At 40.9% G+C, this 70245-nt stretch overlaps 1 protein-coding gene across 2 annotated transcripts; it reads right to left on the bottom strand.

The window, feature by feature from the left end:
- Positions 1-34725: 34725 nt before the first annotated feature.
- mdfi (MyoD family inhibitor) lies at positions 34726-60965 on the bottom strand. 2 transcript variants are annotated; one of them, XM_029502206.1, is made up of 5 exons: positions 60508-60965; positions 58701-58902; positions 48887-49024; positions 39227-39586; positions 34726-38395 (listed from the first exon to the last, which is right to left on the bottom strand). In XM_029502206.1, exons 2-5 carry the CDS (start codon positions 58849-58851, stop codon positions 38142-38144), a joined length of 903 nt encoding a protein of 300 aa, XP_029358066.1. In that variant the 5' UTR covers positions 58852-58902; positions 60508-60965; the 3' UTR covers positions 34726-38141. The 2 variants fall into 2 exon arrangements, with proteins under 2 accessions (XP_029358066.1, XP_029358067.1); XM_029502207.1 differs by lacking the exon at positions 48887-49024.
- Positions 60966-70245: the final 9280 nt, after the last annotated feature.

The raw sequence follows: 70245 nt of genomic DNA, 5'->3' as shown, positions 1-70245 counted from the left end.
ACAACATGACGCCATTGTCCTCCCTCTCTAGCTCGTAGGTGGAGATTTAAAGTTCTGTTTTAAAACTGCCACTGTTCCAATCCTACTTAACCCCCCCTCCTCCCCCTCCTCCCCTTGTCTCCCCCTTCCTCCTGAGTATACTACCTAACCCTTCTGAACTTCAGTCAGAGTTACTGAAGACCCAGAGTACACTGGGGAGTCAGCTACACTGCTGAGAGAGAGACAGAGATAGAGGGAGACTTAGCTGCCTGCTATTCCACCACTCTCTCCGGTAATAGGAAAAGTTTCTATCCCTTTTTGTGTTACAGCAGGGAGATAAAACTAGGGCTCACTCACACTCACAAGCACTATTGTGCACACTCATTTATACTCACTTTATTATGTATACATACAGAATAGCCTACACCTATTCCTCAGAAACACAATTGCTCACATCATCTCATATATGGACACAGCAGAGACACACAAACTTGGGAGGCATAGCAGATGTATATATAAAGCACCGCACTCACATTTTAAGCTTTCTGAGTCGTTCGTACAAACTCGTACAGAAAAAAAAAAAGAACTGAAAGACCAGAGAAGAGAAAAAGAAACAAAATTCGTCTGTAAACGGCTGGAAATCCTGATTCAAATTAGAGGGCGATTTCCACAAAGGTCAATGTATTCAGCTGATATCCTAAGAGGGAGGAAATTTAATACCCCTTTTTGGTTGAATTAATTAATTATAATATTAGGCTAGCTCTAGGGGCCCCTTTCTTCAGTGATTAAGTGAGCACATATCTTTAAAAGACTGTGTTGGTCTCTGGGGCCCTGGGCTTCTGAACCTTGGGGTGAAACAGAGAGAGATGTTTTATACATGAGAGGACGAAGAAACACAGAACAGCCTGCTCACCTCCACAGCAAGAAACACCACACTACTTACTTAGACCTTTAATAGCACTTGTCTCTCTTTGCAGAAGCGCTTCGGTGTTGCCCCTCCGCCTTCCTTCGGCCCTCTCAGTATGCAGCTCAGCATGGCTGAAGTTTAAACATCTCAGACAACAGGTAAGTGCTCCTCCATACCTGTCCACACTTTTGCACTTTTGTGTCAACAACTGTGCAGCATGTCGTCAGATCCTTATCAAATATGTAAAAACACAGCTGGATTCACATTGTAAGTGAGAAAATATCAGCAGCAAAATGTATTAAGGCTTCAGGTGGGGAAAGTGCTCATTATGCCACTGCTTTCAGAGGGTTAAATTATTCAGACGTTAACCTGTAAGCAGCATTTTAATGTTTTAGGACAACCAGGCGATGCAAAGATTGATTATTACATTTTACAGATTGTATCATTTTTAAAAATCTTATCTTCAGTGTGTATGATATATTCTTCCTTTAATGTGCTTTGGTGACTTATCATGGTCACTTTTTTTGTTGAAAGTAAAACCATTACGATTCATCTGCTTTGTTCGCTGCAGAGGATCATTACCCAGGTAAAGGAAATAATAATAATAATTGTTGTTTATTTATAGAAGTTATCCCTCATCTATATGGGTCTAAAAAACTAAAAAAAAGATAAAAACTGTGAAATATAAAGTCCAGTATTATTCCTCTTGAAATAGCAAACCGTCCTTATAATGTAAATAATATATCTTTAAAAATGTACTCTTTAAACACACGTTCAAATGTAGAGTCTCCCAGAGCATGTGCTAACTCTGGAGCTGGCCAGCAAGGAACTCTGCTGTCAGTCATGTTGTGTGTGTGTGTGTGTGTGACTTCCAGTCTGAAGTGTAAATCATACTTAATTGCTGTCGCCTGATTGTGGAGATAAAGGGAAGGACAGTGATGACAGAGTAACAGGGAAGATGAGAGGATGCTGCTTGAGGGATGTGTGTGTTTATGTGTGTAAGTGTGTGGTATAAACAGAACAAGCACACACAATAAAGTGACTCACTCCGCATACATCACTTCCACAGAAAGGTGTTGTGTTGGAATGTCCATGAGTACACCATGTGGCTAACATCCCCCCATCCACACAGACACACACACACAAAACCGTAAGCATCCTGCCCCCACTGCCTGACCCCACTAAACATTCAGGTACAATTAATTATTCCTTCCTGATCTAACGAACGCAGTGCACTGATTGGACGCCCTCAGGGTGCAAGGGCACTATTTTAAAAACACTTTCTGGTCATGAATTTTAATCACTTCAAATGTATTGATAAATTATTAATTAAGTGACTTTAAGTGATGCCAGGTGGGTTTCATTTCAGAAGGAGTAGTAAAATGCTTTTGGGGGTGAAGTGCTGCGATATGAAAGCAGAGCGAAGGAGCTTATTTTTCTCTTAAAGCAGCTGTTTTATTCAAAAGGGACTTCTCACAAAGTGTTAAACAGTCTACAGGGTCTATTTGGTCAGGCAGAAAGGATCTGCCATTTTGCAAAAATTAAGTCAATTTTTTGTTCTTTGTTTTATTGCAGCTGTAGGGCGTGTTCGCAGTAGTAGTGGTAGTAATAGTAGTACTCTTAACTGAACCCCATTTTTGACAGGATTGAAAGTCTTCTATTTGCTTAGCATGCCTTCAATCTTTAAGAGGTTATTGTAAAGTTAACATGTATTTGAAGACATAAAAGAAGAAACACAGCAATGCATTTTAAAGCCCCAGTAGGCAGCACTCTCCACTGAGCCCTTTTTGGGCTGAGATGCAGCATAAACTCAACATGGCATCGCTAATATTAGGTTAATGTTCAAAAAAGCGAGACTGAATATGTACATGACTCTGGCTGGCGCCCGGCAGGTTCACAGTGAACATACAGTATGTCTAAGTGTGGGTTGCAGAGTGCCTGTGCCGTTGTCTTTTCTGCCTGCGCCTGCCTGTACTTTAGGTTAACCTGCCGAACAAGACCTGAGCGGGAACAGCACAAATTACAAATTACCTCCCTTATTAGGCCTGACCCCAAATTTCCTCTCATGAATATTCATTACGGTGGCACCCGGCACACCAAGAAATGAATTTGCCCTCTCCTCAGAGTGGACTGTGAATAAGGAATGATTAATGGAATTCTGCGTGGTATGAATCCATCATTCCTGGGATGGAGGCTGGCCTGGTAATAAGGATCCAATTAGAGCCACAGTGGGTGGGACACAGCAGGAGCCGCGGCTTGACAGACTGTATAACGTCCGTACCTTCACACACACACACACACACACACACTTTTTTTTTATTTTATCCTCAAATTTCAGTATAAGAAATTAAGTATGAATTTACTAATTTACTTCAATCAACCAACTTTTCTGAAATTCTGCTCCCTCTGCTCTGTCTGTCTCCCCTCAGCAGAGTTTTGTGTGGCAGAAAACAGCAACCCCTCCACCTCCCTCTCCCAGCAGCGACACCTCTCCCCTCAGCAGGGCTGCTTTAGCTCCGCTGGCACCTCCACCTTTCCTGGTTAATTTCATGTTCCGGTGCATCCTGAGAAAAGCTCATCCTGCTGCCAAATATTTGTGTTGGGAAGACCAGCTAATCTGGAACTGGGTACATGCTCCTATCCACATGTGCACACACAGACACACACACGTGCACATGCAGGGTTATCAGTGCACAACTTGGGTTGGGTTTTTTTTTTTTTTGTGCTGGCGTGTGTATTTGTGTATGTGAATGAATGTAGAGCTGCTGATAGCAGTGTGTATCTTCGACACTCCTGACCACTGTATCGACCATTTGGCCAAGTTAAAGCAGATTAGCAGTGCAGCCATGTTTACTGCTGAAGTGCAACTGCTCTGTTTACAGATGAATGGAAGAGTGAAGAGATGAATGGATGAAGTTGTCGGAAAGGGAGAGATTCTTACTTCTTGTCTCCCTTTCCAAAAAAACTATCCGATAGAGCCTTCACTAACTTTGGGTTTGTGTAAGAGGACTGTGTAAATGAAATTTATTGTTCTGCAAAGTCCATCTTAATTGAAAATAACCCATGTTTCACCTGTGGCCAATGTAAATTCCACTTCCTGGAACATCTTTATTGTCCTTTCATCTATTTTCCTGTGCCCTCTCTCCTCTCCCTGGCTTTAATGAGGTGTTCTGTTCCTCTGCCTCATAAACTAAAACCTTTTAGATGAATTACATCTCCTTAAGATTCATCTCCAGCGCCGTGGCTTCTTTCCCCCTTTTATGATTGTATTTAATCCACATCACATCTTTATTCAGAACAAATACCCCGTGTGTGACACCTCATGGAGGGAACGCAGGGAAGAGGAATGTTTCGGCGAAGGTAGAAAGACATGGAGAGGTGCCAGCGCAGCTCAGCCTCTCTCTGATGATATCCTCGATAAGACTTTTAGCTAATTACTGACTGCTGCCTCTGAATGCAGCTTCAGTGAAGAGAAAGGCAGTGAACCTGCCTCCTAGCTCAATAGAGAGGCAGCAAGAAAAAAGAAAGGGGACGTGGCTGTTGAAAGAGAGACAGATTAACATTTGTTCTTTTACATGCCTCCCTCTGCCACACACACAATAACTTTGCTTATACTAATTAACAATTAGCAAAGACTGGTTGGCTAATTGTGTTATTGCTCCTAATCAAGAGGCTAATTACCAGAATGTCAATTTAGATTTAATTACTAAGTGCTTTGTTAATTCCCACTGAGCATAAGTTACCCTTTCTCTCTCTCTCTCTCTCGCTCCCTCTCTTTCCACCCCTCCCCACCTCAGTTCCCCCTCGTCTCCCTTTCTTTACCCCATCGTTCCATGGTGAAGCTTCGGTGTGTTCTGAGGTCCTGTGTTGGGACTGGGGCAGGTGGGTGGTTGAGGGAGTGGGTAAATAGGGAGATAAATGAGGCAGGGTGTTTGAGCAGGGGGACCATGAGGCACAGGCATTAGTGAACAGCTTTCACCGCCAGGCCTCCAATTAGCCAACTCTCTTCCTCCAACATCACAGAGAGGAGAGATCCACTAAGATCGACTCAGCCAGCCAGTCCCCCCCCCACCACCACCACCACCACCGTACCCACCGGCAGCAGCTCCCTACCAGCACCTCGCAGTTGTCGGTGCTTTTGCTGCCGCACTGAACCCTCACTCACCAACACTGACTTTGAATCAGCAGGTGCGCTGCAGCAATTTATTTATTAATGCGTTCGTTACCATTTTTTTAATAACCAAACATTTTTTTAAAACTTGATTAGCATCTATTTTGCGTGTATGTTTGAATTGAACCAGGAAAAATAGGATATGATTGTTCAAATCTGCAATAATCATCATTATTGTCTTCATCACCCACCTACTAATTATAGGAACATAAACAGGAAAAGGGCTCAGTGTGGGGTGACGATACATTATAGTTGTTGTTTATTGTTATTTTATGTTCATTTGTTTTATATTTTTTTATATTACTTGTCTCTAATAATGAAGGTGTGTGCACTCATAACATGGTTGTTTGCTTTATGTCGCAGAGTTTTTTACTACTAATAAAATAAACAATCTCTTTTTTGGTACAATTCATATAACAAATAATAGTACACCCATCGTTACTTCTATTTCACATGTTTTCACTTTACTTTTTTTTTTTTTTTTCATTTGCCATTCTTTCCAACACCCTTTTTCTTCTTTCTTAATTCCCTTTCCTGATCCATGAGGTGCTTCCTCATAGCCCAGGGCCTCTAACATGGATTTAATGTTCATTACTTGTCTCTCTGTCTTAGACAAAGCAAGCAAACCACAATACATCATACAAATGTACATACTTAATCACTTTGCCAAAGCGTAGTACATTTGTTCTGTCAAAGAAAGCCATTTATCTCTCTCTGTGTCTGTTTTGTTAAATTTGTGCTGCCGCCTCCAACACTCAGTACTCTGACGCTGAACATCAAATTGTTACCAAGACCAAACACAAATCTTTTTGTGATGATAATGCTGCTTATCTGATACCTGTCTCTTTATGTAGGCATCTTGTTCAGCCACTGTTTGGTGCTGTTGTCTTACTATTATTCATCCTCTGGTCCACTGCTGAGGATGGGGTGGGGAGGTGAATGCATGCGTGTGCGCACACACAAACACACGCGCACACGTTTCTGTCTCAAAAAGAGCAAGCGCTTTCACTCTCTTCTCTAACTGCCCGGCTCCTCATACTCCTGCCAAAATACCATAAGACAGGGTATAATATATATAATTATCCCCACTTACATTAGCCATTATGCCAGTGGAGCATTGCCTGCAGAATGACACACGACCTGTCAAGACTTCATTCACGCCATTAATAAGCGTCATTAGTGTCTGCTTTGAATACCCCTCTTGCACACTGCAGTCATTTCAACATGTCATAGATTTTAATTTGAGGGTAAAAATAGCTGTGAGGATATTATGCACTCTCCCAGCCAGTCTTTGTGGTCTTCTGATAGGGAGGAAGTTCACAGTGTGACCTTGGATTTTCTCTTTATTGGAATTAGAACCATTACTGTTCTTTAGTGCTGTGGGCCCGCTACTAGCACCGAGGCAGCTAGGCTTAGTGTGCTCCTTCCTTTGTGGTGTCCATCAACAGTATTCACGATCTGAATTTTAAACCATTAGTTTGTCACAAATGACGTTGACGTCAATTGAGCAGCATCTTATGCAGACTCATACATAGTGGGTTAACTGCCCAGAATTATTCTGACAACAGAATGCGTTTTAGGGATGTACATGAGGTATATGAGATCTTGTTGAGGACAGATGGTGACAACATCACTTGGCTTATTATTTTCCTGTCAAACCATTATTTTGCTCTCTCCCTCAAAAGATTACAAGTCAGTACACATCACCCATCATTTTCAAAATGACTTAACCTGTGTGTTCTTCTATATAGTATATAATGTAAGGTTCAGTGTGTTTCTGCAGCAGCACAACAGCATCTCTCTAATCTTTGGTTGTTTGACAGATAATAAATCACACATTATTAGTCCAACATGTATTTTATCATCTTGAATATGTTGTTTCCTTTCAGACCCTGTCAGTGGCCTGCTTTATTCTCACCAGGAATAAAATAACTAATACAGCTGATACTATAGATAAACCTATCATTGGAAAATGTCTCTTGAAATGTATAAAATAAGTCCTTGGTTTTTATTTTTTACTGGGTGGTCTTGCGTTTCTCCATGCATTCACACAGTATACCCAAAGTCATTGTGTGTCACTTTCCCTCATCCAGGTTGCCTCAATAAATGTAGACACAGCAGTCTTTTCTCATATGGATTCATAAAACTGCCTTTAACCCAGTTTCAGTGAATTCACCAGCAGCAGTTTAATATATCTTTTTAAAAATCTATAGTCTCCTGAGGTAAGACGACAAAATGCTTATTCTTTTCCTCCTGGCCTCGTTTCAGTGCTGATTAAGTGTTTAGAGCAAGTGTCTTTGTGTGTGCGCCCATAGATGCCAGTAACTCAGTGTCTCAAAGTGTGTGTTCTTGTTAAGATTTGTTCATGTGTGTGCACAACTTTCAGCTCAGGTTGAGAGACACAGGGGAATCTCCCACAGGTACGATATGCAGAGGTGTGTGTGTGTGAGAAACAGAGAGAGGGAGGGAGTAATTGTCCCACAGGTACGACATTGTGTGTGTGTGTCTCTGTGTGACTGTCCCACAGGTACAGAGAGTGTTTGAGCCCCCTGACAGGCTGTTACTTTGATCGTTTGGTGAGTCGGTCCTTGTTTGCCTCGCCTGTGTGCAACTGCTGTAGGGGCTAATTAACCAATGAAAAGACTTAATCGCTAGAGCCTGCTGTCAACTGTACACCTTGGCTCGCTCTCAGGAATCCTTAAAAAGGGAGGTTGCGATGTGGGGGGATACACAGGAGAGATTTTTTTTGGGGGGGTGCGGGGGACTTAGAAGAGGTGTTTGTTTCATTTTGTCTTGTTAAAAGCAAACTACCAGTCAAAAGTTTGGACACACTTTCTCATTCAAATGAATATTAAAGTGTGTCCACACTTTTGACTGGTAGTGTAAGTACATGTTAAAAAAAAAAAAAGATTAATTATGATCAATTGTGTAATTAATCACACAGTGTCTTCATAGTCTTCTACAGTAAGAGGAGAGGAATGTTATGAAAAATGGCCATTAATCCTGATCAGTGACCCATCGCAGCCCCCCCCACAAAATGAAAGACAGAGGTAAAAGTGGGGGAGAGGAATGGAGAGGATGGGGAAGGAGGACTGACACATCGTGAACCTCTCCTACATGCAAAGAGCCCATTAAAGCCAGTCGAAGCCTCTCCTGTTGTCCCAGCCGGCTCCCACATGGTGACCCTTCCTCCTCTAACCCTGCCCTTCACTCACCTCCCATCAGCAAACTGCCTGCCTGGCCTCTGTGCTGTCACAGCTGCTTACCTCTGGCCCCCAGTAAACACAGATTACGTAACATCATACACAAATTAATGTGTGTGTGGTGATGACCTGCAAGTAGCCACAAAAGTTTACTTTTTACTCACCAAGACCCTGTAATTAGATAAACAGCCAAGTAGAGAGATGAGTATTTTCACCCTGGATCTGACCTCGTTGTTCAGCTCCATGAGGATGGGCTTGTGTGTGCACACATATGTGTGTTTGTGTTTTAATTGGTTTATATTGTCACAGCAGCTGCAGCGTTCTTGTCATTGTATCTTCATGCAGGTCGCTCTTCCCTTTTCAGGCTTCTCTGGCTCGCCATACTGAGGATTCTCCAAGGTGATTTATTTGTATGATTTATAATGAGATAAATTATTATCAAGTGAAGAATGCCATGAAAAAAAAGCCCTTTAACCCTTTAGGGTTATAGTTGTAGATACATCATATAGGACAGTTGTGTAATACAATTGTTGTCACAATTTAATGGTTTTATCACTTGTTCTACAATTTATGTAAAGTGGATTTTCTTGTTTTTACGGCAGAAAATCTGAATGTGTTTAGCACTGACTGCCATGCCATTAGGATACCTGAGTCTAAAGCTACTGCCAAATGTGATTAAATGATAAATAGAAATTTTAATACTGGGTATTTTCCATATTGGATCTAAAGATGAATACAAAGGAACAAAAGACCCCAAACATCAAGTAATGTGTAGCAGAAAACAGTGTTGTTGTTGTTGTTGGTGTTGGTTTTTTTAAGCAACTATATGCAAAATTCGAAGTAAAATCAAAACATGCATTATAAACTGGAGCAAAAAGAGAGAGAGGTCATTTGAGTTTCCAAAAACCATAAGGACAGCTAAGGATCAGACCACCCACTCTATACCCCCATGTCCAAACAAAAAAGTTTCATTTAGTGAGTGTGAGCTCAGCTTATATTGTGAAAATATTTTACTTTCTACTGATAATGTCATTTCACTCTTTGTTAATACACATAGATAGATTTGATTTGATTATCAGACGTATGAGCCTCCGGGGAGACCCACAGGGAGAACATGCAAACTCCCCACAGAAAGGCCCCAGGCGCGGGACAGAGTTGTGGGACAACAGGGCTAAGCACTGTGCCACTGTGCTGCCCCTGATGACATTTGTGCAAAACAATTTTTAATCCTTAAATTTTAAAGCTTACATCCTCCTTCCAGAACTCATAAAAAGAAATGCAAAAGGTTTTTCCACAGTGGCCATGCTGTTTTGTCATGACCAATGATCAATGTTATCAGTGTCCCATTGAAATGTACCAATAAATAAGGAAGGCAACATGAGCAATAGTGGATAATGAAATTACACCCACATGTGACAGTTCAAAAATCTCCCAAATGTCTTTAGCCCCAATATAGGTCCCCAAATTATTGCACCGTTGATTTTTGTGCTCCAAATCTGTCGCCTTTGACTTTCCCATGCCAATAGAGCTGCATCTCTTCCACAGCCAACTTTGAAAGTAAAGAAGAGACGGAATGGGATGATGGGATTTGACTAGAGAGGCAGGGAAACCATTTAGGAAGGCAGGCAGATAAGAACAGATGGTATAGAAGGGAGGACTAAGTAGAGGACTAATAGATGGTGTGGGAAAGTGATGAGAAATGAGTTGCAGGCTAAATACCCCCCCGCCCCATTTTCCCTCTCTCTCTCCTTCAGCTCTCCTCTGAATATGTGTGACTGACAGGGATGTTAAGTGCCGTTTGACACCAAAGACGGAGGTGACTATGTGAAGGTAGCTATCTGACTGAGAGGTTCTTCAGTGTGTGTGTGTGTGTGTGTGTGTATATGTGTGCGTGTGTGCACAGGTGTCAGGATGGGGCCGTGTAATGAATTAGAGACGTGGGTCCGATTAAAATGACTGGTAATTTCTCCGGGGAGATGAGAGCCTGGAGCAGCATGAATCAAACGACTGCAAGGATGACTCACCAACACCATCTCCCATACCCTGAGACAGTGACAAGGGATGAGCAGAGAGAGTGGACAGTGGGCTGAAAGGAGAGATGGACAAAGTTGCTGGTGGCGGGGGGGCAAAAACCTTGAATAAAGCTTGACCACTAGCAACAAAAGAAATGCCACAAAATACACAGCATTTCTTGTTAAATATGAATATGAAATCGGTTTTTAAAGTTTCTTGTGTCTAGAGAGAGGCAGAGAGGAAATGAAGGAGTGAGTTAGTGAGATGACATGATGATGGGTATGGAGAGAGGTGTAAAGAGAGTGAAAAGAAAGGTCTCAAGCATCACTAGTTTCAATCTGCTCTCCCTGTTCCCACCCCTATCTCTGGCCTCATTGTAGGTGACAGCAGCATGGCTAAATTACCTCCCGCTGGCACTCAAATTAAACAGGGCATCCAGAGAGAGCAAGAGACTGTGAGAAGGAACGGGCAGAGGGGGAGAGAGAGGGAGAGATAGTGTGTGTGGATGCGTGTGAAAAGTGTCCGTGGTCACATTAATGCATTTTCTCTCTCCATCCTTGCGTTCCCTCAGCCCAGTCCTGGATAATGAGCTAGCGACCACTCCCCCCACCCCCCACCGGGCCTACCTCCTATGTACAAAAGGCTCTGAATGCTATTTTTGGAGCCCCTCTTCTCATTTATTTCTTTGATTTGGTGATGATAATAATCATTGTGGCTTGAGGTGCTGTATTCAAATTAACTGCCATTCCTCCAGTGCTATCAGTGCAGCATCACCCTGCCTGCAAAGAGTGTCCCCGCACCTCCTCTGTAGACCCCCTCCGTTCCTCCCCACCCTCACCTCTCCTGAAAGCAATACAAAGACCATTGAAGCAGCACCGCCTGATATGTTTCCTTGTTGAGCTTATTCAAATCAGGTGTTTGAAAACTAACCTTGTTTGCATTGTAATGTCGCGTGGCAGAGCATCTGCAATTGACAATTTACTGATACAGGCCAGTGAGAGGGCTGGGTGCTGCAGTGCTGTGAATATGAAATGAATTAGATTCCCGCCTGTAGTTATTCAGTTCACAGTGTAACATGATAGCTTACATGAGTGGGTTTGAATGGAGGCCTAACTAAATAAATTTGATTTGGAAAGGGTGTGTTTGGCAGATTGTGCCACTCACCAGGTGCTGCCACGGATAAAGCAAGCAGTTTATTGTACATAATAGGATGCAAGAATCTTTACATATACATGAATTCTATTAAGCATCGCCGGCGCTGGAAGGGTGCACAAAAGGCAGCAGTGCTCACTGGGAGGAGGTGAGGGAGCTGCTCACATTCATCAGTCTGATAAAAAAAGATTTGTGTGCGTGAGTCTGTGTGAGTTTTTGTGTGTGTGTGCTGTTAAAAAGGCCATCATGCTGTCACTCTCACTTTGCACTTTTTTTTAGGAACAAAGATAGTGATTCTGTGAAACAAAACACCCGGGGGATACCTGTCACTGCAGAGATTCTTCTTACTACCAACACAGACATATATATGTGTGTGTGTGTGAATGCTGTCAGGTTGCTCTCTCTCCCCTGTGTGTGTATGTGTGTGTGTGCATGCTGCCAGGTTGCGAGGTTTAACCTAGGGCTGGTTGAAAACCCTGGCTGATATAAAAACTTTTCATCAAAATATTTGTGCCGGCTGCTACAGCACCAGTGGAGTCTTACATTCTTTAAACAGTTCAAGTTTTCTGAAGAAGTCAAACTGGAGAGATTCCTCTAATCTGTCACTATTCCATATGTGGGCATCTGGGTGTTATATCTGCTTTAGTTAAACAGCTGCTGTGGCTAATCTGGGCCGGTCGGGGCTAATGGCTGACTTGTTTTCTGGTCCAGCTGAGCTCTTAATTACACGATTGAGCTTGTTATGGCCTAATTAAAACAGGGCAGAGAGAGAGAGAGGCAGAGAGAGGGGGAGCGAGTTTCAGCTAGCAGTCCTCAATCCCTCTCTCCCCCTTCCCCCTTCTTGAACTGTTAACCTACAAAGCCCCTCTCTCTCTCTCTCTCCGCATCTGCCCCCAGCTATTTGGAATGGGCCATGAACCACGGCCATAATCAGCAGGCCTACATTTCAATAACACATTTTATCATTTAACCTCTAGTTATACACATCAAGGTGGCAGAGCACGTTCCATTCAGGGAATTGAAGAGGGAGGGGGGAATATGTGTCGATAAGAAAGTTAAACACAAAAACAAATTTACCAGCAAGTTACTGCGAGAGCCCGAGGTCAGAAAAAAAATAACAAGTTGACTAAGTTTGTATCTGACACTAAGACGCAAGAGGGAAGGGAGGAGGGGACGGCGAGAGCAGGCGATGAATAATGTTTTTGTTGTATACTTTTGGGTCAATTAACAATAAAGATCAATTGATATCTCCTTATCCTTTCTTCTGTGATTTTTAGCCTGCAGTAATGAGATAAATATTTATGAAGGCTGAAAGTCCCCTGCCTCTCCTCCTTGTGTCAAATGCTCAGCGTGATCAAAGGCTCAGCCCAAAAACACACGACACACTAAAAGCATTGAGGCTCTGTCGGCATTGTTTTCCTACTGTCCCACAGCTCAAACATAGAAAACCGAACATCACCCCCCTTTCCGTGCTCCCCTCCTCTCCTCCCCATGCCCTCCATAAGAAAAAAAAAAAAATCATAGATAGGTTTGGGACCAGTGCACTGTCGCTTTAAGATAAAATATTCTATCATCTACATCATAATTATCTCCTTAAGGTAGAAATATTAGCATATCCACCAATCTTATTATCTGAGAAATTGGCTCATTAAGTCAGCTGGCTCCCCTTGCGCCCACCTTGTTCTCCATTGTCCATACTTCATCAGTGAGGGAAGCTGCTGAGGGGCATTCTGAGTGACAGGAGGCACACTGCACTCAGAGAAGGACTCTGTGGGGACTGGCCTAGGCCAGCGCATGCCGACGGGACGGTGGTCTATCATTCTCCAAGGGGGAAAAGTAGGAGGCACTGTTGCTGTTGCTGAAGTCAGATCTCAGAACAACCCCTCCCCGGAGACCGAGAGAGACTCGGCTGAACTGTGACCTAGTACAGCTTCAATCATGCTTTGTGATTTGAACATTTCTGAGCATTTAGGTGGCAATTTAATGAGAACTGATCAACACCGCTTGCAGTGGGATAAAAGTTGCTGCTCACAGTTTGACCTTCCTGAGTTGTGCTCCTTGTGGCTATGTTGGTGTGAGGGGGGCTGCCTGTGTGACCCTGCCCAGGGATGAGAGCTAAACCCTGGACAGAGACAGTGTTCAAAGCCCAATTTATGGTCTTAAAGAGCAAAGCATACATTTGCTTAGTAATCACAAAGACAGGCTTTCCAAATTACATTTCCCGTGCTATTAGATATTAATGAGATGCTGGAGAATAGCCCTGGCCTCTAATCTGTAGGATTTAATCCCTAGAATGAAACCTGACACCCGTGGAGGCTAATGAAATCATCCTTTTAATCCAGGGAAATGTCCCCCATAAGCCAACAGCTTTAGGGAACCACTGTGCGTTGTGCAGCAGGACGACAAAGCACGGGATGAGTTCAAGATGTGGCAGAGGATTGGAAGAAGACACAGGGCTCAGTGGAAGTAGAAAATGTGTTGATATTTAAAAAAAACATTGAGACTAACGTCAGAAAAAAATGGTGTATGAAAAAGCTGGAGGTTGCAAAATTATAGTGTAGCTACAGTGTGTGATTAAAGATGAGCCATTCTTTTTGACATTTCTCCAGAACAGAGAGCTGCTTCCACACAATATTGGAGCTGCTTCACCCTCCCTGTCTGCCTGTCTCTCTTTTTGGCTGTGTGGGATTGAGTTGTTAATTAGAATCATGGCCGGACCAAATAAATTCAGACCTTCTTCCTTCAGTAATGGTGCTGCAGACCCCAAGCTGTGGGCTTTAATTCTCCTCTCATCAGTCTGATGGAAAAATCACCTCACTGCCATTCAGCTCTGCCACTCATTAACCAAACCAAGAAAAGGTGATCGGCACAATAGACTATTTTATTATGCTTTTTTTTTTTCTTGTCTTTTTTTTTTTTCTTTTGAAGGCATGCATATGCATAGAAACCATTCTGTAACCAAAATGTTTCAAAGTGTGCTGTAACGAAAGGAAGAAGCTTTTAAAAACATGAAAATTCAACAGAATTTTTTCACAGCAAGAGAGTCTAAATTGGCAAAGCAACAATTTTCAGAATTTAAAGCTGCAATTTAAAAAACAAACAGAATCCATATTCACGTAGATAAAAAAAAATGTTTATCTCTACTGTAAATGTGAGAGTCTAGGTGCTTAAATACTTATGAGGGTGTGGTTGCTCAGCTTGTGTCTATTAACAGGCCATGTATGAGGCATGAGGGTCGAGCTGCGATATGCTTAACAGCCAATTTACAAAGGTCAGGTGAGTGGGATCAAACGGGTGGGAAGATCACACCTCACACTCCTAAATGAGAAACAATCATCCCCCCAAAGGTCACGCAGACACCGCCAAGGATTAGAATAATAGAGCGGGCCTTGTGCTCTTCCTTTGCCTTCTCCTGTGGCTCTCCATCCTCCTCTTCACCATAGAAGCCCAGAGAAGCCAAAACGAAACTTTTCATTTATTTCAGGTTGGTTCTGCGTCCTCATCCTTATCTTGTAATTTTGGCTTTGTGAGCATTGCTGCGTGTATTTGTAACTCACTATGTAAAACGGCTGTTTAATATGCCCAGCTGGATACAAATAAAAAACATGTATTATTATTAGTAATTGTTTTAATATGAAATTTCTAAATGTCTTTTTTATTTTCCCAAATTATATTTTGGGTTTGAATTTGAAATAATTTTTATTGAATTATTTTTATTGAATTATTTTTATTGAATTATTTTTATTGAATTATTATTACTATATCAGTAAAATGTTGACACCAAAGAGGAAGTTGGATGATTTTTTTTTTTTTTGTTTTTTGCAACAGCTATCATCTGAATTGGGATTTTTTTTAAATATATATGATTTGCTTTTCACAAGATATTGCAAAATTCTCTTTGATTGGGAACTTTTAACACTAACTAAAATAAACAAAATAAACTCATATTATAGCAGTAGAACTAGATGCATATTGCGTTAATAATGATATATTTGTATCAAACTTATAGCAATGAAGTTCAAATAGTACTAATAAAGTTTTTTTGGTTTTTTTTTTTAAATAAGCAACTTCTTGTTTTTGTAATATGACAACTAGATATTTGTTCTGTGTGATTTCAACTACTGAAAATATAAAATTTGACTTGTATTGAATTGTAGGTATCACTGGAGGAAGGAAACCAACAGCAGCAGCAACAAGGTCCAGTCTGCAGAGAGGGGACACGCAGTGAAGCAACAACAGGGGGCAGTGTTGGGTCATACTAAACCTGAGGTAGCCCTTCCACTCTCTCCTTGTCTCTCTTTCTCTTTCTCTCCCTCTCTCTGGCCAGAGTCCAGTCTCAGCACCTCTCAGGATTAATTACACTTTTTCAATTAATGTTCTAATGAGAGCTGCTGGTGCAGACGTCTGATAACGCAGTAAGAGAGTGAACGAGAGACGGACACACAGTCGAGACAGACACAGAGATGTACTAACTGCAATGATTGATGGGACAGAACAGAAGCTGATGGGGCTGATACGGTGTATATAGCAGTAGAGATCAGGTTGAGCACAAGTGGACTGAGATGGACCAACACAGACACACACACGCACATCAAGCATGCAAGTGGGATAATATACATATGCAATAATAATAATTTAAAAAAAGTGCATATTGGTCTCATGTTGTGATGAGGATACTGTCTCTGGTGTCACAAACCACACATCTCTAAACTGGGTTTCCATGGTAATGAGCTCAACTGGTGCAGAAAGGACCACACACACACACACACACACACACACACACAAACTTTGCCAGCATGCACCAGGGGAACTGTCAAGTATAAATTAGTGCTGTTGATGTGTCACAAGATGCCCCTGAAGGTCATTAATTGGTCAGTGATTCCAGTTTGGCATGTCATTTATATGAAGATAATTTGCATAAGGCTGCAGAGCACTTTCCCCTCAAAAGCATTTTACAGATTCTATATGTTAAATCTCACACTAACTAGGGCATATTCCTCCTCGTCTCCTCTCAGTCTCAGTCCTCTCAGAGACAGTCTGCTTCTGAGGGGCTGCAGCTTTACATTTTCAAGGCTGCATGCACACAGCAGCACAGCATCTTTGAAAGATTTTGTCTACTGTTTAAACTGAAATAAATGCTGTCATTTAATTTAGGCCATGACAGGATTTATTTACTGAAATAATTAATTGCTAAAAGTAGACTTGTCACATGTATCTATTATATACATAAATATGTATCTAATTACACATATAAGCAGCTCACCTCATGCATCTATGTATATCCTGTCTAATACAATATATTCATATTAGCATTTTGAAATAAGTTGTAAAGAATAAGTGCATTTGAATTGGCAGAATTGAAAATCAGCAGAGATCAAATGAATCTTCAAGGGGGGCCATTGTTCAAGAACCAGAACCAGATTGAAGGTCAAGGGGGAAAAAAAAGGAAAATCCATGACTTTTTTGATGACATCCTTTTGAAAGTGTGCAAGCTGTCTGTTCTTAGAGGACAAAGGAGAAGATAGTGTATGGTGTGTGTCTGCAGTGTGTGTGTGTATGAGAGAAGAAAGTGAGTGAGCGAGGAGAGAGCAGAATTATAGTTTTTAATTTAAAAAAAACGCTGAATGTGATTCTTACTCTCTCTAATCAGAGCAAACCATTACATTACATTTTACACTTTTAAAGATAATATGAATTAATAGTGTCTTGTCTGTATATGCATTAGTTAGGAGTTTGTTAAATTAGAATACCATTTTCTCTCATGTACTTACACAGTCTTCACCAAAGGAGAGTATGAAAGTACAAGTGTGAGAGATTGCTTTTCTCTCCGCTGCTGCTCCCACACACACACACACACACACACACACACACAACATATTCACTCACTTTCTTTCTCCCTGTTTCATTCTCTTTCACTCTTTCACTCTCTCTCTTCGTCTCATTGCCCCATAACCACAGAGAGATGAGTTCAAGCCACCATTAAAGCGTTAAAAATTTAAATATGAAAAAAAAAAAAAAATCTTGACGCTCTTTTTAATTAAAAAGGATCCTAATAATCCACATCATATTATACGTTGCAGATTCATCGGTCAATTTAATAACAGTGAGGCTTTTGGATCTTAATATCTCTGCTACCAGGTTTCCTTCATAACTGAGAGCCCGTGTTAATTACAGCAGAGCCTAATGGTGGGGAATATTCAGGGCCTCTCCATGTTTTGATAAATGGCTTTCCACTAAGATTTATTCCTAATTATCTCATTTGTCTTTCTCCATTACTTTTTATAGCTTAAATTTATGAAGTCATTAAGACGTTAGTGGGCCTGATAATGATTAGGAGAAGGAATTGTATGAAAGTGAATTATATGAAAATGATTATGGCTAAAGGAGTGTTTAAAATGAGGGCTGCGGAAGCCTAGACGTGTGTACGTGTGTGTGAGAAAAGGTGGTACACACACCAACCCCAACCACTGTCAGCCCCCCTGTCCTGCCCAGCTGATGCTGCCACCTTACACCAGTGGAAATAAGCATGATGAAACATCTTTGTCACTCTCTTCATCCTTCTGTGTCTCTCCCTCCCCACTGACCCCCATCAGCCCATGTCTGTGCTCCATCTATCTGTCTGGTCCAACACTGTTAACACAGGGCAATGTTCTCACCGAGTAATGAGAGATGATCTCTCTATTTCTCAAACACACTCGCGCACACACACACACACACACACACATAGAATAAGTTTTTCTTCCACCACATTTGGCTTTTGTTTAATTTCATTTGCCTTGGAAGATAATGAAACTTCTAAATACAGAGGCCCACGTGTGCATTTGGGGTTTTTGGAGTTATGACCACTTTATGGTGTGAGAGCTCCCTGCCTCCACCACTGCAGTCTAATCTGTTTGATGAAGGCTTTCAGCTCGAACGCAGCGTGGAATAACAGTCCCTTCCCTCTGCCATCACACTCACCCTTTGGTGAAAAATGAATAAAATGCATGACAGATGCCACTCTGAGCTTGAAATACACTCTTTTTGGCAAGGCATGCTGAGCCCTCCTATTGTCATTCTGGCCCTTCCTTATCGCTCAGAAATTCGCCCCCCACCCTCCTGCACCTCGTGTCCCATCTACGCTGGTAGGCTGTGTGCCAGAGATCATAAGAGGCAGTCCAAGTCATTGCTTAATGAATTAATTATTTGATTATTTAATCACCCAGATGAAGAGTGTCTTTAACACTGGTGTTAATTAGCCAACATCTGGGCCAGTTGGCAGGCCAGCGACACAGAAAGGTGGAGATGAATGCCAGCGCGCACTCTATTTCTCCCGCTCTTCAAGGTGTCACCATCACAGCATCTTTTTCTTTGCTTCTTCCTGCCAACTGGTTTATCAATGTGAGTAAACTGATCGTACCGTTATCGCTTTGCTTCACCCTTGGATTTCATTCTGTTTGTCATAACGTACACTATGAATAAATGTCATACATTTCCATCAGCCAGAGTGAAACGCTTCTATATGTTAACTAAATGGAACCCTCTTCTCCGAGGCTACTTTTTCTCTTGCCTTCACTCGCCTCACCCTCATGCAATGCTGCCTCTTGCCATCAGGAGGAGCAATGTCTTTTCTTTCAACCTTGTGAGACCGACTTCATTTTACTGCTCTACTGTGGTGCCACACAGCCATCCACAGTATTGTTTCGTGATGCGTACAGGTTGTGTGCATTGTTGTACTTTCACATAACAGCCACAGTTGCTTGACATTGTACAGACAAACTACAAACATACACACCTATTTCCTGCTCCACCTGCTGTGGCAGGACAACAATAACATTTTCATATAAAACCAAACTGAAAATCACACATTTTTTATTTCTCTGCTTTTATTCTGGCTGTTTTTTGGAGATAGAAAGAGGTGGAGAAAGGGATGACATAATGAAAGAAAGTAGGGAGTGAAAGAAGGATGGAGGACAGAAGAGGAGAACGATACTTGTGACTCTCTAGTCTGATTAAGACCACTCCAGCCTGGGTGGTGCTCCTTCATCTCAGCACCAGCCTTCAATGGATGAGGGAGGACTGAAGAGGTAAGTGTATGAGTGTGTGTGTGTGTGTAAGAGAGAGTGTGCATGTGATTGCATGGTGAATGGTGGAGGGGGGTAGAATGAGGGATTCCCTTTAATTGCAATCATTCTGGCAGCACTGTAGGGATCCACATGCCATGCATACAATTACAGAGGAGAGGAGAGGAGAGGAAAGGACGCTTTTGGGCTTAGTTTCTTTCCTTAAAGTTATGCTACATCTATCGAACCGAAGCCTAAAACTCTGACAATTGAGCTTAATCACATCCGTGTATGTGATGTATCAGTCCTGTGCTGGCAACAGCATCCTGATTTGTGTGTACGTGTTTGTATATATGCTTTCTGGTTGCTGCTGAGGTTAATTGAGACACACAGCTCATCTCTGCCCTGATGAGGGTCAGAGCACAGAGGCATATCTGCATCGCATTAATCTAACCCCAATTTATGCTGCCACACACTGTCAGTCACAACCCTGCCCCCCAATCACACACACACACACACACACACACGCAGGCACACTTGTATGCACTTGAACATACCCATTAATTTAGCCCCAATTTGTGTTGTCTTCAGCTGCTGTGAAGCATTTCCCCTAATACAATTGCAAACGCTTACAGCACCAGTGCTTCTGCTTTCTTACACACGATCACAAAGGCAGGCATTCAGCACTGATGGTATTTACTTTGATGTGAGCACTATGTGATCTGCAAGGCAAAGGTAAAACAAACTTAACTATAATGCAATGCAAAATATACACACACACACACACACACACACACACACACACACACACACACACACACACACACATATACACATATCACCAAACGACTACCTCACTAGCACACACTTTTTCTTGCAAGATCCAATAACTCACATCCACGTGGCCTCTATTATTCCTGCATAAGTTCCTTGCAGAATGCTGGCCTGACAGGAGCTAAACCCTGCAGCACCCCGAGAAGGAAAGGCAAATTAACCAGCTTCACTCTAACACTGAGGGACCATTAAAGTCGAAACGCCTGATCTCCCTGGCCGGTTTTTCCTCTCCATCCTTTCCCTTGTTTCTCTCCCGTTTCCTCACTCTCCAGCTGCAAAGGTTAACCGTGAAAGGCTCTCAGAGACACTCCAGCAGACACACAAGTGATCTTTCCTTTAATTGGCTTTTCCACTCCCTTTCTCCTCCCCTCTTCTTCTTAGCAGGTCAGCAGTGTCCATGGCAAGGCCCGACAGGGGAAACACACACACGTATAGGCACACAGATCGACACAAAAGCAGTCAGGCTGAACTGAGGACTTGATGCACTGGGCAAGCTGTGGGTTTGTGTGTCTGTGTCTATATTTTTAAATATCTCCATCCAACCAGTCAGTCTTTCGTTAGTAGTACAGGACTAGCGGTGCTGTGTAATTGAGCTATCTGGTTCTCAGGCCTCCATGATGTCCTCATCCATGAAGCAGCTGACATCATCCATGAAGCAGCTCTGCTCCTCACTGTCACACAGACAGGGCACACAAAAAAATTCAGAGAAGAACACTGACAGGTGTGGAGTCATTATCAGCCATAGCACAGTATTTTCATTCATTCATATCCATTTCTGGGTTGTGGGGGGTAATGGAGCCAATCCCAGCTCACTCTGGGTGAGGGCAGGGTACATCCTGGACAGGTCAGCAGTCCATCACAGGGCCAACACACAGAGACAGACAGAGACCAACAACCACTCACGCTCACACTCAGACCTACAGACAGTTTAGAGTCACCAGTTAACCTAAACATGCATGTTTTTGGACAGTGGGAAGAAACCCACACAGGCACGGGGAGAACATGCAAACTGAACCCGCAACCTTCTCGTTGTGGGGCAACAGCGCAAACCAGTACTGCTGTGCTGCAGCAAATTGTTAACAACGGAGGTATGCTTCATATAGATCTGTCAGAATGCTAAAACAGAGTGCATCTGCTTGTGCACTGTGAATTGTGTTCTTTTTGGGTTGGATTTAAAGTTGTGCTGAACTCCTTCCATTGAAAACAGCACAGAGAAAGGTTATCCAATGCTGTCATTTCAGAATCAGAATCAGAGTCAGGAATTGTTTTTTTTCCAGGTATGTTTAATCATACTGAGAATTTCACTACAGTGTTTACAAGGGAAAGACAAAAATAAAAATTTTAATATATATACAAATATATATACATATACCAGCAGTCAAAAGTTTGCGCACGCTTTCCCACTCATTTGAAATTAGAAAGTGTGCACACTTTTTTATACATTGAAATTATAATATTGGTACAATATGGTACAGTAGTGCAATAGTGCAGTAATATGCAATGTTCATGAGGTTGTCAGGTGGCTTATGGGGAGATCTGGGAGACAGCCTGGGTGAAGAAACTATTTTTAAATCCGGTGGTTTTGGCAAACAGAGCTCTGTAGCGCCTACCAGTGGGATGCAGTCTGAAATGTTTTTGTCTGGGGTGTGAGGGGTCTGCAGTGATGGTACCTGCCCAGTTCCTGGCTCTGGACCTGTAAAGGTCCTGGATGGAGGGCAGGCCCCAGTGATCTGTTTCTGCCCTGCTTGGTGGCCGATCCAAACCAGACAGGTGCAGAGAACATACTGGACGATGTCGGTGTAGAAGATGACCAGCAGCTCATGTGGCAGCTTTCTCAGCTGATGCAGAGGTCCACTACAGGTCCCGGGAGACTGTGGTCCCCAGGAACTTGAATGAACACTAGACACTATTCTGTTGAGGATTCTTTGGGGGGAGGGGTGGGCAGGTTCCTCATGAAATCCACTGTCATCGCCACAGTTTTGATTAAGCTTCAGGTGGTTCTGACTACACCAGTCGGTCCACCTCATGCCTGTAGGCAGACTCATCATCGTCCTGGATGGGGCTGATGACTGTTGTGTCGTCTGCAGACTTCATTCGAGTGCAGTCGTTGGTGTAGAGGTAGAAGAGCAGCAGGGAAAGAGCACACCTCTGGGAAACGCCAGTGCTGATGGTACAGATGCTCCTCACCTGCTGTCTCCTGTTGGTGAGGAAGTTGTAAGTCCATGGACAGGTGGAGGCTAGCACTGTGATCTGGGTGAGATATTTTTGAGGATTCTCAGGATGATGGTATTGAATGCCAATCTGAATTCCACAAACAGGATCGGTGCGTATATGTCCCTGTAGAACTGAGGTGTTGGAGGATGAAGTGCAGTCCCATGTTGACTACATCATCCACTGACCTGTTTGCCCGGGTCGACTGCAGGGGTCCTGTGATGTCCTTCAGGTGATGTGGCACCAGTCTCTCAAATGTCTTCATGACTTCAGACGTCAGGATGGCGGGCCTGTATTCAACCCTGTGATGGGGTGGGTTTCTTGGGGACAGGGAAGATGGTGGAGCATTTGAGGCAGGACGGAACCTCACACAGCTCCAGAGAAGATGGTCAGCGCAGGTTCTCAGGCAGGAAGGGGACACACCGTTGGGTCCTGGAGCCTTCCTGATCTTCTGCCTCTGAGAGAGCTGGCACACATCCTCTTCACAGATCTTCAGTTCAGCCGAGGGGCAGGGGGCTCAGGTACAGCACAGCCGGTGGGTGAATGGTGTGAAAACCAGCGGTAGAAGCTGTTCAGTTCCTCTGCTGGTTGTTTGTTCCCAACAGGGTGGAGGGGTAGGCTCCTGTAGTTGGTCATGTCCTGCCGGTCTCTCCACACTGAAGCTGGGTGTTCTCATCAAATCTGGAAAATATACTTAATTGTGATCCCCTCATAAACTCAATCTGGCGGCTAACAGATCTAGATAGGAGTATAGAGAATCACAGTGTGAAATGAGTTACATGCTAGGCTGACTTATCCAATGTAGCCGCAATTCAGAGCAAGATGACTAGACAAGGCTGTTCAGACAATTGCACCCTGGACTCAGCTACGCCAACTATTTCTCTTCATCTCGCTCCATGTGCCGGGCCTCGCCACAGCCATTATCCTCAGGGTTCAGTGTGTGAGAGGACATCATTACCAGCTGTCTGCAGATCTGCTTCCTGCCCCTTCTCTGATGAAATCGTCCTATCTAATTGCCCGGTCCAAGGAACACCAGTGCGAGACTGGCAACTGAGGACAGCCTCATTCCCACCTGCCACAGAAAGAAATAGCACACTGAGGTCTGCTGGTGCATCTGTGGTCTGTCAGTGGTTTTCTAGCCTCCATCGGACTGATAATAGAGCAATGCTCATGACTCATCAAGTCAGAGGTTAGGATTTAACACTTTGTGAGATAATCCTATTCACAGCACTGTGGCACCTTGGCCAAATCAAACTATCACGAGGACAGTTAAATTACAGTCCCTGTTCAACCACATTTCAAAGCATTCACAGTGTATGTCCCTTTCTTGTTAGAGCACAATGCAGATTTTCACTGAGATATCCTTCCATAAAAATTCTCCTGTCACACAAAAAGGTTTGTTGTGTGTTTGGCCTTGTGTTTGGCCTCATAACATCAACAACAACATCTAAAGCAATGTAAGTCAACCAGCACGAAAAAATCAATTGTTTACACAAGGTTTCCAGCAGCAGGACACAAATAGGTGCCCAGAAAACACAACACCTCACTGAATGTCTGCACAGCATGAATGAATGGAGACGACAACTGTTTACTTGCTTTGATCTAGCAGTCATACATTATCACAGACATGCATGTGAGTACAGGAGCTGTACATTGTCCAACACATCCACCTCTTACCTCTGGTGTCCTGGATGTGGAATCTGGTTTAACTTGAATATTGGGGTCTGAATTTGAATTGTTGAAAAACAATGGTTTTCCTCCGGGTACTTTGGTTTCCTCCCACCATCCAAAGAGTGTGAGTGTGAGTGGTTGTTGGTCTCTGTCTGTCTCCGTGTGTTGGCCCTGTGATGGACTGGTGACCTGTCCAGGGTGACCCCGCCCTCACCCAGAGTGAGCTGGAACTGGCTCCCTGTGACCTGGAAATGGATAAGCGGTACAGAATGAATGAATGAACATTTCCTTGGATTAAGCGTGACAGTAACTTGACCCAAGTGCGGCATCTGTTTATTTCTTCTGCCGTTATATCCAAAACTACCACTGACAATGCCCAAAGGTGAAAGAGAGTCTCACGCCTCTGAGTTGATCTGTGAGGATATACAAAAATGCACAAAGCCTTCCACTAATGTAATGCTAACAATGGGGTGCTAATATGTCTGAGGCTGAATGTTAATCCAGAGACTGAATAAATCATTTTTATTATTATTATCCAAGATTGACTTTGCCCTTGTGATTGTCACCCATAGGTTTCTGAAGGGCAGCTGTACTCCGCACTCCACACACAGCCAAACTCTGAATCTAAAGAAATGGGCACATGCCAAGCCTATGCTCACTCACCTATAACTCAAAGCAACACATCCAGTTATTCTTATTCAGGCTTATCACAATTAAAGTGGATGATATTGTTGTAGTGAAGGACAAAATTGTGCCAGGCTATGAGCAGATTTATTTCTGCTGTAAAATGAAACACTTAAAATTTGAATCTTTGGACATTCACTTTTTGAGCTATCATTCGAAAACTGCAGTTTGCAGTTGTTGGCACTTCACTACTGGCTCCATTTTTCAACCTCTTAAGTTAACTGATGTAGTTTACCATCTAAGCCCTCTAATTTTTTGCTGTCAGCAGCGGCTTATGGTAATGGGAAAGGCACTAGTTATTCAGGTATTTGCTCGAAGACTAATTCATTTAGACTTGAAAATTGTCACTAAATTTGAAGTCATAACTTCAATAAAATTATGATAGCTCATCAAAAGAGTAGTAATGTCTAAAGCAAAATTCCGGGCTCTTATAAAATATGCACCTCATGTTGATCACTAAAGACTTGAGGATACAAACTAACCATGAATGTCTGTATTAAAATTTCACAGCCATCCATCCAAATGTTCTTGAGATATTTCACTTTGGTGCAAAGTAAACTGGATGTGGGAAACTTCAGCACTAAAATAGTGATCAGTTTCAAGCTTTTTTTTCACATTTGAATGACAATACATATTCTGTACACCTGTAAAGCTAGTGCCTTTCCCATTACCATAGAGGGTTGTGATCTGTCCTCTGCAAACACTATTTGTGACTTCAGTGTTTTTGATGGAGAGCTGTGATATGCTTCTAACTGACTTTGTTTGAAAGGTGTAATTTCATCAAGTTGGACACGTGACAGAAGGTGGGCCAGGAAGTGGACTTTAAGGTTGTCATGGTAATGAAAGCATTCTGATCTAAACAGTCTCTGCTATTAACCCAACCCACGCAGGCTGCCCGCTTCTTGACCTCCAGCTCCCTTCACACATGTGAGTTGTAGGCCTTGCGTTGAGGTCAACTGGACCAGATCATTTTGAATTTCCGGCATCTGTCCTTCCCACCATGCAGTGACAAGGCAGATTTTCGTCACACACAGACATTAGTCCAAGGCATGCTGACACAGTCCAGGAAATAAGTATTTACGTGGACAAGGCGCCTCTTCCTGTGCATTCCCAGAGGGCCATCACTCTACTCATTCAGGCTCAATGTGTGTTTCTGGATTTAACCTCAAAAACAGCTATTCCCTCTGTTTCCTCACGTCGTGCGTCTGTTTCTCCTTTTTAATACTTGCTCTGTCCCTCTTTTGCTAGGTATTTACAGGCTGAGGAAAAACAATGGCGTTTTGGATTTGACCTTTATTGGTGCTTTTGCCTTTATTTTTCTGTCCAGTTCACCAATAAATATGTTCACATTTGAGTTTTTTAACTGGCAGCACAGGGCTGCAGTTCTGCTCTAGGTCATTGGTGAAGTAGACAGAACTGAGTGTATCAAAACCAAACAGAAACTAAGCAGAAACCGGAGAGGCTGTTTAGACCTGTGAGATGTTGACTTCTTACTGCTGCATTATGTATGTATGTGTGTGTGTGTGTGTGTGTGTGTGTGTGTGTGTGTGTGTGTGTGTGTGTGTGTGTGCGCGCGTGTGTGTTTGTGCATAAGGACAAGGCTCTAGTCTGTGCTCTGTGTTTGCTTAAGGTGGCATGAGTCAGCTTGACTCAAAAACAGGAGCCTGTCTGACATTTAGCTAGCTTTCGTTCTCACACTTTTATACACAAAAACACATAGACACTCAAACACGCACACACACAAACTAATTTTGACCAAGTCAATATTAACCAGCCATGTCTTTTTTCTGAGCTTCTCCCAAGTAAAAAGTGAATAAATTCTGTTCAGATTAATTTTTTTTTTCATGCAGAAAAAATAAAAAACTAAAATAAAAATAAAATAAAAACCCAGAGAATTTAATTCCTTTTGCTCTCATGACATACAAATTGCTCCGCTAGTGTTTCTCACGGACGGTTTTGACTGATGCACAGTGTTTCCGAATTGTGGCGTGATTTTCAGTAATGCGGAGCAAAGCCGAGAAAGGACAGAGAAGAAGGAGAAAAGATGGGAAATGTAATTTGTTCTTTTATTTAAAAAAAATAAATAAATAAAAAAAATCAATGCCAGTGCGTCCAGCCGCCATCTGTAAGATGGATATTACAGACCAAACAACACGTCTTCAGCGATGCAGCACCGGAAGCACTCAAGTCCAGCAACCAGAGCCGGCACAACGTAACACAACGTAACACAAGGCATCACAAGGTAAAATGAACATGTTCCTTTAACGTGATTACTAACCGAGATGAACGCTCGTAAGAGTGGACTATAATTGTGGTCATTTTAATGTTGAGTGTGTCAGTCGATATTGACGGTCAGTCGAGATGTCGCTAACTTTAGCTCAAGGAAACAGAAATAAAATGCTGCTGTGACAGTTCAACGTTAGCGCGGGCCAAGGTGGTGGTCTGGGATCAGGTTGTGTCGGGGCCCCCTCCCACTCTGCGCCCCTGTAGGCCACGTCGCTGTGGTTATGAGCAGCCATGTGTGTTTGGATGAAGGCCAAGCGTTGCATAATCACGCCTTAAAGCAGCGGGGTGCCATGTCTCTGTTTCCCTAACCCGCTCTCTCTGTCTTCTAGATATTTCTTTTATCACCTAAGCATTTAATCTCTTTCTTTGGGTACATTTCGACACATTCCCTTTTATCTTTGTAGTTTGTTCATTCATCACTCTGCTCCTTCATACCATTCATTCCTCTATTAGATAGAGCTGTAATCCTCCGTCAGTCTTACTTAGGTGTTTTGTGAAAGGTAATTTTATTTCATGATTGCACAATAGCGTATTTAATCACATTAACTCATTGGACAGAGGAAACTAATAAGAATTTGGTAGAAGGGAAAATTCAGTGTCATGATCAAACTTAACTTACTAAATCAATGCACAAAAACACTTTGCTATAGATAGATGGATAATTTCAACCTTTTTAGGTGCACATTTCTGCTTTTCCTATCTTAAACAAATCACATTAAGAGACACCAACAATGAATTCATCCTACTGACTGTCTGTGTAGCCTTCCATTGTTGTCCAAAACCTATTAAAAGGACCTCAGTGAGCCACAGTGTTGGATAAGGCGATATATTCTTTTGTTACACAGAATGCAGCCAGGATTCGGAGCTAATCAGTCAGTATACTCTGTACTGCCACTCTATCACACCAAACATGCAATCCACAACTGAAAATAGTCTCAACAAATGTGCTATTCTCTACTATTTTTGTGACATTATTTAAACCTGCAGTTCCCAGTTACTGTTAGTGCTTTGTAAATGAAATTAGACATTTTTCCATAGTTTTCAAAAGTCACAAAGAAACTGAAAGCCACTGGCTAAATAGGGAAGTTTGAAAGTACTGAGACGAACAAACATGCTGTTGGTCATTCTGTGGGCTTTATTGACAGTAAAAAAAATCTGAATTTAATCTTTGCTGTTAAGCACCAATATCCTGTAATATTGGAGGCTCATTCAAGCTAATGGTTTATTTAGTTATACACAATTGTATTGAAGAATAAATGGCTTTCACAAATGTGCTCATGGTCACAGTGTTCTTGGATGCAGGAGACCATTCACCATTGAGATAAGGAGCACGCTCCATTGTTTTGTTTTGTTTTTTTTATTTTGTACTCATCTTCTTTAGTTTCTTCTAACTGCTTTATTTTGTCTACCATCAGCTTTTCCACCTCATTTAATTCCTTTCAGGACATAAGTCAGCATATCATAGTCCTCAAACAGCTTCCTCCTGCTGCAGTTTTCCACTCTACTATAACCAAACAGTTTGGTATCAAAACAGGCTGAGCAAATTATCACGGATAAATTATTCATTATTAGAACAAATTATAACTGTCAGTTGCATGAGTTTTACTGTTTTTACAAGGTCTTTTGTTTAGCCATCAGGCCAAAAAAAAAAAAAAAAAAAAAAAAAAAGGTTTAAGCAAGCAGCCAAATAGAAGGAATACTCCCAGCAAACGGAGAGCCAACATTCAGGCAGTGCTTTCTTCTTGTAGTGCCAGCACTGAGTACCTGGCATCTCCCACCCACACAGATGAAAGCCAACTCTTCAGTGGCAGTGCCTGCTCTGTCCACCTCTTCAGTCAGACAGAGGGAGAGGTGCCAACACTGTCGTGGAACTGAGTATGTTTGTGTGAGTGTGTGTGTGTGTGTGTGTGTGTGTGTGTGTGTGTGTGTGTGTGTGTGTGTGTGTGTGCATGCATGTGCATGTGTTTCCTAGCATGGCAACCATTATGTATTCAGTTAGGAGTAATATCTTCCCCATCTTTCAATTTCTCCCTTTTTATTGTTCGCCTTTCTCTCTATGCTGAATTCGCAAGCAGCTGGGATGGATAAAGCATTTTAATGATCCCTAACTGAGTTCTTGCATTTGCTTTAAACTCGCCTTCAAGTAGGAGCAGGGGTAAAGTCAGAGTGGTGGTTGAAACTTGCACTAGTAGATGTGGCTGGCACAGTGGGAATTAGTTTTTACTCCATATCTTGCAGTTCAAATCTGTACATCGTCCCTGCCCTGCACACTGTCTCTTTAATTCAACACGTTATGACCTTGTTCCCCAAACCTGAGCAGCATTGATGCTTTTGGTTGGTTTCCATGGTCACAAGCAGGACAGCCCTCTCCTTTATTGCTTTTTACTTTACAATTTGAAAAGCTGATACAGGAGCAATTAAAGCATTTGCAGTCTTTGCCTCAACTTCTGCAGGGAAATGACCAAACTGACCCCCGATCAGTAACTCAGATTGATCAGATACTGTCAGCTGTACTATAGGTATGCATGGCCATTAGACCAAATGACTTTACTCTGTCTGAGAATGAGATCTTCCAGGCGATTAATCAGTGATTCATTATCTAACGGATGCTCCTGCAGCACAGGGATCTAGCTCACTAGATTAATCTATCTGTCATTGTCTTATAAGCAAGATATATGGACATTGTTCAACAGAGCGGGAATAAAGTAAAGGGGCGGGTTTGTATGAGGACTGGACATTGGCATTTGTAATGAGAACATCACTCCATGCATATAGTTGGAGTTGGGCTGATCGGGTTTCTGCCCGGTAAGTAGGTGTTTGGTTTTACGAAGACAATACCTCAGCTAATGCAGAGAGTTTTCCCTTCTCTTGTCTCTCTCCTACAAACTTGTGATGTCAAATTGCATATCACATTCTCCAGGATAAGTGTGAAGGCTCAAACATGCAAATGGTCATCTGTCCTCCATCCAGGCTTGGTTTCCACCCACTCTTTCTGCCCAGGCCTACTGCTCTGCTGCTGCTGCCGCTTCCATGAGACTGAAGCAGAAACAAATGTCTAAATCCTGCCAACTCCTGTGTGTATGTGTGTCTGTATTAGTGTGTGTATTCCAGAGAAGCCCACTGGGCTGTGGTTGACTCAGTAGTCCTGCAGCAGCAGTAACTTGATACAGTACACACACATTTTTGTTGCTGATCCAAGCTTGTCTGCTTGCCATGATTTTGGTTCAGTTAAACTTGTTGTAAAAGACTGCTGTGCGGTGTTAAAGAGAAGAACATGTAATCAGCATCTAATAGACACAGTGTGTCATTTTATGAAAAATGGTTATATGCTCTTTAATGAAGTAGATTTGTTACTGTAGACTTGTGCTTGATTTGGTATTTTATTGCTCTAAATTGTATTACAATGCAGACTTTTTCTCCTTCAGTTTCTCATAAGAGTAGAAAATAAAGCTGAAAATATCTGAACACCGGTTAATCTCTAATTCAATCCAAAAAATACAGAATATACTGGTGCCAAAGTAACTTTGTAATAATGGCTTTCTCTCTAATAAGCTCAATCTTTTTCTTTCTGTGTCTCTGACCCCACTTTCTTCATCTGCTCCCACTCTCATGTAGGAAGAAAAGATGTTTCTTTGTAGGGACTTACTGGCACTAGTTCCAGTCACTCACACAGCTGCCCCAAAGGAGCTCTCCTCCCTCTGATTTATAGCCAACACTGGTATTATTTTTTTCTGGTTCTTATCCAGAGTTATTTGCTGGCATATCCAACCTGTCTTTCTCTTCTTTGTGTGGGGCTTGATTAATTCTGACCTTAAAGCCACAGTCAAAAAGGTGTGCCACAGTGTCACTTGGTGCTTTACCAAGTGACTGTTCATGACTTTGGTCAACATACAATGATAAAAAAAAATAAATAAAATAAATACATAAGTGTTTGGAGCTCAGCCTGAAGTAGAAGTTGACTGACTTGAACTGAACATGCTTCTTCTACAGTGGAATTTCAACACCAAGTAATTCTCAACTGCATGTAAGACTATTTTTGCATTTTAATGGCCAATTAAGTCATGGCCCTTTTTCAAACCATGTCTTATTAAAATAGCTGTGGTTCAATCCCACACATACTGTAACATGTGAGCCAGAGGCCGATGATGAATGTGACAGTAAAGGAGCTCAGGTGTCATATAAATGTTACTACACAATAATAGTTTAATGTGTATACCTGAATTAAATATAAATATTGTCATAAAACAATAGCCATCAGCTCAACAATAATGAAAACATAGCCAGCCTTGCTATGAATTTGTGTAACTGTGCAGAAACAGGTAATGGTGAAAAAAGAATTTGTGATTTAGAATGGACTGAGAACAAGATCCTTTAAATGCCTCAGTCCTCCTCGTGAAGGTCCAATAACTGTTCAAATCACTTTTTTTTTTGTTTTTTTTATGTTTGGATGATTCTCCAAAGCTTGAAAATTGCTTTTGGCAGGGAGACCATTTTATTTATTTGCAGTGGAGACAAAATAAGTTTTAATTAATTTGTATTTAATGTGCGACAAAGCTGTGTTATGTTTGTCTTCAGTCCATATGCATGTGGGCATGACCCAAAAGTCCTAGTATGATGAAGGAGAACTTGTAAAGTAGCACGCATGAATAAGCTTATTGTCCACATGACCCTAACTTTAAGATGAATTAAATGCATTTTGACGAGTTTCACATGTACTTGAACACAAATTCAGTTCATCTTAAAGCCATTGTTTGTATGCCTTTGGGTAAACGAATGAGGTAGAAATATATTCAATAGAATGTAGTGTTCTTTTCTCTGTTTAAGAATAGTCAAAAATATATTGCCAAAGCATTGATGAAAGACTTGAATGGATTACAAAGGATGCAAAATAGCTGACATTGTAGTAGAGGTCACTTAAGAACACTTGAACAATAACCCCAGTGGATGTAGCCATATATGAAGGTTGTTTACAATAGTCACATCAGAAAAGCATCAGGTTTATTTGTAAGAGTTCTGTGTCTGTTGTGGCATTCCTTTGACCCAGTGTTAATAATAAAATAAAGTGTTTTCTTGGTTTCTTTGTGACATCAGTGGAGGAGGGGAGAACTGTGTTTGGTGGGAGCCAAGGGCAAGTGGCTTGTCATGTCAGGGGTATTCATTTATGATTTCCATCCAAGCTTCTGACCTCATCACCTACATTAGAATGCAGCCTTTGTAATTTCATGGTTAATATTCAATAGCCACTTGTCCCCAGTGCCTGCTTTGTGGGTGTGCATCATTCTTGATTCGTTGAGTTTGTGCATATGTTTTTGTGTGCATGTGTGCGTACATGGAAAAGGAAACGAGGGTTGACTGTAGCATGGCTTCCTGCAAAACAATTGCAGATGTCCAGAGATGTCCTCCATCTTGCTGCTCCCACTGAGGAGCTTGAATTGCCACTCTGTCCGACCTGAGTCACCTGAATCTGCCTCCTCCTTCCCATTTTTCTACCCTCTCTCAAACACACATCTACATGCATGCACACGCACAAACATACAGTAGCTGACCCCTTTTACAGGTCCATTCCTCCGGGCCAACATTTGATCCTCTTATCAGTGTTCTTTAGACACCATTTATGAAAGAAAGGGAGGTTGGACAACATTTCACACCCAGTAGACAGCACACATACAGATACTGAAGACAATTAAAACTGCTGTAACCATAAAATGAAGACGAGCAAAGATTAAGGCAGAAGAAGAAGAAGCAAATCTTTCACTGTAAAAGTCCCCTGTATTTCTCCACACGTTGATGTATTGGCCTGAACACACATTCCTACTGAATGACTTTGGCAAGCCTTTAAAAAAACGCATTAAAAGGCTCTGTTCTGCGTGAAACCAGTTGTTGCTGTTTTCTGTCTTTTTTTTTTTTTTATCCTGTTTTCTCTCTGTAGCTCTCAGCTCAGAGACCATGTGAAGACCATGTGAAGGGGCTTTGCGATGGGAAAATGTACAAACGCTAATAGTGATTATGGCAGAACATTGATGGAGAAGTAGTAAAACACAGCAGGGAGAAGGTACAACAATGTTAAAAATGATAGTGAATATCATAATATAGACCTGCAGGTCCCCATGCTCTACAATAGAAATGTGGGACTTTAACATTAATGGCTGCTTTTATCCGCATTCACTAAGTTGATATATTGTTTTGGTATGTTTTATGTAACCTTTTCCTGACATACTCCCACAAGTCCAAAATGAGCTGCATAAGCTGACAAATTCATGTTTATCCATTGCCTTTATCAAATTATAGGCATTTGTTTAATGCCAAACGTTAGTTTCTGCTAATTTTAGCATCTAACTAATATTTAATAATAAATAAACTAATAATTAAATATTTTGAAATAATTTAATACTTAATCCCTTCTGGATAATTACACATCTAGCAAATTTCCTTTACTGTGAAATATCTATCTATCTTCAAATTCTCTGCTTACTACTTGCTGTTAGCTTATTTTGAATAATGAATTCAGTAGAGAATTTAGTAGAGCAAAGCTCTTCCATAGTTAAAGAAATTTCAAACAGCACTAAATCAACTGCAAATCAGTCATCATATGTAGGGGTAAAGAAAGGTCAAGTAAAACCAGGCACGAAAACTGAGCTCCAATTCACTACTGGAACAGCAAGTAAATATAAAGTCCACCACACAGAAGACAATAAAAAAAGGAAGAGGAATCACAAGAAAGTGATGGTTAGTCATGATGCTTCACTTCTTTTCAGATGGTGAGTTCTCTTCTTGTTTATAGTCGGTACATTTAGCCTTACCCCCCCAACAACCCAAAAACACTATGGTGCAGGATGTCAGTTGTTTAAATTTAAATCTGAGTTGCATCTCAAAATATGTGTAATCCTACCAAGGGCAAAGATGGGTTTGGTTTTTGGTCAGGACATGTTTTGTCTGAGGACCGAGATAATATGCACGTTTGTTCTCTCCGTCTTTCCGTGTGCACAAATATGAAGAGGCAGTTCACCTCTTTCAGGCGTGTTGCTCAGGGTTTTCAGAATAAGGTGATGTCTAATATAACAAAATGCATCTGTTGAACAACCTGCAGCTGGTTAATGTTCTAAATATTTCAGTAATATTTGGAGCCTTTGCACCTTACCTAAAAGTAACTTTGCAACTGAGAGTTTTAAATTCACCACCACTCACCGCCAACATGAGTACTCCTGCTGGGCTGCAGCTAGTAATAATGCCTTTTTTTTTTTATATGCAAACCTGGCAGCCCATACTTGCTGCTTAGATCTTAGCAACGCAGAGGGAAGTTAAGTTACAAGATGGTTTGAGATGAATTCAAACATTGGTAAAGACAGTTCAGCAGAACCATGACAATGGAAAGAGTATGTCCCTGCTGCCAATGCCTAAAACTATCCTCATGCATTTACTCTGTTGAGGTCCTTTCATAGGACTGCCCAGAAATATTGCTTTCATTTATGTGCTTGACTGCAAAGTAGAAAATTAACATTTTTGCTACCAAATTGTAAGGATGCCATGATGTCAAATAAAATAAACAAACAATGATACAAGTAGTCTGGAGTTCACATTCTTTATTCAGAATTAAACAAAGAGATTTTAATGTGACTTCCAGGACTGCAATTCGAACTGACATTAAATGGGAGTAGTGTAAACAAAATGACATTATAGTGGACTACGGTCTAGTAACATGTCAGCTGGGCTAGGATAACTCTCAGACTACAGGCAGAGGTGGCTAGCCCTTTAAATCAATATCCAATTTCCATCTCATAAAAACATAATAAATCTATAAAGGTCTATGCTTAGAAATTTCTGTGGTCAAAGTAATCCTACCAGAAATACTGATAACACTGACTATAGAAACCATGGAACGTAAACTTTACTTATCTTCCAGTATGACTCTGATAGCTTGACTGAATACATGGGACATAGAAATGAGATGATGGCCTACATCAAATCCACACTGTCAAATCATTTCTAAAATCCAGAAAACAATTAAGTGCAAGACTGGTCTTCATCTATGTCTAGACAGTGTTCTCTGTCTCCAGACCAACCAATCAGTATTTTCTGTGCTTCCAGACTGCCTTTATCCTCTGCGAGTTGTGAAGCACTTCTCAGTATAGACATAAAATAGTATTTAATGACTAAGTCATAAAAAATTATTCCAATACCATTAAATTAAATTTAAATGATGTGTTCACTGTTTTTCAAGTCAGACCTTATTAAAATGTTTCTTCATATGATTTATGTTGAATAGGACAAACTAGCTTTAGTACTGGCAGACTTACCACTCTGCTGCATATTTGGACTACATCTTCAAGTGAAAAAAGAATTTTACCTCTTGGTGAAGTAACTTTAGGAAAATGCCAACCTCTCCGGTGGGCCTGACATTCCTAAATGACCTACTGGTTAAAAGAGCATTGCAAAACTTTGGTTTGTATTACAGGTTATTGTTGACTTAATTTTTCCATCTTCAGCAGGAATGAAATCAATTCTGTGTTCAAGTCCAACAAAAAGCTGCAACATAGCAATGAAAATCTTGAAACTTGAGCTGAAGACAGGTTGTGGTCCAGCACAGTCATAAGTGATAGGAAACAACATGTCAACTTGGTTGGATTTAAAAACAGTGAAGCCTTTGTTTTTCAACTGTGAAATGAGCCTGCAGGAAACATATGATAATGTGTTTTTATAATCCTGCTTGCTTAACCAAGTAATTTGCATGTCAGTGAGGTGATCTATTTATTTTATCACTGGAACAGTAGCTGCATTGTCAACATTGGATACCTGTTATGCAAATATGAACCTGTTGGCTCTCTAGCTGTATAAATCTAATCCAGTGGTTTGAAAATGTTTTTATTATTTATAACAAAGAAGCTGTATTTATTTTAGTTTCAAATTCACACATGGCAGATATTAATCATAATTTATGCCCATTCCTGTTTTTGAAAAGGTTGGTCTGCTGACAGAAACCATGTCCTTAGATGATCATCATTATCAGGGTTTGCACTTAAATATCCAGTAACTCAAACAAAGTGACAGTAATAATAGTTCTTTAAGTATATAATCCAGTTCTATCTTCATAAATCTCAATGTACTGTAAAGACTTGCATTGTTTTCCAGGGCTTTCCAGGATCTTGTCTCCGTTGAGTCCCAAAATATGAAACATATCCAATCTGATATAAATAGACATGAAGAGTCATATTATCTTATTTGCTGAATTCCCAAAACTTGCATATTCTGTTTTCTGTGTTATCAGGCTGCTTACAGCCATAGTATATATTCATCAACAGTGTTAGATTTCAGCCCTTAAAATAGGGTTTAATCAACCGCAGCCATATTAGCACAGAAAAAACCCTTATATGTACAAGTAATTATAGGTCTAGAAACTAAGGTCCAGTAAGAGGAAAACTCTGTGGTATTTCCAGGGAAAAAAAAAGATTGCACAAACAGTTTTTGATCAGAGAGGAGAGATTTCTATCAAGTCATTTTAAAATGTACAACAGATCTAAGTGACATCTCAAGAGGTATTGGGTTGGAGAAGGAATGCGTCTGAGCATATGAGAGTGCGGGCCTGTTATCAAAAGCGTACCATTCATACTACAAGCATATGGATTTAACTTTGCATAATGTTGTGAGATTTTCAACCAAGGAATTAAATTAGATGTTGAGCAATGTGTGCTTTACTGAGAACCCGGCAAAACCTGATAACACAGAAATGTGATTTTCACATTAGAGGAGAAATGCAAATATCTTAACTAAAATCTACAAAACAAGGATTAATAGAGATTTTGAAATAAGACGAAGAATCTACTTGAAAATTCAGGCCTCAAGCTAAGCCAGGGCCTTTTGTTCACATAGCTAAAATGACAAAGGAAAATGAAATGTATTAAAAAGGAAATGATGCTTTCCAATCCTATACCAGCTCTGGCCAATCAAATAAGGGGAAATTCACTGAATACAGTCAAACCCCCCCCCTCCCCCAAATAAAATGTAAAAGTAAACAAGATGTGAAACATTAAGTGAGGAGAGAGGTCTGATTAAGAACTCTCTCCTTTCACATGTTGGAGTAGATAATATGTCCACTGCAGATGCTGTCAACCACTCACTCTGTGATGTCAATCATTTACAGTACTTATTTATTCAAGGGACCCATCTTTGGCTGATGTTTGATCTGCTGAACATTCTTCTCTAAATAACTTCACTTTGAAGTGAAATGCATTTTACCAAAAAAATGAGAGAGAGAGAGAAAAAAGTAATATTGCCACAAGCCACCATTGTTTCCTCTATTTTGTACATTGCAACAAGGGTGAAGACAGTAGTGAATTCAATATCCACCATTGGACTGTATGCATTGAAAAGGCCACTGTAAGCAATCAAACTGAAAGACTTTAACCTTGCCAAGGACAGGAGGAGAGACTACATTGCTACTGAGATCTGAGCGTCCATTTTCCCATTATGCTGCTGCTCTTATCTACAGAAACACTAAAATCCGGTTAAATTGAGCCATTTTCTCATTTGCCTTTGGAGGTCATTTTTCATGCTTGGAGAACTCCAGTCATTCAGACGGCACAAGGGGCTCCATTGTAATAATAGCTTGTTCAGTAAGGGTCCACATGCTGCACAGCCTGGCAAACTCTCATGAACCACAGCTGGAAATCATACACCCAGCTGTGTAGCAATAGACCAACAGCAAAAACAAAGCAGGGTAAGTTACTTTCCCAACGATGAATCAATAAAGTAAGGAGGAGTTCATCAGTGACTGCTCTCAGCAACACATCTTTTACTTGGCAAACCCTGTAAGAAACTGGACATATTGTGGAGCCAACTAGGCCAGCCAATATAGTGTCCAACACTGAGTGCAGGCAACAAATACTGCATGTATTGCTTCTCAGCTCTAAAAAGACACTGGTCAAAGTTGTTCCTTGGCCTCGTGGGAGTGTGTAGCAGGCGCCTACTTTGCCCCTGGGGTGATGCCTGGGGCTTCAAGAGGAGAAGCAGAGGCTGCAGCACTCCATGCAGATCTCCAGGCAGTCTGCCGACTCACAGCAAGCGTCAATGATGCCACAATCCATGTCACAGGGCAGGTCACAGTCACCACACTCCTCCGACACACAGCAGCAGCAGAAACACGAGTCGTCGCCTGCACAGGAGCCACAGGTTGCACAGTCCAGCACGATGTTGCACAGAGTTAGGAACTCACAAAAGAGACAGGCCAGAATACAGTGAACACAGCAGTCTGCGGGGAAAAGGAGAGAGACATTTCTTTAGACATTATGCCAATAAAGCACAGACAAATGAACAAAATCTAGCTGACATTTGGCTTTGTAGGCAGTGTGATAGGTCAGGATTCATTGGACATCATGCGATAATTAACGACACAAGGGAACATATTTCTACAGTTCCAGGCCGGAGATGAGGGATTGGCAATGTACTGATAGCATTAATGCATTGACTCATGACATTAGCTTTTTATAGTAAGCAAAAAAAAAATCTTGGTCTTCACAACTGTCCCTTGGTAATAAGGCTGTTATCTGTTATCCTCTTTGCTCAACTTACTCACTTTGTTCAGTTCTACATGGACGTCATAACAGTAATTTCAAGTTTATTGAACTGACCGCAATCTTGAGTTGAAAATTATAAATACCATTCAATTCAAGTTCAGGGAATGTAGCCTTCTTAGTTTTAATGGCACAAACGTTGACATTACCACTCATGCCGTGACAGAGGACTGCTCATCAGAGCAATTGGAGGAATGTCAAGGTTAATAAATAAATATTTTCTAACTTGACTTTTTTTCTCTTAGCTTTGAGATGAATCAATTTTCAGTTCAGGCATTTGTAGGTAGGTAAATATTTATAAATGCAATTTACATTACAAATTTAGAGTTGTCAAAAGACATTTAACATTTTATTTGGATTTTGGTTGAAGGAATGCCAAGGGGAAAGTACGTCTAATTTTGAACATTGATTAGTTAAGTGGGAAAAAAAAAACTTGTTGTTCAACTATGCTACCTATCCTTCCCTCCTCCCCTCCTGCCCCTTCTCCACTGTCAGTATCTGTTTCTCACCGTCCTGTGCCTCTGTGGGAATATGGGAGCTGTTGCTCTTGGAGCTGCTCTTGCTCCTCTTGCTGCTCTGGGAGGTGATGGAGGGGTTGGACTGCAATTTCTTGGTGTGTTTGGTCCCTGCTGAAGAGGATGAGGAAGTGGACGAGCCACCTCTTGGGAGGGAGCCCAGCTTGGGATGCTCATGAGGGCCTCCATTCTTGACCCCATTAGACTGGAATGTATGTGTGTGTGTGTAATGCAAACAGTGCGTATGAGAGGAGTGTGCGTGTGAGTGCGGCCGGGGTCCATTGCGTTGGCTGCCGGGCTGTGTCCGACATGGCTGGGTGTGTTGGATGGGTGTGGATCTGGCAGCTGGTTGAGCTGGTGAGGGAAAGAAACGACATTAATTTACAACAGGCTGTCCCCGACCCTCGTCCCCGACAAGGGCTTTGTAGATTCCTACTTGGGGTGCGCACTCTACCCAAGAAGCCACCGCTACCCCAGTCATTGTATATTTCATACTTTTTTAAGACAAACAGTCCGAAAGCCAATACAACCATTAGAAGCCAGAAGCAGCAAATACACATATCTCATAAAGACATGTTTTGTTGTCAAAAGTTGAACCAAGGAAGTAGTGACTACAGCTGTATTAAGTCTATTGTTACTATTAAATTAAGTTTGAGAAGATCTCAAGCTTAATTTTAAATAAAAAAGGGCTTTGTTTAAAGGTTGGGGTTAAAAGACCTGGATGGTTACCAAGCAGGGAGCCTAAATCTGGTGACAGTAAGAGCCAGTGGATTACAAAAAGGTAACTGAAAGTGATTGACACCACTCTTTACTCTTTTTTGAATTACAGTTATGTAATATATTGATGGTATTTGAATGACTCCATTGATGGCTCACAATATTGTATACATAATGCATTTGATCAGCTTATAGCTGTGAGGCACCTCTGAGGCCCATCTCACTGTGTGCGCATACTTGCAAATGCAGCGTCATGGAGAGGGAGCCCCTGGGAAATCGATTCCATTTACAAAGCCCACCTCAAAGGCAATAGCTCATGGGAAGAGCTATGTATTTACTGAGCTGACCCCTGATCATACTTGTCTAGACTCTTAACAGTACAGCTTGCAGGAAAAAAAGAGGACAAATAGAGTGATGGAGGCAGGGAGAGAGGTGTGTTGTCTCCTCATACAATGCAATTTTAATGCAATATACAATATTAAAGTACCCACAAACACAAAAACTTGAGCACATGCACATTTGTTAATCTTAGCTCTTGGTATAATTTGCCTCCAAGCGGTACAGAGTACTAACTACTTTGCTATGGAGGTGGAGACAGAAAAGCACACCTTTGGTGCCAAACTAAACATACCCCGAAAAGAAGAATAAAATGGAAGCCTGGTCTTTATATATTATGGTAGTATTTAATATCATCTTATTGAGGCCCCTAAATATTTTCTTGACCTGAAAACATATGGTCTGGAAAGGTGTGGTGGCACTTACAGACCTGCAGAAAATTAAAGCAGAGACTCTGCACCCTTCAGAGAAAAAGACATAGTTGCACTGCGAGGTAAATAGAATGTGGTCTAGTGCTTGAGGTATGAAACAACTGGCTATAAAAGCGCCTGTTCAATAAATGTTCGGAGACAGATAACTCAACCAGGCCTGTTTTGATTGGCAGATGGCTGTGGTCGCACAACCAATCCAGTGTTATTAAAGATTCTTTCATTCAGCGTTTTCTAACTTTGCTCCAGATGTTTGGCAGGCTGCAGGGCCAGTGTGTGTGTATGTGTATGTGTATGTTTGTGTGTGTGTGTGTGTGTGTCTGTGGTGTGCAGGGTTAGTAAGAAGCCATACTTTCTCCACTAAAGTATGTCAAAAGTCAATACCTGCTCCTCTCATGTTTTGTCTCTCTGTCTTCCTCTTCCTCAGACCATCTCCTCCCTTTCTTCCTTTTTGTCTCTCTTTCTGATTGCTTCATTTTCACCTTTAGCACATTGCTGTATTTTAACACCAAGAGCTGGCAGGGATGTGTGGCAGTAAGTACCCTAACCCTATAAGAGGAAAGGGAGAGATGCTGTGCACATTTTTTCACCATTCCCTTTAGTTTTGTATTATCCTACAGGGGATTGAGAGCTGTTGAGAAAATCATACTTCTTGCGGTCTGTGTGTGTGTGTGTGTGTGTGTGAGAATGCGCGTGTGTGTGTGTGCGCGCGCATGCGCACGTCTGTATGTGTGTGAGTGAACACAGTAAATAAGCGGATCTGGCAGGCAGAGAGACGGAGAGTCAGGACTGTCTCCAAACAGAGTTTGAGGTTAGGCCCTCTCACGCACAAATATATGCATGCAAGAACACAAGTGAACACACACAGACACACACACACACAAAAAAAAACAAGGTCCCTTTGTCTGAGATCAAGAAAGTAAGGGAGAAAAATGGAGTGAGAAAGAGAGAACAAAGAATAAAAAATGGGCTGCTGCTTGTGCATTTTTGAACCAGGAGGATGCATGGGTGTGACTCATAAACACAATGATTCAGCAGTGGGAGCCAGTTAAAAATAACAGCAAATAAAGAGCCAAATTACTGTGGGATTAACATGATGAGACTGGGAAACTAATGGCACTAACACAGCACTCTGAAGTACAGGGGGTCTGGCGACTTTGAATACATTTTGCATATATGTATGTGTTTGGCCAGCAAACGAGGAGGAGTGAGCCATCATATCAGTTGAATATAGCACCATGCCCCCAATTCATATGCCCTTCACCTCCTCCCCTGCTGGCGTCTCTCAGCTACCCTGTACTTACACACCTCCCTCCCAGACCAGAGACGTCCTGCTCATCTGTCTCTCTCTCTACTTATCCTCTGCTGGAATGAGTCACCAGAATGACTGAACTGCGTCTGTCTCTGTTCCAGCTGCTCTATCCGACCGTCTCTTCTGACACAGTTTGTCTGTCTTTGTAGGTTAAAGACTTGAAAGGGCTGAACTATAAACAGGGGAGTAAAATTTTACATCAGAAAATATGGATGGCAGATCTATGCATCCAAATCTGTCCTATTACTTACTACACACAAATGTTTGCACAAATGCTCTTGTGCATTCTCTGCTGTGAATACTGAAAATAATTTCTGTATACAATCTGTACATTTTGACTGCTTACTGTATGATCCTACAATAGTAATAATATATTAATTTAGTAAATGAATGATGAAAATTAAAAAATTATGTGGACTGCTCTCAAATGGCCTAAATGGTTTAGTTTCACAATATTTGAGCAACATTTTAAAATCTTCTTAAACTTTTCTGAACAAATTATATTTAGCCCAGAACTCCCTGAAGGGTCTTGCCCACTGACTCCCCTCTTTGTTTTTCTTCCATATTGTTGTTTTAAACTGTGTCCCAGAGTCCTAAGTGCAAAAGAGTAAAACTATGAATTATAAATTGGTGTTGTGAAATGTTATCAAAATTGGTTTTCAGTTAGATTTCCCACATCTGGCTTCTATACAGTGCTCCGACCAACACTGCACTGTTAATGAGGCTTGGTTAGATGCACCCACTCACTACACTGAAAAAGTCTTGTGAAAGCACTTTGAAGACCACTGCCTCAAAATGAGGCTTAAGCCAGACAAAGCATGACTCATCTGTGGCCAAAAATAAATGTTTATTCTACTTTCAAGTCAGCCTTAGCCATTTTACCACAACACATAAAAATAAGCTTATGGTATTCCACTATTCAAATTAAGTATTAACCCATTAGAGATGCTTATAACAGCATTAGAGTTACTAAAGTCTGTTTGATTTTCTTTTGCTGTGATAATATATCATTTTTAATGCATCTGGTAATCCATTTGTTCATACATCATTCTAACTTAGAAGTTGTCGAATTGACTTCAGTTTCTTACACTTCTATATATATTCTATATTGTATAAAGACGGTCTGACTTTACTGTCATAAAGTTCAGTTCTTGGATTTGTTTTTGTCCCAGAGAGCTGCATTTCTAGTGAGGGGAGTGTCCAAATCTCGGTTAAGGATATTTTAACCCAAACAGTTCAAACCAAAAACTACACTCAAATAGCAGCTAGAGAGCGAGTCAGATCTGCTGTATGCATGTGTGAGTCAGATACTGCCTTGACATCAAGCAGATTCAAGTCTGATACAGAATTAGTCTGTTTATGTGGTGGAAAAAAAAAAAACAAAAACAAAAAACCCCCCACATAATGAAATGTTGGGCAGAAAAACCACAAAATTTAGTCTCTCATCATCATAATATCATACAAAATGAATCATGTTGCGTTGTCATCATTCATGTTATTTCTCCCTTGGTAGAAACGTTCACATAAATATCACAAGCTCCCATAGTCTTTCAAATTAATTACATAATTTAGTCAACCACCTATAATAAAGGTATTTACATACAAATGCCACAATACAATCAAACTGACTGAAAGTGTTGATTTGAAGGAACTGACGTATTCATGCCTGCACATACTTGCTGCGGAGCATCTAAACCAGCATGAGTTCATGTCAATGGGCGCTTGACTTTTTTTTCTGTCTATGAAAACATGAAATATGATAATAGCTAACATTAAAGAGCAGCATCTTGCCCAATACCGCAGTGTTCTGGAAAAACTTCCACTTTATTTTGTTTCATCTTTTGTTTGGAAACACTACTTCTACAACTCAATTTGGAGAAAAAAATAATAAAAAATCAGTGTTTCTTTTGTGCAGAAATTGACAAATTTTTGGGAATGTCATCTGTCAAATGAAAGGTAACTGTAAATATCTGGGAAGGCATTGGCCTATATTCTGAAAAAAGGAGGAAGCGACAGTGAACATGCAAAGACCGCAACCTTTAAAAACCACCTTCTATCCCTGACCCTTGACATGATTCAGCTTGGCTTGCCAACACTCTTCTCTGTGGAACTGTTATCTAAACAATGACAGATGTAAAGTTTATGTATTTAATACAATGAACAAGGGGATGTAGAAAGTGAGGGAAAGAAAGAAAGACTGAGTGAGAAGAATAGAAGGAATTATTGTCCAGATATGGAAAACAGTCTCAGCATAGTCACTGGTCTAATTAAAGGCAATGTCACAATCCTGTTAGAATTCCCACAAACAATATATTGCACACTCCTCCCCTTTGATGACAAGATAATAACAAACAGCTCCACTCAGCATTCCCCTTGCTCACACTTATGCCCTAATTCACACATGCATAAAAATGGGCTGTCTTCTATTTCATTTTTTTTACCTCATTCAGTACAAATATGTCTAACTGATTAAATAAAACTAAGTGAAAAGACCATAAAAGCTATCGTGATCACTAATTTATTACATGTGCCATTGTTTTCTCCTGATCGCCTGATGCCTACAGGCCCTCCCCCCTTTTGGGCGCTTCGCCAGCGTCTGGCACTGCCGGGGCTCCCGAATGGGTCTCTTTGGTCGGTGGGGAACCAGCTTGTCCGGTGGGTGGGGAGTGGGGTTTGGGGTGTGAGATGTCGGTGGCAGGTGTGGATAGCTGGGTGGTGGGCTGGGCTGGGGGGCTGTTGGGGCCCTCCTGTCCTACTCCGACACACGCTTGCTTTGGCTTAGTGGTGCTCCCCGTTACCCACCTGGAAAACTGGGGGCTGCGGTGTGCCACATGGCTGCAGTGGCTCTCTGAGTTTGGTGCCTCACGTGCTCCCGCACACAGGGTGGCGGGCCTGGGGAGCCGGGGCCCCTGACCCGACTCTGGGCCCTAGTGATAGTCTCGCTCATATTTAGGGAATGCCCATATTCATGTGTGGTGTCACTTGCCAGCTCTGTTGGGTCATATCATGAAGAATTGATGAATCCTGCCTAAAATGGGCTGAGCTGCTCTTTCATTCCATCACGATGTACCCTATCTTTGACTCAGCTCCTCTGTTGGGACACCTTCACCTATCTGGACTCCCATCTCTTCAGAGAGCTACACAGAAACCCTCTGGACTCTCATAATCCTGAGTGAGGTGACAGGAAAAGCACAGCATCCGTCACTCCACCAGTTCCTACCAGCACCACCTTGTCTGTCCTTTGTCCCCCCCTGTATTCACTGAGGTGTAGCACTGCCCTCCCTGCCACACAAAGGTCATTCCACTCAATCAAAATCCACAAACTAGCTTCCAGAGAGGGCTGGTGATGGTCACACACTGAAATCAATCTCATGAAATGTGTCCTGTTGTGTGTCCTGTTGTGACTGTGACATCAAAGACTACAGTCTGGTCATGACATCACTTACAGATTGTGTGTTTTGTGCATGTGTGTATTTGAGGTGGGTTATAATAGACACTCACACATGTTAACAGCTCTTTCTGCTTATTTTTCGCAGCCAGCTTGTCATTGGCACAGAGCCAGACACATACTGTAACTCTGATGTCATCACTATGAGACAGGACATATGGGCTGAGGAATTTTCTATGTTTGCTTCTGTGTGCTCACCCTCTCCCTCACAAACACTTTCACACACACATTAGCAGATGTCACACAGTCATGACCTCACCACAGCCTTGAGTTACTGCTTATTTTGTAATGAGTCTTCACACATTACAAAGCTGGAGAAACATGATGATTGATTGATTGGTTGCAGATGACACAGGCCATATTCAAACTTCTTGCAGTCTGTCTTAAAGTACTCACACAACCTCACACTGACAAGATCAAGATACACGTCTCAACAGACAGATAGGTCAAAGATGTAGACATGTAATTATGCTGAGAAAAAGTGACACATTTTAAAACTTGACACCATTAATTTTGTGGTTCAAGTCCCATGAACATGTGTGATTTTGTAAGTTGCAGAGGGCAAAAGCTATGGATGAAGGAGGGAGGAGCCAGTGAGTACTGCTGTGGATGGACGGTACATTTTGTCCAACCTTGCTGTAGTTGCTTAACCCTCCATGTACAACATATGGAGCTCATGGGTTTCACAGATTTTATTGGAATGTAAAATTAAGCACAGCAAAGGATACAGCTAGATAGGCAGAAAGAAAATCAGACCAAATCTCTTGGACTCACAGGCCGGGCCTGAAATAGACACGTAAAGAGACTGGACAGGTAGAGCCACAAACATAGAAGGAGACAGCAGACATTTTCACATGCCTTCTCGGCTCAAAACACACTACATTCACCTACTTATCCATTTCCTGACCGAACTGCTGGTTTTTCACTTATTGCAAACTAGCTATTATGATGAGGCATGTTTGTCACCTGTGGCAAGGCATGGATTCCAGGAAAAACACTTATTGTTTTCAAACACATTTGTACTGCATGTCAGCTTACGCAGCCTTCTACTCACGCCTGAGTTCCTGCTTTCGTTTATCACTCATTCACACACACCTCATTTTCATTGAATGACAGGAAGGACAGCTTAAGACCACTTAGGAACAATTAAAATGTTTTCACAACACAAAGTTTTCGTGGGCCTCAGATTTGTGAAGACTGGTCGTCTAAGTGAGTAAATGATAGTAGTGTAGGAATTAGCTTGAGATTCAACTTATTTCAAAGCAGAGGGAAAGCAAGAAAAATATACGTGGTGGGATAATGACATAGTCTACTTGTGTTTCCTCTGGCTTTGATACAGAGGGCTGGAGTGAGTGCAAGCCAAGGAGAGTAAAAGAGAGTCTGTTTCTGGCTGACACATATGGACTGGACTAGCAATATGATCGAGGGAAATAGATGGTGACACTTGGTGATATAACTCTGGAAGGCTACATGTCAGGTTTTGTCACGCATCTCACCAGAAAATTGCTGTAGAAAGGTGTTGATATACCTGATGGTGGTGGTTAAATTGGGATTTGCAATGTATGGGGTGGGGTGGGGGGGCACTGTGGTCAGGGGGTTGCCATGGGTTGACGTGTGTATAGACTACATTATATCTGATTAATTTGTCACACTGTAAATAAAATATAACATGTTGAGACAACCCTATGCTCTAACAAAGTGCTAATGGTCTAATTTGAGTTGCTCTCCAGCTAAATTTAGCTCCACTCTGACTGGAGTTTGACAGCAAATATAACCTAACTAACCTAGCTAACAAAAACTGAAGCCAACCTGCCACACACTAACTTGCATTAAAATGGCAATATTATTTACTCAGAATATGAGACCAGTTTACATTCTCAGTGTTTCCTCTAGGATTGTTTTCAACAGCAGGGGCAGGGTCTCCAGCAGGCTGTGGCCGCATACACAAACAGCATTTGACTGCAGAGAACCTTTACAATCTATTTATTGGCTGGCCAGTTGAAAATGGCTTTCCCTCTAACAACCACTACAACCTATACATATCAGCTAGATACAATGTCAGATAAAGGCTGAATGGAAAAAGTAAATAAATAAATAAAGCAATAAAATTAAGTAATGGAAAAGGCTAATGATACTGGAATAGCGTCATCTTCATCAGTTGTCTTTCTCTTCTTACAGAAATATTTGAACAAGCTCATCTGACAATGCAGTCCGCAATTAAGACAGCATGACTTGACCCACGTTAGCGTCACTGAGTTGGCACCGGGCCCAATTAACTTAAGCTACTGGTATGCTACATAACGTTAGCTGGCCATCAATACTTTGCGAATGTCTATTTAATTTGTAAAATCTGATGAGTTATCTTAAGCTCACAACCTTTTCTCAGGTAAGTCACTGCCCTATTTTCCCGGACGACACTCCTGGTGCCTGGTGCCTGACGTGATGTCACTTTCAAGGCTGCAAAAAAAAGTAATTAACATCGTATTAACTCCAATAGGACCCCACCGTTATGCTCATCACCAGGCTGTGCTGTGAAGGTGGAGAAATGCTGCTGTGGTGTATTTGCGAAAATTTAACCCCCCCTCCAAAAAAGAACTAAAAATCTGAAGGAGTGGCGGCAAGGATTTAGCAGTGGCAGGCCGCAAGGAAATCAGGGGAAAAAGAGATCAAGGTAATGATCATGTGTTAGGGTTGAGCCCTGGACAGCCCCAGTCCACTTTAACCCCTGCTCACTGGGAAGTCTATCAGTTGGATCACTTCAGATTTTGGAAGCAGCTTGAAAAGCCGAGTTTGAGACATGTTCATCTCATCTCCAACAATTTTCTCTGCCGTCAAAGATAGCTATTTGATGTCACAACAATGAGAACTAGAACAATAAATTTCCCAGACACAATAAATAGTGACATTAAATGAAGTGAAATCAATTCTGGACTCTTACTGTTACAACAGTAAGAAAACCTAATCTGAAATCACACAGACAGTTACATAAAATTATAGTCCTTATCCTGGTACTCACCCTGGACCATCTTGGTTGACAACTTAGTTTGAACTGGGATGGTAAATTAAAAAACAAAACAAAACAGTAGTTGTGCTTGAAATAGCCTTGAACAAATATTATTTCCCACAAGACCATGAATGTTGTGGGTTAAATGTGGCAAGTTGTGGTGCATTACAGAAGTGAAACAAAATTTCGGCATAGACCCACTTATGTCTGGAACTTTTGTCTGTGTTAATGACTACCCAACCAATTTCTTGAGAGTGTGCAAATATATTTGTTAAAGGTCAGGACGATGTGACTCATCAGGCCGGTGATCAGTAATGGAAATAAAACTCTCCCGTTTCTTCGCATGTGTGTACTGTCAATTTATGTGTGTGTGCATGTCTGTGTGAGGGTGTTATTTCTATTTACTCACATGTGATACTCTTGCTGGGTGTTGTAAGCTCCGAATGTGTGACGCTATTGTTACAATTGTCTCCATCATCACCCAGCAACCTTTCTTTGGTGCCATTTAACCTCAATATGAGGGGCTCAGTATAGGTGTGGGCCACATCTACAAAACAAACACACAAATACAAATACAGTGTTAGGTTAGGTTGAGTAAAAAAAAAAACAACAACACATGAAAAACATTTAATATTTATGTTGTTTATTTGGAAGGATATTTAGCTTCTCAGTTTACTTATTTTCAGCTATCAGCAGCAAGCCATTTTCCAACTCAGAATAAGCTTGTCAACTCCCATGTCATTTCCCATCCACCAGCACTTAATTAATTAAAACAGAATAGTTGTACTAACTTCATCTGAGCAGAGCATCTGTATGTGTTGGTGTGTGCTCTGTCCTGAACTTGCATCTGGAAGCAATTAAATCCAACCCCTTGGGACTGTTTAGGGGTCTATGTGCATGCTTGTGAAACCTGAAATCTTTGTGGGTCTACGTGTATGTGTATGGTATGTGTGTGCGTGGGTGTCTGTGTTTGTGAGTATATATGTATTTAAACAAACACATAAAGATATATATACATAATATGCATACAGTAAATAGATCTGGCTGTTTTATGTGTTCACTGGTACTACACAGTGCTGTAATGAAGCTGTTGTTATTCAAACATAGACATACATACATACGGACACACTATTCAGAGGCCTTCAAAGCAGGCCTGGGCCTCTGAGAGGTGCAGACTCATTCCTGGGCAAATGGGAGCCAGCTGGGTTTGATAAACACACACACATGCACACAGACACACTCATGCACACACAGAACTAACCACGTCCTGTGCATGGACTCAACACTTCCCGGCTATGTTTATTTACTCTATCCACTCTTGCTCACTTCTCTATCTGTCCTCTCCTTCCTGTCCCTTGCCTCTCATACTTTACGTCTCCAGTTCACATTTACTCTGCACTTTAACATAAATCGTTTATATTTTTCACGTAACTCTGTATCGTAGATTTACCTGCAGTTTTGTGGCCAAAGATAGACAAGAGATGCAATACATTAATTCTTTCAGCAAAAACAAAAATAAAATATTTCAAGAGAAGAACTAGGTATTCAATTCTGATGTATTAATACAAATTCAATCCCTTATTGAGTCTTTATCGATAAATACTGATATCGTCACAACAGCTGGAGGAACACTTACATTTACTCATGAGCACAACATGAACTCATTAGTACTATCAATGTAAACTATACATTGGCTAATCTCACATAATGTTAAATCAAAATGCATATGCAAAATCAATTTAAACAACAGAGCTCTTATGTGCATCACACACATTTCTCATACAACTTGACTTTAAAGTTAACTTGATGTAATAATGAAGAGAGGACCAGTTTTTATTGTTTCATATAATCATGTATGGTCAAATTCATCAGTGAAAAAACATGTATTATTTATTTTTCTAAAATAATAACATTGTACATTCACACAGAAATAAATGACTATATGAGCTCATAAATGGACTTATCTCCAATACTGAAGAAGATATCATAACATACTATTTGATGAAATTCCATTGAAATTAATAGCAAGCATCAAGGTACTGTTGGCACTCTGAATGCCCTTATCATGTATTACTCATTATTATTTTACATTGGGTTCTTTTTGAAGCATGAGACCAAAATAAAATTAATAGGGCTGAAGAACTACTGAAAACTAATTAATATCTGTAGCATTACTAATTGATTCAGCGATATATGTTAAAAATGTTGGTGATTCATATTGTTATTAAGACACAAAACCAATATTTTGTATAGCTCAGCAGGACAAATAGACATCCTTAGCCTGCCTGAAAGACAGACCACTGCCTTTATTTTTAGAAACAAAGGATATCAAAACTATTTAGTTATGTAAGGTGGCTTAGCCTTAGTGAAAAGGAGCAATGTCTTCAATATCTGAGGATTTGTTTGTTGTTTGTTGTTTGGCTATTTTCATGAGTGTGTGCATATGATAGACAGTTGTACACAATCCCCACATTGTACATAAACACAAACATAAGCTGCATATAGTCCAATGTTACACTGCTATATCTAATACCAGCTCTCTCCACATACGAAGACACACACACACACTTTCGACACTTGCATGTGGAAGTAATTTCTAAATCCCATGTTGCATCCATCAGTCTCAATCAGCCTGCTTCAGATATGAAAAGAACTAGTAAGAACTGTTGCCCTAAACACTGCCAAATGTTTCGTTTGGATATATGTGTCTGCATTAAGGGATGTATTTCGTGCAATATATATGCCTGTCTATTACTATGCACTCACCGATCCATTCTTATTAGACTATTATTTTGGACAACACTCGGGAAGGGATTCAATGCAAACCCAAGCAAAGAAAACTATAGGCATTTATTTGTGTGTGTGTGTGTGTGTGTATATATATATATATGAGCCATTGAATGACTAACACAGTAACACATCAATATCAACTATTTACTTATGATCCCTGATTACTCTAAACAGCTGATGTACATTCCTTCATTATACTGACAATGGACCATAAAAAAGAAATAATCCACCATGTGCTGGCGGGCAACATACAACTAACTATTTTAGACATCTGGCAGGTTTTTGATTTTGAGATCATTTGATATAATTGAAGCAAAAAGTGTTTTAGGTGGTATTTATCGGTTATGCCTGTCCTCATGTTGTTTTGCTCTCCTTTTCTGGAAGCTGCTTTTGGGGGAAATTCCGTCATTATCAAAGCCACACAAAAGCCCAGTTTAAGCAAACTTAAAAGGACAGAACTTCTTCAGAGTAAAGTCCCATGACTTCAAAACAATCACTGAAGGAAAATACATTACATCTACAGCTAAAATCTACAGATTTATCTAAACTGTCAAAGCATAACATGTCCAATAACATTGGACAAATGTTACAAATAGGTTATAAATACTTTGAGAATACCTAATGTCTCAATTTCTGTACAACATCTGCACATTCCTACTGGATATATGTTCAAATACTTTGTCAGCTGAACCCCTCAATACTTCAATACAGTATTCTGTTGTGTTTTCTTTTTCAGACGTCTAATGCCAGCAGAGTACCATGGGTGAAACGTGAGTAGGTCCCGTGACTCAGCTAGAACCTTCCCTATATAAACGTTCAAAACCACGATTGTTGGAGCTAAACACATCCCCACCGAAACCTCTACTGACATCCAAACAGGCTGTCAACCAACTGTGTATTGGCATCAGCATCAAACCACCAAACCGCTAGACCTCAGAGCCATTTCTGAGATCTAAGAAAGATGAGCCTCTAATTTAAATCAGACCAGAGCAATCAAGAGCCACTCAGGAGATCTGGCTGCATGTTTACACGTTTGAGTGAGTATGTCTATTGGTTTGTGCATGCTTGACTGTGTATCAGTTTGTGTGTATGTTTGTTTGTTAATGCTTGTGAGTATTCGTGTGTGTTTGTGGTTGTATGTGTCATGGGCCCTCAGGGAGTTTCAGTCCCCTTATAAACAAACAGTTGGCCATTAAAGCAAAAACATATGGATCACATAGGGAAATGCTTTGTATAAACACAGCACCAATAAGCCCAAATGCACACAAACATCCCATTTATATGAGCAGGTAAATCATGTGACTTATCCTGAATGACCTGAGGGGCAGAGCAGCCTGCTGTTTCTCTAGGTACAGGAGGGTGTTGGTTCACAGAGCTCAGCTGGGTCTAGTTGCTAACCTTCAAACCACACCAACTCTTCAGAAGCATCTTCTGAAGGAAAGTTAATGCTTGTTATCTTGTTATTGCCTGTATGAAAGGAAGTCTCTTAGCTGTGTGCACAACCATTTGGCTAAAAGGTACAGTACAGACGTGCCCTCACCCACTGCTCACAAACCTAATCAAAAAATAAAGTTGTTGATTCAATCAAAAGAATGCTAACCTGCAAATATGCTATTCTGATTGTAAGAGAAAATAAGCCAAAATGATGGCTGACTTCAGGCATTGGGAAATTTTGTGTAGTACAGTATTTTTGAGACATGATTGTAAGATTAATCATTCATATAAATTATTTTTTCAGTTGCAGACCTTTTTGACAGAGATCTAGTCAGACACACACACACAAATGGGTGGACATATATTCACACCCTGCTGACTCATCTATAAAAACATAGATAAGGGTGTAAAGGATTGGAAAGAAGACACAATGAGAAGAGCTAAAGCGCAGCCATGCAGAATAATGGTCAGCAGAGCAGAGTCAGCAGAGATGATGCTGTAGTAGCTCAGTAAAGACTGGAAGTGATAGCAAACGCACATAACTGCTTAGGGATGAATCAGGATGAAGGATAATACAAGAAAGGAATACACAACTACATTAGTGGTGTGTTTTTTATCTGAATCGCACAGCAAATATCAACAGCTACACTAGCACACGCACACACACACACACACACACACAAAAGATAGAAAAAGCAATTGTTTAGTTGCAATCTAGCCTAAGGTTGGGGGTGGACACACACACACACTGTACAGACTGTCTGTAAGAGTGCAGTACTGGAATATGTCCAAAATCAGAGATTATAGCTGCTGAGAGAATGAAGCAATGTAAGCTCATTAAGGACAAAAACTGTCTGCTGTTGAATAGGCTTAAGGGGAATTTCATTGTGTTACTTTGTCTCTGAAATTCCTCTGGTCCATGGGAAAATACAGCTGCTTTGCTAAGTGAGTGCTATGCTGCTGCATGTATTATAAAGAGTCTGAATTGTCTGGGTTCCCTAAACATGGACACTGCCAGATACACAACACACACCGTGCAAATAAGGAGAAATAGTCAAGCAGTCATAAACAGCAGAGGATAAACCAGATTCAATAAATTCAATGCATCCAACCTGATGTCTTAAGTTACAGTGACAAATATTATGAATTATATTGTAACTGGAATTTAGGTGTGCAGCACAGCGTAGTAGTAGTTAGTGCTGTTACCCCACAATAAGAAGGTTGCAGGTTTGGTTCATGTCTGGGTCCTTTCTGTGTCGAGTTCTCCCTGTGCCTGCGTGGGTTTCTTCCGGGTACTCTGCTTTCCGCCCACCGTCCAAAGACATGCGTGTCTAGGTTAACTGGTGACTCTAAATTGTCCGTAGGTCTGAGTGTGAGTGGTTGTTCGTCTCTGTGTATCTTTGTGTATTTGTGTGTTGGCCCTGTGATGGACTGGTGAGGGTGTGGGTGTACCCAGGGTGTACCCAGCCCCTCGCCCGGAACGTTAGCTGGGATTGGCTCCAGCATCCCCGCCATCCGGAAATGGAAATGAAATGGAAAAAGCAGTAGAAGATGGATGGATGGATGGATGGAATTTAGGTTATAAAAAATATGATGTATATGAATATGATGTAATGTTCATGTATAAGCCCAATGAATCGAGCAACAATCATTATTTCCATAAGAAAAACTTTGAATTTGTCATAGCTAGTTCTATCATATTTTGACAAATTCTGTCACCAGCTTATGACTTTGGTTCTGGATACTGGGCGCCTGTAAGAGAGAGAAAGATAACAGAACAGCAGCAACAGTTTCTCAAATGTTAGCTAGGTAGAGAGGGGAAAAAATCCTCATTTTAGTAGTTCAAATATGCTGTAAAAATGCCTCAAACTGCTCCTAGTTTATTTCAATCTCTGTGAGAAACCAAATTCGACGCAAGCCTCAACAAGCCTCAGGGACGAAAAAGTGACAAGTAGGCAAATAACTGCATCTACACTCTGGAGAGAGAGAGAGCTGTCCACACATAGAGAAAAAATGTAATGGAGAGTACAGGATGAATACCCAACTACAATTTGGGAAAATATCCAAGATAGAAAAAAGTTTATTATTTATTCTTTTAAACAATTCCAGGGTTCATCTTCATTAATAAACTTTATGTTTGGGGAAAATATTTGGGACATTTTGGAAAATAAGGTTTGGATTATGTGTTAGACCGTTTATTGGGTGTTAGCTGATTGAAGGACAAGCGAATATAACCCCCTTAATATTTGCTGTGTTTGCATGTATGGCACAGTTAAGCAAAGCCAGCGTAGCTGATACTGCTTTATTTCTGGTTGTTGAGCTGACCTAAACCAGTAAGATAATTAATGTGAACTATGTTCAGATATATTTTCTTCCCCCAAAAAAAAAAACCAACAGTTCTATCAAAATGTCTATAAATATTTTGAAAACAGTCAAAAAGGTTACTTAAACGTTACTTAATAGTTTTGTCATTTGGGGTAGTCACCTAGACTACTGCCTTTGTTCTGTGTGTCACAGACATTTAGGACAAAGCCATGTGAGATAACAACTATTTAACAACTATCTTGACCACTATACTTATACTGCTTGAGCAGGAAGAAGAAACTGTCCATCCTTTGTTTACAAACAGGAAAATCCTATAAGGGTGTGTCTTGCTGAACTCTGCCTATTTGTGTGAGCATAAAAAATTGGCACGCAAAGTTCAAAATAACCAATCAACAACCAAGAACTGAATAAATTTTTGGACAACTTGCTAAATTAAACATTAAATGAGCTACATAAATTTGCTGCCAATATTATTAAAGCTAGTGAAAACAGCAGTGGTCAACTGTAACTTTACCATCCTTCATCCTTGCAGTTTTGAAAAAACAAACTATAGTTTGGCTCTTCCAAAAAGAGTGAGGGTAAAAGTGACAAACAGACAAGAGCTGAGAAGTGGGCAAAAAAGACAGAAGGAGGGGGGGGGGGAATAGCAAGCAAAAACTGCCAGTGGTGAAAGAGAATGACAGAGTCTGGCATGCAGTGGTAAGAGGCTCCTGTATAAACAGAGAGCCCCATTGCGTCTTTATGCCTGAGTGAGAGCAACACTCACACATGTAATGACTGAGGCGAGTGCTATTCATTTACAACAGAAAAGTGTACTATTCTTCTCTGGGGTGACAACAGGGCTATAGCTTTCTCTCCGGACTTTGGCTGGCTCCCATACTGCTGCTACCTGGCTGCATTGTTGTAATTAAACTATGGCTTCAGAAACGATCACATAATTGAATCAATACCTTTGTGGCATTCTTTCACTAAATCTGAAAAGAATGAACAGAGCCATGCTGTTTTTGGTGTTGTAGTAGGTATATGACACTAAATTACAGTTATGTTCTTTATATTGTGTCTAGTGTATTAAACATTGCGACAAAAGAATTAACTGTCAGGTAATAGCAGACTTGTTGGCTATTTCACCAAGTGGCCAAACATGGTACATCATCAAAATTACACTGACAGTCAAACTGTTTTCCAGACATGTCATAGTATACATGTTGGCGAAATGTTTGACTAGTTATTTTCAACTGCATTAAAATTTATATCCCTCTATTGGAAATATATTTTAAACCGCAAAGACATACTGCAACGCATTTTATATCATTTTAGTGAAATATGCTTCAAAAAACATTACTATGTGGGCATGTACTGTCAAAGCCTACTATGACTCACACTCTTTGAAAAGCCTGCCTGCAGTGCATAAATTGCTTTAAATTTTTTTTATTTTCTTAATATTTTGTTCAAACATTGCTTTGTAGCTGATCAGACAAGGCAAATCTCATGTTAGGGCTGTCTTTATTTTCAAAACTTGAGGATCATAGCTTTCACTGTAAAACAGTTCTGTGTCTGTTCTGAGTCATCCAGGTCATAGTTCCTCTGAAATGTTGTCATCTCAGTGTAGAGTCTGACACCTGATTCAAGACCTCTGAATCACCTGCCCCACCCACGTGTCATTTCTCTTTAAAAACACCAACATCTTTTTAATTTGGGTTAAAGAAACACTCCACTGGTCAGAATTCAGACAGTAAGATTAAGAATAAAGGATTTTAAACATCTGTCAAAAATGGCTAGCTACCCAGGTATATCATGAAAACATCACCTGAAAAACTACTGTCTAGTACTAAAATACTTGATAAAAATAGTAAGTTAACTTCTCTAACCAGTGTGGCAACTCAGTTTTAACTGAAAATAAGATTGATGGGACAGATATGCCAATGGCTACATGTAGGTTACGTTAAAACGGAGAACCCCACTCACAATAAGAGCTTGGTTAACTCACTGTTAGGTAGAATGAATTAAGCGAAATGAAATGGCAATTCAATTCAATTATCAGGGTCAGGAACAAGCAAAGAGACACTAATGCACATTTGTCATGGCTTGTACAGCTTTGAGTTAAACCAGGAAGAGACTGCCTATTTCATCGGGAACCTTCTAAATACCTGTTATCAAGTTGTAATAATTTGCCCGTAGGCTATAGTTTGTCTAGAGAGCAGCTCTATGTGCTTTTTGTGTTGTTCCAAACTCCTGCTCTCTGCGGGCTGAGGGATGGGTGAGGGGTGAAGCAAAGTGCTGAAAGCAGCGCCTTGTTGCTCAGAACGGTAGCCTGACCAATCTTCTCCTCCCCACCCTGGCTCATCTACCTACACACACATACAAATTAGACCAGTCAGCCAGGCAAGCAGTCTAACTTTAGTGGGAGAAGCCACAGTTATATTTTGTACTTGCTTCCTGAGGAGTTAGCACAGGTAAAGTCAGCACAGCCACAAGAACATGTTCAGACACAAACCTACTGCTTAATAACTTCACTGATGTATTATCATTAAAACATACGCCACACTTACACTTATCATGGTAAACCAGGATGTAGCAGAGGAGAGAGGTGTGCATGTGTGGATTCTCAGCAATCATAAAGGAATGAGTTATGACCTTACTTTCAAAAAGGTAAACTGAAATAATAGAACTACATCAACCATCAAAGATTTTTGTGGCAGGTATCCATGCCAACAAACCACTTAAATCTCTGCAAACTTCCCCAGCTGTTAACCACACCTACCCTAATTACCCCATAAGACCTGCACTGATCTACAGTCAGTTCTTCTCACTGAAGATGAAAGAACGCCTTTTGGCTGGCCCTGAGTTGAGTCCATAGCCTCCTGTTCCTACCCCAGTGTCAGTCAACCTTTACCGTGACCAATCACACAAAAAAGAAGGGTCATAGGTTCATTCCCAAATCCCCAAGGGGACCATTTCAACCTTAAGCGTTCCACATTGCTGAATCAGTCCTCACCTCACCTCCCCACCAAGGAGATGTGCCCCCCACAAAGACCAGTGTCTGATCACCTCAATACACAATTGTTGCGCCTCTCAGTGGGAAGGTCGTTGACCCTATGAATCATCATGGCATCTACTAAAAACACACAAATTCCCCAGGATTTAGTAGGATTTTGCTGACCATCATCGTTGAGTCACCGATTTGTGATTACTAATCCTCAGTCCTTAAACACAAAATTTTTCCACTTGGAAAAGTAAATCAATCACGCTTCTCACAAAGGGCTATTCTTGTTTGTGAATAAGAAGGTCTCCTATAAACAGTATTGGAGCTTGACAAGCTTTGCATAAAACTTCACACACATACTGGCCAACTTCTTACAATAATGAGGTTCACATGCATGAAAGACCCCGCAGAGGTCTTCCTTCTTAGCACTAATCCACAATTTTTTTTCTTTTCACAAGAAATGCCTTAATGTGCTGAGAACTACTCTCTATCTGTTTACTTGAGACAACCACACTTACACACATACACACAAGAATACACACAAAACAACTACAGTGGACAATTAGAAGACTGCTTCTGTCATTTTTATGTTCATGTTCGTGCATATAAATTTGAGTTAGTTAAAGACACATTGGACCCATCACCACAAAGCTGTTTTCAGAATTTTCTGCTTCTGGTTTCAGTTTCTTACCTTCGCTTTTGCAGGGCTTTTGGTTTGGACATTTGTTCGCTATCTCTGTGGAGGAGGTTATATCTGAACTTGGTTGTGGAGTTTGTAGACTATGGGCCCCATCAACAGGTGCCTCTGGGGAGATAGCAGGGTCACTCCTCTCCTCATCCATGGACGTTGGCCTGGCTCTTGTGAGAGGAGGTGGAGGGGCCAAAGAGTGAGCCTGGACAAGAGGAGGCAAATGTTTTCTAAAAAAGACAATAGCATGGTTCACATGACAGATTGATCATTATCTCTCAAATTGTGCAACACACCAACAGGCCGTACTTCAAGTTCAGCTGGAACTTGAAGCAGTATGAATCCCTTTCAGGTACTTAAAAATGACTGAAACAAGAGCCAGACTGGCTTTTTGCTCACACGAAATGATGAAGATGCCTAACCATCTTCTTTTTCTTTAATTCTTCTTTTTTTTTTTTTTAATTAAGCATTTTTACACTCAATTAACTTTTGTTGTGAAAATAATAGCAACACTGACATTCATTTTTTACTATCTAACAATCCAACATTTCTTGGATGCTGTATGAGAGCAAGCCTGTGATAAATTATTCCATTAACACTAAAATATGAAGTTAAAACTGGCACAGTAAGAAAAAAAGTAGTACATATCCATGCTTATTACTGATAAGAATGAACATATTATTACATATTTACAAATTTAATATGATAATTAAAAAAAATCCAAACATAAAAATAAGACCAAAGTTGCTAAAAACTGAAACTTTAAATTTGAATATTTAATTCAATATATAGATATTTCCAACTCCTGCAACACGTAGACGGAAAATACTCACAGGCTTTGTATATGTGTAAAATGTTTTACACAGCTAATTCGGAATTAATTCATTTATTCTAATCTAAAACCCCGTGACCCGGAAATGGAAAAGCAGGAGAAGATGGATGGATGGATCCTAATCTCAAATTCATTCCGACACAATTTACTAATACATTCAAGAGTAATAAGCCTCCTGAACATTAATCAGCTAAAATGAGGATGATGATATCGAGTAAAAGCAATAACATACAGACCTTTCTTACTTTAGCTTCAACTGGCAACAATCACTACATTTCTTTTCAGACGGTTGCTAAGCGACATATAACCTTGGCGGACCGCGTCAATCCGGTCACAGGTGTGATTCATCAAATAATCCGGATCGTCCAATCAGAAACCAGCTGGTGAGCGTTCACTGAGCGGGTCACGTGCCAATGTGTGTTTCACGCGCGCCCACCGTGCCAAAGCGGCTCAGCTGGACAGCTGTTTGCGCGCTCCCGCGGCTCGCTCCCTGCCACCCTAAAAGTTTTGACAAGCCGCCGCTGAGTGAAAAATGTAAAGTGTCCAAACTATCGAGGAGAGTTTACTTGAAATCACGTTTGCAAACTCTCACTCGTTAACAATTCACCCTTTAACTGCCGTCCGAGGTTTCTTCGGTGAGGATAAGAGTTTTGAGAAGTTTGTGGGGGGGGAGGGCATCTCAGCGCTCAGTCAAAAACACTGCCACAAATGTTGTCTTTGTGACAGTGTTTCTGAAAACAACAACTGGCTGATGGTTTTAGGCTGAAATGTAACATGGAGTGTTAGCGCGGGTTAATATCGGGCGTTTGTGTTTACCTTTATTGCAGGTCTGCGCCCTGCTTTCCCCAGACGAGTCCGTGCATGCTGGGGCTGAGCTCAGCTCCAGACTGATCCCTTCTCTGCCTGAATTCAGCCTTTATTGCAGATTAACCCACTTTTGTCTACTCTACGCCAACATCTGAAGAAAACTGTTCCTACCTTGTCTCTGGCTGGGACTGGGAGCAGCCGAGCCTCTGGCTAATTCATTCTCTGACCGCTCCAGGTGGACTTCTCGCCCTCCGGGACCTCGGCCGGGCTCTTTCTCTCCTCTCTTGTCACTTTACACGACCACCAAACTTCTCCTCGGCTCATGTAGATGTCCCAAACTCCAGATTCAATGCATTTTTCTGCAGCACGGATAGTCTTCTCTCCGCCTCCAAACTTTCTCTCTGCGGCTCGCCCCGTCCTCCAGCAGACCAGATGTTGGGAAGTTTGTGTGTCTCTGCAGGCAGCTCGCTGACGCTCAGCCGTCTTTTGTTTGCACTGCACGTTTCCTCACCTCCTTTTTGCGTCTGTTTTGCAAACTTATTCAAAGTACACCAACTTTCCAAACGTATTCTCACCCTTCAAATTGGTAGTCTCCGTCCAGTGCACTGGGTCTCTCCTTCTCTCTTTACTCGCACTATACTTGCCTGAGACTTGAGTTCTGCAGATTGGACAGGAAACTACAGTCAGCAGTGATTGTGCTTCCTCCAGGCTATAAACTAGTTGGGCTGAACTATAAGGTCTTATAATTATCTCTTAACCCGAACCAGACATAGCACTAACACAAGCTCACTTTCATCAGGAAGCATATGTTTTGCCTGTGATAATGTGGTAAAAATGTATGAAGACACTCTTTTATGCTGTTAAACAGAACTATGTTGACTGACACTGTGTAAATCTCCATGTAACCTTATGTTACCCTATGCATACGCAACAGCATAATATGGCCATTGCGATATATAAAATAATAAATATCATGATAATAAAAAGTGTGGTCTTTGCATGCCTTTGGATATTTAAAGCAATCGTAATACTTAGTTTACTAAAAGCAACCATTTATTAGACTAGATTATAAAACTACAAGTTCCTGTTGAACAAAATAACAAGTACCTACATTTATTTTACTGTGACATGACTGTAGTTGACCAAGCCTTTGTTTTCCTACCATAGAGGTCACTGTTTTTAGTTCACATGCAGTTGTGACTCATTGCAGGAATTGCCTTTATTCAGCTTGGCGTGCATGAGACACACGAGACTATATAAATTGCTCCAGTGCAGGATGAAACTGGCTCACATTGTCAGCAATGAGTCATGCTTCCTTCCCATGGTTATATTCAAGAGTGATTTCAGAGAAGACACCCTTCTAAGCTCATACCTAAATCATATCTACAAATCATTAACACCAACAATTTATTTTCTATTTAATAACAAAAAAAAAGCTAGCATCTTGTCAAACCTAGAATACACCTATGCACAGACACATCAAAACAACTTTATATATATATATGTGTGTGTTTATACTATAGCCTCCAACTCCTTCCAGGCACATCAGGCTGAGTGATTGTCCCCATGTCATCAAATGCTCACATTATCAACACTAAATCAACAGATTTATTAACTCAACACTGTTTTTCAAAATCTGATTAAAAACCAAGTTTTACACACCGTGCATATATTGAGATGACTGTAAACACATTAACCAGATGGATACATTTAAGATCATAAAAATAAGGATATACAAGACACATGACAGCTCTGAGCTGAAATTCTATGACTGGTTGTCAAACTTTATCACTACATCCCTACATCAGTGGCAAATATACTGACCAGTCTGAACTCACATTACTCACAAATTAGTCAATGTCAGAAATCCAGCAAGAATGATCCTCAATCCAAACGCATGGCTAATTTTATCAAAACTTTTTTTTTCTTCTTAAACTCTTAGCAGTAACTTTCTAAAATAAAAAAACCTTATCCGCAGCTTTGTTGTTCTAATTAGAACAAATTTCTTATAGCAATGAAACAAATTACCAGAACACCAAAAGTACGTTGTTTTGAAAGATTGTTTCTTGGGTCACTTAAGATGCTGAAGATGCTGTCTACTCATTCCATGTTGACACCTTGGGATTAGCTGATATGTGCACTTGCTGTGATTGATGGAACTATAAGGTAATTTATAGCAGCCAAGGGCTTTTGAGACAGGCCTCATTTTCACTAATAACTTGATAACCTCCCATTCAATTTGTGTACAGCAACTCATCTGTAACACTTTTGCTCTGACACTCAAGTATTTGTAGGACTTGTGCTGCGTGGGGGCTTAGTGTCTGTCTGGGTCAGAGTTTGTGTGGGCAACAGTAGCATTGGAGAGGTCATGGTCCAGTAGGAGATTTTTTTTTTCCCTTTTTGTCTCCTTCTTTTTTGGTTTGTGAAAAGAATTGAGACATATACTGTTTTATATTAAAGATCCAGGGTTTCCTGCGAATCAGACTCACTTTGTAATCAATGTTGTTTTACAGATTTGTCACACAGACATGAAATTAAGAATTTTATTTAACCAATCTTATTGCTAGAAAGGAAGTATGATCACAAAAACAGCAACAAGTCTTTTTGAGCAAATTTATATGAAAACATTTTGAATAGTTGTCCTTGCTTAACAGTTGAGCCCTCCCAAATTGTATAAAATCAAAATTCAGGGCCGATTTCAGATTTAATCTGATATCTTCATAACAGCACCTTGCAAAAACATTACATTAGTTATTAGATGAAAGTCTTGTATGTTTGTGCAAGATTCAGTGCCCCACCTACAACCGCACTGAACAATAAGAGTGAATAATTTTCCCGTGGTCACCTTTTTGAAAAGCTTCTGCTGTCTATCCTCTCACTTCCCTTCATGACTCACAACTTCACCACTAACAACAACTGCATTGCTCTCTACAATAAGGTCTGAAAGCTTTCATTTTTCATGTTTTACTTGGTATTTACGTAAATGTAAAAAGCTGTAATTCACAAGTGCTCAACAATAATTTGATCAGATCTTAGTTGATGGTTATTTCATGACTTTTAAACACATTTGTCACAGAGGAATTGACTTTGTGGATCTGCTACTTGCTTTTGTTCAGGTTCTAATTGACAGCTTCCTGTAGAAGTGAACCGGGACACATTGGATCATCCAGCCTCTGGAGCACCAAGCAGATGAACATGGCAACATCCTTCCACATTCCTCACTTCCAGCAGTACTATCAAAACGGCTTCCATCTATGAAAGAGAAATAGGAACAAACACAGGCACATCCCGGTCTTTGTAGATGGACAGAAGAAGCTGGAACTGGTAATTATATGTTGCCCTTGATGTTGTACAATAACTGACCCATAAAGTAATAGTCTGACATTTTGGGTTTTTTTTTTCCTTCTCTGACAACCAGTCTAGCAAACAAAGCCTTCATTTTTGGGTTATATTTTTGGTGTCATACTAATATTGAAGAACTGCAAATATTTGCAAATATATCGCAGCACTCCGTCAACACTCCTATTTATGTCACTCACAGTGACAAATTGTTAAAGGCTGAAATTAAGCATCATAAGAAGTTCTTCTACATTGTCCTCAAAAAGTCAGTCCTGTCATGTTTCACTATGGTGAAGCATTGCCGCCTTTTCTCATGTAAAGCTGTTCTTTATTTGGCTGAGGCCTCTGAAGCTTGAGAAGCTTTCCAGCCCACTGACGCCCAGCAGAGAAAGAACAGGTTGCCTCCTCAGGCCAGGACAACTGAGGTGAAAGCTGCTCCACCGCTCCAAGACATCTGACCAGACTGCATAAGTTGCCACATCCAGACCCAACCCAGCATCAGGTCGACAGACAGTGGGCAGCAGGGTGGGAGGGACGGACAGAGGAAATATGAGACTGAAAAAGGGTGAGAGTCCAGACAGAAGCAGCGAGCGAGATAGACAGCATATGTGTGAACAGCGTGTGTGTCTGTGTAGGTTTGTGTTCATAGAGAAGTGAAACTGGAGTCACATGGACACAGAGACTGTCTTCTGCTGAGACCATCTCTGAGTATTATTCTAAACTTTTGATGCTAATTGTTTCAGTGGTTTTGAGCAGGCTGGTGTGACTGGGACAGTGAGCATGGGAGAGACAGACAGAGAGGAGAGTGAAAATGTGGTTCCAATCACTCACAAAGATGCTTTTGTTCTGTAGTTGGGGCCCTCTCTCTCCCTCCCTCCCTCTCTCTCTCTCTCTCCCTCTCTCTCCCTCCCTCCCTCTCTCTCTCTCTCCCTCTCTCTCCCTCCCTCCCTCTCTCTCTCCCTCCCTCCCTCTCTCTCTCTCTCCCTCCCTCTCTCGCGCTCTCTCTCTCCCTCCTTCTCTCGCTCTCTCTCTCTCCCTCCTTCTCTCTCTCTCCCCCTCCCTCACTCGCTCTCTCTCTCTCTCCCTCCTTCTCTCGCTCTCTCTCTTTCCCTCCTTCTCTCTCTTGCTCTCTCTCTCTCGCTCTCTCTCTCTCCCTCCCTCTCTGCCACACATAGAGTCTTGGAGTTTCATCCACTTTCTCATCAGACTTTGTTTCTCAGGGGAGACATATAGAAGGGAAAGCATACCTGTGAGACACTAACAATAGGAGATTAGTTTTCTTTTTTAATCAAACCAGGACAACGACCCAGCAACTGATCATTTTTGATGTTGCTCATCCACTGTTATAACCTTTTAATTCTATATTTAAGTTTGGATCATTCTGTCCACTCACTGTTCTTGTTTGTGTGTGTGTTTGTTGTTTGTTATTGTCAACAAACCACAGTCGCCCACAGACACCAGACAGATCAGAGTCAATAAAACGTAAAAGTTTTTAGACTTACAAATTACTGGTTACATGTAAAGTGTTTCTGCATGATTAAGTACATTTTTAGTAGGTCAAAATATATGAATTGGTGCTTTATGCAGAGTTTAATAATGGAACTTATCAATTACTTGGTTCGACAGGAAACTTAACAACTTAAGCCCCTTTTTTAATACAAAAATGGTGAACATTCATTGCTGAATCAGCTGTTTTATTTTATAATAGATTGAATTTGTTTGCATTTTTGATGAGATGACAGACCATTTTCTGAATGACAATTAAAGACCAAATTAACCTTAATGTTCTGTTTGGGGTCCCAGGAACCCCAGGCTGTCTTCTATTATTTAAAGCTCAAATGACATACTTTGTTACAACACTGCTTAATCAAGTTGATTAAAACAAGTTAACCTTAATACCCACTTAATTTTATCAGAATTACTTATAAAGATGACTTTGAACTCATAACAATTAATTTCAGAAGTCTACTTCATTTACTGGATAGACTGTGAATGCTTTTGTTATGCAAGAAAATTTTAGTCTAACAAATAAGTTCATTTGGATTTATTTCAATTGAGTTTTTTTATTAGACATCGAACGGGAAGTTAGAAATTGTAATTATCATTGATATTGTCTGTAGGCTTTAAAGCTTTCCTATTTAAATACAATCAGTTAATACGTCAATCATACCGTGAGATCGATTTTTATGAGCTGGATTGCTGTATGGTTATGCTTTAACAGGAACACACTGCTGCACCTAATAGTAGATAATAGTGTGCATAATTGATTCCTATCCTTGATGAAGTAATGTGAAGTAGATGACATCCTTTCCTTTTATTCAAGTCATTAGTTGTTCATTTGAGGCTTTTTTTTTTTGTGATAACCACAGTGAGAGAGAGTGACATAAAAGCTGAGTGAAGAGAGGAGATGATATGCACCAAAGAGCAACGGGGCAGATTTGAACCTGGAGGCCTGTGGTTGCACTATGCTTCAAGGTTACAGGCTCTAGGTGAACCACTGAGGTGCCCAGCCACATCCATTTTTGTCATGTTGTGGAATTGCTGTGTTTCATTTTATTATTATTAGTTATTATTATGTGTGTTATTTAATCTACATGCCCCTATTTCTATGAGGTGTTGGTAAATGCCACATTGTTTATCTTGCTTATACATTATTATCCGAAATGTGCAATGGGCCTTGGTTAAAAATGAGTTTTAAAGTATATCAATATCTGGACATTTACTTGTAGCATAGAAAAGAGAAAGAGAGTCTCAGCTCATTAGACTGAATAAGCAAATCTGTGTGGACTCATGTAGCCGCAGACAGGGAGAGGAAGAAGGGAGAGGGAGGATGACAGAGTGAGTGGACTAGGGAGAGATGGAGAGAGATGTCAGCATGGCTCTCACTAAATTTATTTTGTGACTCATAGGGTCTGCCTGGACCTCACTGCTCTACAAACTGCCGGGACTCGCAGCCCTCCACACCCACCCACACCCAATCACACATACACATGAATATTGATTTTAGCACGAGTCTATGCACATGAACCGCAAACAGATACACAACCATCCCACCGTGTCTCCTTCTTTAGACGCACAAACATGACTGGAAACATACAGTACACTCACATTTGCACACACCTAATGCTTACCCCGTACAGAAGAGCGTTAAGAAGTGTATTCAGAGTTTCAGCCTCGAGTTTATGCCAAACATACTATGCCAAGCCAAGAATAACTTCTTTGTGTGTTGTGGTGCACCTTGGCTCACCTTGTATAAGTATATAGTACTAAGTTTTTGCTTAGTATTCATGATGTGTGCATGCCAGTGTGTGTATGTGCCTGTGTCTGTAATATGCTTAGGATGAGGTCTCTCCCAGAACCAAATGTCACAAGGATTTAGACGTCAAGAGTGAGTTTCCTCCCACCTGACTAACAGAGAAGTTTGCTAAAAGCACAAGATTAATCAAAGTTACAACTTTCCAAAAGACATCTAGCCAGTTTCCATTTTTTCTTTTTGTGGCAACACATCCACAATACAGCATTGAGCTTTAAAGATAAGCTGCAGGGCATGCACCAAACCTGCAAGGAAGACTGATGCATGTAAGGAAGGAGCAGGAAAAAAAATGGAAATTGAAAATGAAAAAAAAAAAAAGTACAGATAGATCAGAAAAACTTTTACCATGTGTATTCAGAAATATTCCGTTCAGCTTTTTCTTTTACTTATATTGCACTCTTTTTGCAAAACATTAAATGAAACCATACATGTCACAGTTCTCAGACCCTTTTTGATGCCACTTGTATTTAGTTCATGTGCCTCCCATTTATCTCAAGGCCCCTCTCCTGCAATTGCTCAGTTTGACCAGTTTGTGTCCAGCCTTAGAAAAGAGTCCTGGTTGTTCCAAACTTCTTCCATTTAGAAATTATGGAGGCCACAGTGCTCCTGGGAACCTTCAGTACAACAGAAACTTATTTTCCCCAGATCTGAGCCTAGTTCTGACTCAAAGGTGCAGGTACTTTGTTCCTCCTCATGGCTGAGTGTTTGCTCTGCTACACACTGTCAGCTGTGAGATTTTATATATCAATCAATCAACCAATCAATCAATCACACAACAAATGTGCTGAAGATTTTGCAATGTGATGTTTCAGTTTTTCACTTTGTCTCTATGTGATATTTACTGTAGAATTGTGAAGGAAATGTGAAAAAAACCAAAGTAGTTGGACCACTTTCTTGTGAATTGAATGAGACATCAGCCACCTGTGCTCCAGTTCTGCTCCACTATGCATGTCTCCGGTATCTGTCTGTTCTGCACTCTCTGGCCCACCCTGTTGGTTGGACCATGTTAATGGACAGCGGGGATGTTTACGGCTGGCGCTTTGTGTTTATGTCTTGCTGCTTGTGTTGTCCGGTTTGTTTACTCCTCCTGGTGGCCACTGTCTGTATCACAACACATGCTGACCTCTAAAGTCCTACATGAATGACACAAGCTGACCTTTACAAAGGCACCATTTGGTCAGCAGTTTGTCATGTGATTATGTTCTTGGAGTTGAGGTGTTTATACCCTGATGTCAGCATAGTTTATAAATGAAGAAGTGTAGCTTGGACAGATTAAGGCAAAGTAGCTAGTTAGTATTGGTGAATCTCTGCAAAGAGAACTCCACCAGTATATAAAGCCTTCTGCCAGTAAGGAATTTGGGACAGTACTTGTCATCTTTTAAATTGTAGAAGTCATATTTATGATGAAACTCCTTGTACAGTCCAAAAAGAATAAAAAATAAAAAATTCAAGAGAAATTTCAGCACATTTGAAATGTAAAGTGTTATTTGAAATACGCCTTTCCCAATGAAATGCATTTAAGTACTAAGTATTGTTCACCTGGTCATGTTTGGGCTATCTGAGCAATTTTCAAAAAGAGTTTTACCTCTATAATCGGACTCATCAGGGTGTGAAGAGGAAATATTCTCAATTTTTGAATAACATTTAGCCTCACTTCACTGTTAACAGTAGTTGTCTTAATTGGTTTTCCTTGTAGTGGTTAGAAAATGCAGGAGTAGAGCATTTATATGACAAGTGGTATTTAATTGATAAGTGGTTCATAATTTCTAGGATTTACTCTTCCACTGTATGTGCTTATTGGATCTCATTTGAGAAGAAACAGGGACGCGGCCTAGGACAGTGTAATAAGTATTTTATTGCATTTTATAATGCCATTGTCAATAATTAGTACAGATTACATGCAACTAGACCTACTGTACAGTTTTTTATTGTCTGCATGGACAGACACAAGAAGATTCAGGTTACAAATACACAGATATATGTGTGTGTTTTTATACAGCATGAAGGAAAGGGCAGTGACTGGCATTACATGGCTACCCGGGGTGGATGGTCAGAGGGCTGGGCTCCACTGTCTGTCTAAAGCCACCACCCAGTCCCTGTCCCCACCTCTTCCTCGGGTCACACTTTCAAATAACAAGAAACATAACAAAAACCAAAGGATAAAGAGAGGTAAGCAGGTAAACTGAAACTAAGAAACAATACAGAGAGTCACCGCTGAAAATGTACACATATTCCGAAGGTTTAACCAGAGGAGAGCTGAAGTGGTAGTTCCATTGGATTCTGAATGTCTACATGATAATACCATCAGGCAATGCTCCACTTAGAGAGTCCCTACTCCCTTATATGACACCTCAGAACTGTCCAATCATACATCAGGAATTGGGCTACCTGCGTCCTTTGAGTCACTTACCAGCCAATAGGATACAGACTGGTCCTTCAACACCAATACGTGGATGTACAAGAGATAACTGCTACCAGTAAAAGTGATCAGTGAAGTTGATGGAGAGTTTTGGAAGTAGCTTGGTTTTTGTTTGGTTAAGGTTGTGGCATTGGTTTGGTTACAGTTTGGTTATAGTTCAGGAGTTTGGACTAAGAAATGTTCGCTCGCAGTGCCTTTGGTAGTCAGAGGGCGAGCTGCATCTCTGAGAGCCGTTCCACATTTTGGTCTTGAGACTACGCAAGAGGAGGAGTATCAAAAATGCAACAGTGTCAGTCTTTGATCTGCCTTTGTGGGACTGGGAGATGAGGTCTGTGACTGGTCACCACCAGCCAGGTGTGTGACTCAGTGACACCCCCATGGCGCCTGCAGATGATTGACAGCTCTGCGGGTCGGAATTCAGCACAGAAATGACAGGGGTCAGAGATCAGAGGGAGGGGTCACAGGGAGCTGGGACACTTATTGGCACCTGAAAGGACCATTAATAACGGTAATACCTTTCTAGAGCTCTGTATTTTTTAAAGCAAGAGAGGGGCTACATATTCTTACATTTTTTCCTCTTTCTTTTTCTTTTTGGAGGTTTTGGTCCTGTCTTTGAGAAAAAGTCCTTCTGAGGTATCAATACATAATGAAGTAACTTTTTAGTTTGTTTTCCATTTGTTTTTTTCTTTCCTTAAAAATGCATAAATGCAGTACAGAGACAAAAAAGTATCAAAATAGACCTAGCTAAGATAAATATACAAACAGGTGTTACCTAAACCACTGATCTAACTTTTATTCTTTTAATTTTTTTTTTTAGAGATAATACACTTAAAAAATC

The sequence above is a fragment of the Echeneis naucrates genome, chromosome 5 (assembly GCF_900963305.1).
Source record: "Echeneis naucrates chromosome 5, fEcheNa1.1, whole genome shotgun sequence".
Taxonomy (NCBI): domain Eukaryota; kingdom Metazoa; phylum Chordata; class Actinopteri; order Carangiformes; family Echeneidae; genus Echeneis; species Echeneis naucrates.
The sequence above is the reverse complement of the archived record's forward strand: the minus strand, read 5'-3'. Positions and strand labels throughout refer to the sequence as shown.

Coding starts and splice junctions, on each gene's coding strand:
- mdfi (XM_029502206.1), bottom strand. CDS start 58,851: ATGGATGAGGAGAGGAGTGACCCTGCTATCTCCCCAGAGGCACCTGTT. Junction 49,025..58,700: donor AAAGCCCTGCAAAAGCGAAG/GTAAGAAACTGA, acceptor TTTGTTTTGTAG/ATGTGGCCCACACCTATACT. Junction 39,587..48,886: donor ACCCAGCAAGAGTATCACAT/GTGAGTAAATAG, acceptor TTCCCTCACCAG/CTCAACCAGCTGCCAGATCC.